The 52253-nt window shown below is 38.7% G+C and overlaps 2 protein-coding genes across 2 annotated transcripts; one reads left to right on the forward strand and one right to left on the reverse strand.

Annotated features, from left to right (window-relative positions):
* Positions 1-6480: 6480 nt before the first annotated feature.
* tmem98 (transmembrane protein 98) lies at positions 6481-17836 on the forward strand. Its single transcript, XM_059347988.1, has 7 exons — positions 6481-6515; positions 9317-9558; positions 12671-12802; positions 13895-13928; positions 14014-14129; positions 14209-14268; positions 14592-17836. The coding sequence occupies exons 2-7, from the start codon at positions 9428-9430 to the stop codon at positions 14791-14793; spliced, it is 675 nt and encodes a 224-aa protein (XP_059203971.1). The 5' UTR covers positions 6481-6515; positions 9317-9427; the 3' UTR covers positions 14794-17836.
* On the reverse strand, positions 16825-49850 carry svilc (supervillin c). The gene is made up of 31 exons (XM_059347987.1): positions 49582-49850; positions 46524-46679; positions 46229-46405; positions 45756-45790; positions 43436-43497; positions 41140-41285; positions 38796-39024; positions 37406-37920; positions 36681-36807; positions 34016-34063; positions 31757-31831; positions 30835-31069; positions 30719-30751; positions 30432-30633; positions 29720-29886; positions 29549-29641; positions 29327-29463; positions 28248-28395; positions 27015-27160; positions 25396-25571; positions 24032-24176; positions 23342-23660; positions 23100-23251; positions 22088-22190; positions 21807-22014; positions 21589-21722; positions 21345-21500; positions 20309-20452; positions 20112-20224; positions 18263-18418; positions 16825-18052 (listed from the first exon to the last, which is right to left on the reverse strand). The coding sequence occupies exons 1-31, from the start codon at positions 49845-49847 to the stop codon at positions 17963-17965; spliced, it is 4893 nt and encodes a 1630-aa protein (XP_059203970.1). The 5' UTR covers positions 49848-49850; the 3' UTR covers positions 16825-17962.
* Between the last annotated feature and the right edge of the window lie 2403 nt (positions 49851-52253).

Genomic DNA, 52253 nt, shown 5'->3' on the forward strand with positions numbered 1-52253 from the left:
TGCCATTTAATTACCATGTGTTCAGGTACTTTTGTGACACAAAACAGGAAGGTATACTTGTCTAACGGCAAGGACCATTTTACCCTCAAAAAATCCTGCATATATGCATTCTGTTTAATTTCTGTTTATAGTTTGAGAGCAAAGCTACATGTACTAACTCAGCCAGTCAGGACTCCATCCACGCTGTGAGGAGCACGTCTGGCTTAATGGGAAACAAAATAAAAAGTTGTAGTATAAAAAAAGCATGCATCATTTACTAGACTGCAGGTCTCAGCAGCTGGAACATCAGTTTGTTTATCACAGGTGCTGCAGGAGACACCAGGTGGAGATTTCAGTTACGATACAATCCATTGGCTCCAATTATTGCTGTTGGGCAAACGTGCCGACATACTAATGTCTGCTTCTGTGAACATGCAGCACACAGCCGTATGGTGGGGAAACATCTCATTTAAGAGGCAACTGTAAGGAGCAGTGTGCAGGATTTAGGGAGATATACTGGCAGAAATTGAAAACTTACACGTTGCTGTGTTTTTGTTTGTTCTTAGCATAAGTTCTAGCAGACTGGTCTCTGCTCAAAAACGACCCCAAAGGTTGCAATGATATTTTTTCATTAGTTTTAGTTTTGATTTCGTTGTGCTTTTTTGTGTTAGTTTTAATGAGTTTTTAGAGCAAGTTTGCTAGTTTTAATTTCTTCGTGTGTGTGTGTGTGTGTGTGTGGAAAATGCTTAGTTTTAGTTTAGTTTTTTATTAGTTTTAGTGATAGTTTTAGTTTTTTTGTAATGGGGTATTTGTTGGATGCGAGATTCAATAAGGTCACAATAAATGTTGCCTTTATTTCCTTTGCCTTATCCACCTCAGCCCCAATAAGTTTATAAATTCATAAAACCAGATAGATGAAATAGATTTCATATCAACCAAAAAGGTTTACGTATGAAAAAAGTTGACAAAGACGAAAACTAAGGACATTTTCACTATAATTTTAGTTAGTTTTGTAACCACAAAATACAGTTTCAGTTAGTTATTATTATTATTTTTTTAAAAACTCTCGTTTTCATTTTTATTTCAGTTAAGGTAAATGTTTTTTCAATTGTAGTTTTCGTTATTTCGTTAGTTTTTTTTTTTTTACTCACTTTTTCGAATATACTGGAGATACTGGTATCACACGAAACTAGAAGATCTAAGGAATCTTCTTGTCTTAAGAAATCTCCAATTTTTTTCCAGCTAGAGCACAACTGTCTTATTCCTCATTTGCAAATAAATATTTCCTCAAAAACAGTAATTTACATATTACCGCCACTCAGTTGAAAGCAGGGCTGTCAAAGATAACACCATAATAATAATGTTTCAACGCCACAATTGTTCTGACGCATTAATGCCTGTTGTGTTGCGATTACTTTTTTTCCCAAATTGAATGGAAAACAGCAAGCAAATGATAACAGAAAGTGCAACAAGCATTTCTATTTTTTTGATACTTTGTCTACTATGTTTTACTGAGAGCTTTGGTACTTAACTTGTACTCTTTTAATGTTTCTCTTTTGTATTTCCCAGCAGCTTTACTTGTTCATTCATTATATTCACAGAATATACTGCTGTGGACGCCACCTTATTATCCGAAATTCACACAAAAACACAAACAAACTAAGGAAACAAGGTGGCGGTAACATGAGACCAGACACATCATGTTCAGGAAGGTTTAAATTGCTGTTTTCATCAATGGAGTCTGGTGGAAAATGGCTTCAGTTACCACTGTTAACATTTTCACATACCTTGATGCACCTTTCATTTAATAACCATGTTTTCAGGTACGTTTGTGACACAAAACAGAAAGGTTTAGTGGGAGCAACGAGCATATCACCATCACAAAATCCTGCATATATAAGCTAATCCGCAGGTTTAAGCCCCCCCTTCAGCCAGTGAATACCTGTGGGGTGGACATGGAGGTGGTGCCAAGTTGTAAGTATCTAGGTGTATACCTGGATTGGACTGGTCCCTAAACACTGATGCTCTCTGCAAAAAGGGGCAGAGCCGCCTTTTTTTCTTAAGGAAGCTCAGATCTCTGGACATCTGTAGTAAGATGCTGCAGATGTTTTATCAGTCTGTGATGGTAGTGTGTTGTTTTATGCTGCAGCTCTGTGGTTGGAGCCAGGTTGGACACACTGGAGGAGGTGGTGGAGAGATGCACTGTAAAGATGTTTGAGGCCATCTTGAAACACCCGGATCATCCGCTACACAAAACCTTTATGGACCAAAAAAAACAGCAATCGACGGCTCCTCTCTCTCCGTTGCAGGACGGAGAGATTCAAAAGATCCTTTGCTCGTACAGCCATCAGGCTGTCTCATTCTTCAAGAGCTAGCAGACTAACTGAATTCCCCTCAGGGATAAATAAAGTAATTTTGATTTTGATTTTGATTGATTGATTTAATTTCTGTGTAAAAACGGTAAAATGAAACAACAACCCTGTTTCTGTTTAATTTCTGTTTATAGTTTGAGAGCAAAGCTACTAACTCAGGAGCTCGTCTGGCATAATGGGAAACAAAATAAAAAAGTTGTAGTATTAAAATAGAGCATGCATCATTTACTAGACTGCAGCTCTCAGCAGCTGGAACACCAGTTTGTGTTTGTTTTTACTTGTTCATTCATGCTAATTATCAAATTCTTACAATTGCTGGTGTAAACAGTCGCTGCTGCCAAGAGTGTCAAACGCATCGCTTCCTTTGTGTCAGAGGACTGCTCTGTGAAACAACAACTTTGTGAACCGAGCAGTTTTCTGTGGCCTGTGCATCGGCTGATTTAAGTCACTGTTTTCTCCGAGCTCGGTAATAAAAGGAAAACAAACCAATGCACCGTGGGTAAAGTTGTTTGTTTTCTTTACACCCAGTGTGCTAAATAAAAGTAAAGACATTCCTCTGCAGCTCCCGGACTCCGGACGGCCACCTCAGCAGCATCAAGGATAGTTAATAGTTCAATTACAGCTTGGCAGGTTCGCTCTCAGGAGGAATCGACTGTTACCAGCTGATTAGCTCTGCTGCTGCTGGATATAACCCTCACCTGCTCGTTAACTGGCGCCACAGCAAAACTCGCTGGCCGTTGATGAACAATAAGAGCTACATGGAGGAGACTCAGTGAAGTTTCCCTTTAAGATATATAGATGCTGGAGCACACTGCAGTTACATGAGGAGAGAGATAACTAAGTGCCCGCAGGCGATGAAAGCATGAAAGGGTGAATGTTTGTGCGGGCAGAAAAACACAGAATGATTTCTAATGGTGGTCACGATGTTGAGATGAAAGTGAAATTATGAGAACCTATACTTGTGTGCTCAATCCAAGCTGACGTTGTTAAATAAATAAATGTATTTTCGTAGTCTGGAATCCGTTCTGGTGCCGAGAAAAACTTCAAAGACATGCTCCCGTACCCGCATGCTGCACAGACACACTTAATGATGCATCGGCGTGATTGACAAGGCGGCTCAGACACTAACCAGCTTTTCGCAGGCTTGGCACTGAGGTACCCTGCTTTTATTCTGGATTCAGCTGAAGAGGGGATAATTATCTCTGCTGGTGGCGTGGATCTGCTCTGGCAAAGTGGAACACACAGGGAAAAGTGGATGTAGGGCATTAATGTATGAGGGAGGAAAAAGGCACCAAACTGTAGTGCAACAGAGGCGGATAAATATGACAACAAAGCAGGGTGTTGCGGTTCTGTGCTCTGACACTGTTTAATGTTGAATGAGTGGTATGTGTGAGGTTCATACCTTTTTAAAGGTGTGTTTTTCTTGCATGTTAGTGATGAAAAGAAGCACTCAGCACCTCGTCCATCTGTGGACAGATGGCTTAAAGCCTTGCAAATTTCAAGGAATGACATATTAACACCAGAATAAGTTTTACCAGCTAAATCACATTCACTTCTCCCATATTTATCCTTTTCTAGTTTGAGTTTCTTCTTGGAATTACTGGCAAAACACTCAACTCAGGTCCCTTTAGTTGTTGTTGGATCAATAGATTTAATTTGCCCGGTCGTCATGAAAAATTATAGTGGTATAGTAACATTTAGTAACATCAACATTATAGTAACATTTCAATTTTACCAATTTATAGAAATTATAGTGTTGATTAAACTTTCCAACAATGTATAAAGTAGTTACATTTCCACTTGCAGCATTAAAAAGTTGCTTATGTGTAAAAAATCAGTAAAATTGTTCCAATAATCAGCGGTGGAAAGTAACTAAGTACATTTACTAGAGCACATTACTTCTTAACTAACACTATTACTCGTGTTAATGTAGGACCTTTACTTGTAATAGTATGCTTCTGCAACTTTTACTGCTCAAAAATGTCCCTTCCAGTTTCTCAAAATCAAAAGTGATGTCTTTAAATGTTTTGTTTTCAGTCCAAAACTCAGTTTAATATGATATAAAACACAGAAAAGCAGGGAATCTTCATATTTGAGGGGCTGAAAACAGAATTTTCTTGCATGTCTGCATGAAAAAATATGTTAAACTGTGTAAAAACATCAAAATGTACTAAATATCAGTGGTGGAAGTTAACCAATTATGCATTTACTCAAGAGCTGTATTTAAGTATTATTCTGAAGTACTTTTATTGTATTTTAGCATTTCTTTTTCATACTTTATGCTTCTACTCCACTTCTGATCTACATTTCTACTCACTGACCTGAATGCTTTTCGATAAATTACTGTAGATTCAGATTAATGATAAAAAATATTATTTAACCAGTATATTATGACATATTATTACACACAAGTAACTGCGATAAGCTCCACAATTACCTGCTGCACCATTACAGTGATTAATGCAACAATAATTCAAATGAATACTTTTGGGGTTTTTTTATACTGTTTGGTATTTTTGTTACCAATATTTATCTACTTTTACTTAGAAAACTTAGAATGCAATACTTTTATTTTAACAGTATTTTTACACTGTGGTTTTGCAGTATCTGAGTATTTCTTCCACCACTGACAATGTATTATATGCAGTGCTGGAATGTAACTTAGTTCATTTACTCAAGTACTGTACTTAAGTACAATTTGGAGGTACTTTTACTTTACTTGAGTATTTCCATATTTATGTAACTTAATACGTCTACTCCACTACATTTTGAGGTAAATATTGTACTTTTTACTCCACTACATTTAGCTGATAGCTTTAGTTACTTTTCAAGTCAAGATTTAACATAAAACACAAATATATCAGTTTAAAATGATTGCACGTTTACAAATTAAACCACATAAAAGTGTAAGTAGTTAAATGAGCCCGACCTGGACATCATTAATAAATCCATCAATATTAATAATGTAATAATATATTTGGAATATATAAAACAATCGGAGTTGGTCAATTCTGCATAACGAGCACTTTTACTTTTGATACTTTAAGTACATTTTGATCCTGATACTTTTGTACTCTTACTTAAGTAAAATATGAATGCAGGACTTTAACTTGTAGTGGAGTGATTTCAAACATTGTATTGGTACTTCTACTTAAGTAAGAGATCTGAATACTTCTTCCACCACTGATTATATGTATAATATAACCAATTAAAAAGGTGCATTCTGCCCAACAACTACTTTTTACTTTACAATTTCAAATATATTTTGCATTTAGTCTAATACTTTTGTACTTTTTATTAATGTAGGATGTCTTTAATTTTAATATTGCAACTTCTTCCACCACAGACAGAAGGAATATACAGTCATGTAAAAACTTATTAGACCAACCTTGTTTTCCTCAATTACTCGTCATTTAATGCTAAAGCTAAAGGAACATTTGTTTGGACAAATGTAATGATAACAAAAATAGCTCATACGAGATTAGTCTAAGAGCTGATATATAGTCATTTTCCATGGTTTTCTTGATAATGATTTGGGTCATTATCAAGAAAACCATGGAAAATAAAATGAACAAGAAACTGAAGAAAAAGGGGTGGTCTAATATTTTTCGACATGACTGTATCATGGTGACTTCCACAGAGCACATATAGCATTAGCATTAGTTTGCTAATTTGGCATCAAACTTTACACGTGTAACTTCAGATAACGGCAGAAACACTCAAAACAAAGACATATGGTTTTTTCCTTCTCTCACATGTGATGTAAACCGAGCAGTATGGCGGTGAGCGTACGCCCCCTAGCGTTAACTGTACCCACTTGTGTGTCATACACGCAACACTGTATCTCCTCCAGGTAGCATTAATCACAAACACGGCAGCGGGAGCACGCTTTATGCACACACACGCACACACAGCTCCTCGAGGCGCGCGTCTGGTCTACCCGCGCCCCCGCACATAAAGCCTACGGGTGCGCGCACGCTCGAAGGTGCAGGAAAAGAAAAGAAAAAGTTAGAAGCATCATCAGTCACTCACCGACAGCTTCAGCTCCGCCGTGCGCGCTCCCGACACAGATTTGGGGATGTCGGTGCCGTCTCCGCGTGCTGGCGGCGGAGAGAAAAGTTTTGTCTCCTAAAAGGAATTCAACTAAAAGGAGAAAATGTTTAGGTAAGTGATCGATAAGTTATTTACTTTTCAAGTGAAAAGCGTTTAAAGTCCAAACGTAAATGTAGAAATGTTGAGTAGACTTTCAGTAAAAGTGATGGCCTATATTTTATGATCGCGATGTTAGGATTTCGATACTGTTTGTATTTAAGAACTACAGCGAAAAAATTTAGTTTTTTTTTTCAGTGTAATGTTATGTGTGAGTTACTATGTGTTACATTTAATTGTAGCCTACGCGTTTTATTTATTCATTTTTTACTGTTAAATTTACCACATATAATCATGCAGAACAGCAATTTTCTTTTCTAAGCTTTATACATGGGAAACACGTTGTTATTATTATACAAGTGTGTTGTAAAGACAAAGAAAACTACCAACAAAAGGGATTATTTTAGTGCTACTTACTTCCCCCCCAATTTATTTGTTTTGTTTTGGTTTATCCTATTTCACTAAATGTTGTGTAAAGTTTCTTATTTGTAGTGTTGAAAAAAGTATTCAGATACTTTATTTAAGTAAAAGTATTAATAAGTATTAAAACATTATAGTTATACTCCATTATACAGTAAGACGCTTAAAGTACTGCAGAATTATCAGAATTATGGTCAGCAAAATCATCTATTTTAACTACTTTATAAAGCCTACTGTTGTTTAGTTTTATCTAAATAAAGTGTGGATAAAGTTTTTTATTGTAAAGTATGAGTCTACACTGTAACTATAGCTGTCAGTTAAGTGTAGTAAAGTAAAAAAAAGTAGGTCTGCAACTAAAGATGTCATCATACTTTAATCTCACTGCCTATTATTTTATATTTAAACTGATTAATTAATCGTTTGTTCTATAAAATGTCAGAAAATAATTTTAAAAAATGTCCAAATTGATGTCTTTAAATGTCTTGTTTTCAGTCCAACAACCAAAGAGTCTCACTTTAATATCATATAAAACACAGAAGGTAATCTTTGTATATGATGGGGCTGAGAACTGCATTTTCTGCCATTTTTGCATTAAAACTACTTTAAAATTACTGTAACTAATCATCAAACCAGTAGGGGATTATTTGTATATCTTCAAATAATCAATCAGTCGACTACTTTGAAAAATAGTGAAATAGAAGTATGAAGTTGCAAAAAAAGGAAAATAAATAAAAGTAAATGTGGTTTACAGTTGTACCTAAGTAAATGCATTTAGTTCATTTCAATCAGTGATGGAAAGTAACTAAGTACATTTACTCAAGTACTCTACTTAAGTACACTTTTGAGGTACTTGTACTTTACTTTATTTCCATTTTATGTAGCTTTAAACTTTTACGCCACTAAAATTAGCTGACAGCTTTAGTTACTTTTCAGCTTTAGATTTAAAATGAAAAACATGATCAATTAAAAGTTAATATACATTTTAAACTCAACAGTATATTAAATAGTAAAAATTAGCATTATCTTTACTAAAATAAAACGCTGCTTACATAAATGAATCAATACAAATAATCTAATAATATATGGAACAGTCTGAGTTGGTTCATTATGCATAACGAGTGCTTTTACTTTTGATACTTTAAGTACTTTTTGATGATGATACTTTTGTACTTTTACTTCAGTAAGTTTTGAATGCAGGACTTTTACTTGTAGTGAAGTAATTTCACAGTGTGGTATTAGTACTTTTACTTAAGTAAAGGATCTGAATACTTCTTCGACCACTGCTTTCAACAACTGGGTACTCGTGAGTTAAAGATAACTAGTTTGCACTAAATACGAGTTAAATCATGTTGGTTAAAGGCTTTAGGGGAAGTTTTTCTCTATCCTTTAATGCCTCCAATCACTCCATTTACCTTTGTAAGTGTTTTATTTTAGAACAGGGATTTGAAGCTTTTCAGATACAGCTGGCGGGCTGTGAAAAGAAAAAGGGAGTCGGAGAAGCTTTGGGGCTGCAGGGAGACAGGAGAAAGCTCTGTATGATACGGCAAGTGTAACACAAATTAATCTGATTAAAGAATTACAGCATTCCATGGCAGAATCTCACATAATCATCCAGAGGGAAAAAAGTCGGTCTACAATGTTGTAATGCTGAGAGTTCAGCTGCCCCGTGGTCATGTAACTGAGCAGAAAAACAGCATCTCTGCTTTATAAATGTCACGCCTCATTACAAGTCAATTACATTCAACTGCACCTGGAAAGCTGTGAGGTTAAGCCAATGACAGCTGCCCTCCGGAGAGTTTACACACGTCCATAAAAGGTGGAGCAGCATGGGTTAATGAGTGACTACACAGAGCAGAGGGCAGGTAATCTGCACACTAAAAACCAGAGGCTAAATGTGGGAACATGTCGGCTAAATTAAACTGCAGATAATCCAGAAGACTGAAAACATCAGATGGTAAGAGGTCAAAGTTTACCAGAGTTTTGTTGAAGTAGGTTTTTGTTTGAGCTGCTAATCAAAGTGAGAGGGAACAAGGAAATCACACAGTCTGTTGACTCGGTGTCTGCTTGTTAAAGATCAGTAGAATTAATATAATGTTTGTTGTTGTTTGCCCTGATTTCGGCACAAAAAAACATATCAAACAATGTTCTTGTTACGCTGTAGGAAGTGCAAACAGAGAGCTTTTTATGTGTTCAGATAAAGATCAGTTTTATGTGTGCGTTGTAGGTGCGGCGCACACGTAACACTGCTGATTGTGTTCTCCTCTCCATCGGCTGAGAGGTGCAGTGTTTCAACAAAAGTGGACAGAAATATCCTCAAGTGCAATGATAATGTCGCTCCTCTGCAGTTTGATGTCGCCCAATCAGAGCAAAAGCACCAATTATTCTCTCCTCGACAGATGAGCGGCCGGCCATAATCCAGCTCGGACAATCAGCTGATTGGGACTCTCTTCCTTCTCGAAAACAAGCTGCCGCTGCCACCCGCAGCCGCCGTGGGAGCCGGAGTGGCCATGGAGACGGTGGTGATTGTGGCCATCGGGGTGTTGGCCACCATTTTCCTGGCCTCCTTCGTGGCCCTGGTGGTGGTGTGCAGACACCGCTACTGCCACCCTCACGACCTGCTGCACCACTTCGACTCCAAGTCAGTGAATCGATGCAAAACCTATAAATCTGAAGCAGACAGTTTGAACTGGAGCCCGACAGATATATCGGTTGACAGCTATCATTGATATTAAAGACCGATCAGTATCGGTGTATATTCTGTCTGATGTGCTGTGGTGGAAAGTAACTAAGTACATTTACTCAAGTACTGTATTTAACCCTTTATCAGGCAAAGAACTATATTTGGTAACTTCAGGTAATATTACGAGAAAAAAGTTGTAAATTTACTAGATTAAAGTGGCAAATCTACAAGAAAAAAAGTTGCAGATTTAAGAGATTTGAAGGGTCAAATCTGTGCGAAAAAAGTCAAAAAGTGGGAAAAAGCAACTTTTTTCTCCCAGATTCACCACTTTAAATCTCATAAATCTACACATTTTTTTCTCGTAGATTTGCCACTTTAATCTCATAAACTTTTTTCTCAAAATATTATTTTCGTATGTTTTTTTTTTACACATTCTGGCTGTATGTAATATCCTTCAATATTCTCTAGCGTTGAAATGTGGAATTTGCAAGTATTTCAATGAGTGCTGTTAAGGGTTAAAGTGGTGAATCTGGGAGAAAAAAGTTGCTTTTTTCCCACTTTTTTCTCGTAAATCTGCGACTTTTTTCGCGCAGATTTGCCACTTTAAATGTCTTGAATCTGCGACTTTTTTCGCACAGATTTGCCACTTTGGCCTAGTAAATTTGCAACTTTTTTCTCGAAATATTACCTGAAGTTACCAAATATAGCTCTTTGCCTGACAAAGGGTTAAGTATAATTTTGAGGTACCTGTACTTTACTTGAGTATTTCCATTTTATGTAACTTTATACTTCTACTTCAATATATTTTAAGGTAAATATTGTACTTTTTACTCCACTTCGTTTAGCTGACAGCTTTAGTTACTTTTCAGGTTGAGATTAAACATAAAAAAACATGATAAATTTAAAGTGATTTGACATTTTTAAATAAAACCTCATAATAGTATGTTAAGTAATTAAATGAGCCATATCTTTACAAAATGCTTACATAAATGAATCAATCCAAATAATCTAATAATATCTTTAGAATGTATTAAACAATCTGGTAGGTCCATTCTGAATAACGAATACTTTTACCTTTGGTACTTTAAGTACCAATTTTGATGCTGACACTTTTGTACTTTTACTGAAGAAAGGTTTTACTTGTATTGGAGTAATTTCACAGTGTGGTATTAGTACTTTTACTTAAGTAAGGGATCTGAATACGTTTTCCACCACTGCCGACATGTGCCATTATGAAAACTTTTTTTACACTATATATAATGCAGAAAATGTTGCTTGGCAGGATTTAGAAAAGGTTTTACATATATATATTATTATTATGTTATTGATGAATTTCCCCCTCTAAAACCAGTTGACGTCGCCTCCAAAAATCCCATATCGGTCAGGCTCTAGTTTAAACTTCTCTCAGGACTTAAGCTCTTTAAAACTTACTATAAAGTGTGAAATATTGGTTTTATTGGTCTTAGTTCGCCTGTCATGTTTTCTGCACGACCCATGTAGTGTTTTATACGTTTGATCAGCAATAGTTGAGAAATGCCTGAAAACAAGGAAGAGAAATGCAACAAAGAGCGTTTAGATGCCATGGTTGGCTTGGTTACATCCTGCCATGTCACCTGCACTCTACTCACTTTACTCCTTAGACCAGGGGTAGGCAACCTGCGGCTCTGGAGCCACATGCGGCTCTTCAGGCTATCTGCAGTGGCTCCCTCTGGCTGTGACAAACAAATTATACCAATTGAAATGTCTTTTCTATTTCTTCACATTTTAATTTTTATTGATTGTTGGTGTAGTCCCAAAGCAATTTGTATTCTTCAATTATAAAAACGTGTTGCTTATTTACGGCATTACATTTTAAGTTGTTTTTACATTTTAGTCCACTAAAATGTGCACCATAGCTTAAGAAAGTCTACAGGTCTGCATCTTTACCTCTAAATTTTGCCAACATGAAGTCTAGTTTTGAGTTTCCCTTCGATTCCAAATCTCCTGAGATATTTCTGGTGTCCAGCCTCTCATTTTTGCCAACAATAGCTCTTTAGTTAGTAAAGGTTGCTGACCCCTGTCTAGACACTTTATTTTTTTGATATTGTTACATTTATATTTATATTTATATTATATATTGTTATTGTTAACTATGTTGTTCATTGTTTTTCTTATATTATCCTATATTGTGATTGTTTTGGAGGCTTTGAAGCAATCTGGAACCAGAATTTCCTTCAGGATTAATAAAGTTCTATCTTATCTTATCTTATCTTATCTTATCTCATTCTCATTCACAAACAACGAACGACATTACGTTTCAAGGGGAACGTGTTAGGTCACAATTATTTAAACATGGTTAATGCTGTGAGTTGAAAACAGAACTACTTGGTTAGTTTTAGGCAACAAAACTACCGGGCTAAGTTTAGGAAAAAACAATGGTTCAAGTTAAAATAAGTACCGTTTGTTGGATAACGGATGTTACGTAATTACAGTAAATTACGTAAACTGGTAGGTACGTGAGTAAAATTTAGTAATTGCTGAATTTTGGTTTCACACTTAACAGGAAAAGTTGTCTTCTGAGTCAAAGTCACGTGTTTGTCTGACTCATCCATCCACGGCAAATACATATAACTTCCCATGAAACGTAATGAAAATGCAGATTTGTCGTATTTGAATTTAATTTATTAGACAACAGGTTGGCGCCCCATTTACGTACTTTTCAATCTCAGTTGGACTTAATTTACCCAAACAATTAATATCCTCTACCATCTTTCCACTGCCTTTCCATCCCATTTATTACATGTTAAGTATTTTAAAAATCAGGTTGTTTTTTTAATTATTAATTCTTCACAATAAAGGGTCATAAATTGTCTTGAAAATTATTTTCACAACCTGCCAGAGAAGAATATTTGCCATTGATGCTCTTAACTCCCTGCAACAAGTGAACCTGTCACCACTAAAATGTGCCAATCACCCCACAAAGACTTGATATTAATCCATTCACCACAGCCAATTTAAATGTACTGCCTCTGTGACTTTCTGGTTGGTAATCCAGCCGTGCTTCCTCTGCTTTCCCTGCTCTGTTTTACAGACCCACAGTGGATCTGATCGGCGCCATGGAGACGCAGAGCGAGCCGTCGGAGCTGGAGCTGGACGATGTGGTCATCACCAACCCACACATCGAGGCCATCCTGGAGAACGAGGACTGGATCGAGGACGCCTCGTACGTTATATATATTATATAAAGTTTAGAGTTTTAGACGTTTGAATTACTCTCTCTTTATGCTACTACTGGCAAGGTACATTTACTCAACTACTAGACTTTATACTTTTCTTGAGTATTTCCATTTTCTGCTACTTTTAACTTCTACTCCACTACAATTCAGAGGAAAATATTTTTATATTAATTAATAAATAAACATTTTGAAAAATATATTGTTTATTTCCACTACATTTATTTAACAACTTAAGTTACTTTGAACATTTATAATAATATATAATATAATTGTATTATAAGTTAATATAAGTTAAGACTTTCTTGATACCTGGGGGAAATTCAGAAGCCAGCTATTTATAAAGTAATTTTTTTTTAAAAGTTGAAGAACATTAAAGTGATGTAAACATTTATGCAATAATCAATCAAAATAAAATCAAAACAATCAAATAATCAATAATCATAATATAATAATATGACATATAGAATGTGTTCAATTTGATTTGAAATGGGCTATTGTGCATAGAAAGTATTTTTACTTTTGGTACTTTAAGTATATTTTGATGCTGATACTTTTCAGTAGGATTTTGAATGCAGTATTTTTATTTTTATTTTTTAAATTGTATTTATTATGTTTTTTTACATTATGGTATTACTATTTAAGTAAAATATCTGGATACTTATTTCTACAATGTCTGTGAAAATAGTTACATTTTTAATTCCAATACATTAATTTCAGAATTTAAGTTACTTTAAGCATTGAGATTAATAATACAAAATATAATGAAAAAATAAAATATTATGGGTTATTTTAAGTTAAGACTTTCTTGATTCCTGGGGGTCATTAAAAACAACAAAGTTGAAGAAGTGATATAAACATTTATGCATCAATGATCATAATATAATTATATAATTATATAATTTGTAAATGCGCCATTGTGCACAACAAGTATTTTTACTTTTGGTACTTTCAGTATATTTTGATGCTAATACTTGTGTACTTTTAAGGACTTTTATTTTTTAACTTTTATTAAATCTTTCAACATTAAGCTATTGTTATTTAAGCTAATTTATACTAAATTCTATGTTTTTTCCCCACAGTGGATTGGTCTCTCACTGCATCTCAATCCTGAAGGTAACACAACTTATTACTCCTATTGCATTGTTATTAGTCTATGTTTTTGTTCTCTGATTCTAACACACAATACATCCACACACAGATCTGCCACACTCTGACTGAAAAGCTGGTTGCCTTGACGATGGGTTCAGGGGCAAAGGTCAAAGCCCCAGCCAGCCTGAGTGATATCATCACCGTGGCCAAACGCATCAGCCCGAGGTAACGCGCCGTATACGACACTCTACAGCTTATCACAGGATTGACTCTGGTTAACCTGCGTCCTCACTTCTCCTTGCAGGGTGGACGACGTGGTCCGGTCCATGTACCCTCCTCTGGATCCAATCCTCCTGGACGCCAGGTAATCAGTCTTAATGCTAAAACCTGATTGATCTGCAAGAGCCGGAGAGAAGCGACCACACGGATTGATTTATCCATAATGTAATAAGCTTTGATGCATGCAGAGATAAGGACAGTTGTACAAATGTGAAGTGTCACGGTAAAAGGAAACATTTTCATCATTAGATCAGATTTAAAGTTTATGCAATGCTTTGTGCCCATTCTAAGCTTGTTTTACCCTCATTTTAAAAAGCTTTTTCAGAATAAGTGCTTTTTCATCCAGCAGAAGCAGAAGAAGCCAGTTGAATCGACCCATTTGTCCTTTTTTCTTTTCCTCCTCCTCAGGGCCACCGCTCTGCTCCTCTCAGTCAGCCACCTGGTGTTGGTCACCCGCAACGCCTGTCACATGTCCGGCAGCATGGACTGGATCGACCAGTCACTCAATGCGGCCGAGGATCACATGGTGGTTCTGCGTGAAGCGGCGCTGGCCTCCGAACCGGATCGAATCATGTTTGGAGCTGACGCACAGAGAGAACAGGCCATCTAGACGCCACATACTGACACATGAAGGGCGTGAAAATATGTACATTTTTATCCTTGGCCTTTTGTAGTCAAATGATACTTAACAGGTACAGTGTTGAAAATCTCACCATCCAGTCTAAATTAATGAGGACACTTCTGATACTGATGGATGCAGGGACTTCACTTTGCCCTTCATTTTCACAACTCACTTTAACAAAAAAAACCTTTTGAAATAGTTTCTTTATCATATTTGCAGCAGAAAGTTATAAAGTCACATTAGATGTCACACATTCAGCCACAGGTGGGTTTTTTGTATGTAACCCTGCAGCAGATCTCCGTTACAGTCAGTCTGTTTAAGCTGCCTGGGAGGGAAAGGGCCTTTGGAAATGTCTTTTTCTCGAGTGCGCCATCACCCAGCGGTGGGCCTAAATCCAATCTCACCAGCACTGCACAGTCACATGGAGGCTTAGTCAGCTAATCCATTCTGAGGAAAATAACATCCAGTTAGCCAGTGAACCCAAAGGGGTTCCGACTCAGTGGACCAATGGAAGACCGACCTGACTTATTTAGCGTCAGCGTGACTTGTGGATGTTCTGAAACATCCCTCGGACACTCTCAGGCTGTTAGAGATCACCGGTCTGTGAGCTGTAATCACACAACAGCAGTCGTTTTAGCCACATCAGCAGCAGAGAAAGAGTGTTTTTTTCCAGCTGGGTAATTCCCCTTTGTCCCATTGCTGTGCTGTATTATGATTAACTGTTATTGATGGAGAACACTGAAATATCTCAATATCTGCTTAATGGATTAGAACAAAAAAATTGATGGAAATTCATGGTTCCCAATGGATGGAGCCTAATGATTTGGTGATCCCCTGAATTTTATTCTAGTGCAAGCATATCCAAACTCCCCATAAAGGGCAGGTTGGCTGTAGGTACTTGGTTCAACTAATCAAGAGTACTAGCCGGGGAGTCGGATAAATCTGCTTCGCTCGTGTTTTATTTGCTTTGGCAGATGCTTTTGGTCCTCTGACAGGCCAACCAGTACCGTTTATCTCACAGGCTGCAGGTTTATTACAATGACTTGTGTCCAGCTCAGCCCAACTCAAGTCAAGCTGTCAAACTAGGCAGTGCAGATTATTTAAGAATCAATATTCAGTTACTGCATTGCCTATTTTTTCAGCAACACATTTTCACGTTCAGTATTAGCTGTAGTTTGAGAACGTTTGTAACCAGACCTCTGATAGGTCGTAGATCTACTAAGAGACATTTTGGTTTGCAGCCACTGAAGACGAAAATGAACTGAAAGCTTTGGGACGGCTAAAGAGCACACCTCGTTTCAGCTAATAAGCAATTTGAAGGCTGAGATCAGTTGATTAAAGAAAACCTGCAGCCCTCAACAACTTGGACAACCATGAAATTTGGCACAGATATTCATGAACCCTGCAGGATGAATCATAATTACTTTGCTGATCAATTTTCATACAGTGGCAGTCATTTTCATACAGCTCAGAACAGATCGGGAGCCTAAAGGATGCTAGGTGAATTCAAAATGAACAGCCATTTTTTTTAGAGGGTTAGGGTGCATTTAAGTACAACTAAACACATTTTTAAGCAAGTAAAATGTTGCAGTGAATTTGATGAACTAAAAACACTGTGAAAGACAAAAATACACAGTGTGCCATGGTCGCAACCTGTCAGTCTAAATGTAGCCCCGCCCCCTGCTTTATCGTCTATTTTACTCTAAATGGGACCATAATTTACAAAATGAACATCATGCTGGATTGAAGAACACTTGAAACTAGCGATTGAGACCATAAACTCATTAGGAAAATGCTTACTGAGATAATGAATCAAGTGAGAAGCAGGGGCGTTTTCTCATAGGCTTCTATGCAGTCTGACTTCTTTGTGCAATTAGAGGAGTTGCCTCCTGCTGGTTGTTAGAAAGAATGCAGCTTTAAGGCACTTACACTTTCAGACCCAGAGGCTAATTATTAGCATATTATCATCTTGATTGCAAGCATGTTAGCATGCTGATGTTAGCATTTAGCCTGTGCAAGTGTTGTTTTTTCTCCTGGATGATTCTGGAAAGTCAATGCTGGACAGTGAGTCAAGAAACACTTGTTCTTTAATATTGACAATAATTTAAAAAACAAAAAAATCTAAAATTTGCAAGAAAATTCAACTGTAGCTACTGTTTCTATCTACATTCGTCCAGGAAAAAAGGATATTACACAAATATCAAAGAAGACATTTTAAGTACATCACCATTAGCTGTTGAAAGGGTTATTTTATCAAAAAATATTGCGCTGTCACACACTATAGAGAGAAACAGTATGTGTTTATGTGTTGTGATGAGGATTTGAACATTGTGTTGATTGATGTGAAGCAGAATTAGCGTGTTGTTTTGGGCCAGAGGGATGTTATTGGAGCATGTCTACCTGCTCTCCCATGCATAGCTAATAGTGAATCCCAAAGGAGTCCTAATAAGGCATTACCCTCAGCCACAATGAACACATGGGCTTAAGCTACAGTACACATGGCACAAACCTTTGTACACACAAGGCCGGCAGACAAATCAGTACATCGTATGACACACGACTGTAAAACACACATCACAGAGTCAGGTTGAGTTCAGATTTTTGGGGACAATCAGGAGGGAAAAGCAGCCGTTTTTTTTAAATATTAAAAGTAAGCAAAAGCTCTGAGCATGCAGAGATGTTTTGATAAAAAGATATCGATCGAGGTGGAAACCTTTAGAAAGTGGTTAGCCTTTTTTTTTCTTGTTTACATTGTTTATTAGCATTGATTTTTTTTTATGCACTCTGTTTTTTTTCCTTGTCCTTGTACCACAGTTTGTTACTGATGTCCTTCCCTCACTCTCACACATCTTTTTCCTTTATATCTTTCATTGATTTGTACAGATAAAATTATGTTTCATAGGAAAATGTGTTTTTTGTTGGGGTTTTTTTTACTCTGAACAATAGCTACAGAGAAATCCATGTCTGATAAAAAGTCCACACACTCATACTAATTTGACATAAATAAAAGTGAATTTCTTTCCTCTTTTTATTACGTTGTAAGCAGTCCTTTTGAGCAGCCACATGGTGCTAATACCCCCCTGCCATCTTCCCTTCTCGCTGGAGGAGGAACTCCCTGCTGAAGGAGCGTCAGTCAGCCTCCATTTGTTTTCGCTGTCTAGCAAAGCAGCCCTTTGCTTTTCTTCAGATCAATTTGCTTCCAGTCTGGCAGGGAAGCGTATTCATCTCTCTTCATTTCCAAAATAGTCTGAAACGTAATTGTAGTGATTTATTTGCAGAGGAAACAATGTATAAAAATCAATTCTTATTATAAAATATAAATGTTGAGGCTTAGATTAAACTTCCTCTCAGGATTTATTAGTAGATTATCAACACGAAAGCATTTACTTGAAATACACGGCGAACACTGCAGCCTGCTGGTAGAAAGACGTCACTGCCCACTGCTCCATCAGTTTACCTGAAAGTCTTGATCAGACAGATAGACTTCCAGGCGCTGGGGGTCCACGCCTTCAGGTAAGGGGCTCCGCAGCAGCTCCTCCAGAGGGTACTGGGTCTTCATGAGCTGGGCCAGGGCGTCCTGCACCAAGGTCAGCTTCACCCGCCCCGCATCGCCCTGACACACACATCAGACCCAGGAAGAGAGACAGATTTTTAAAGGTGGTGTTGTATGGAGTACTCATCTATTGTCAGTGAGTGTATTACGGACAGTAGATGGCTGTCTGCATGCCCTCAGTTTGGAGAAGTAGTGTACCAGAATGGAAGCCGAGCAATGTACTGTTGCAGATTTCACATTTCACTGCTCTACCTTGCCGACTGACAGCCCTTTCGAACAGGGAACAGAGGCCCTGTTTAGATGGAGAAAACGCAAAAAGTGGCGTTGCATTTTCACTTCTTATTTCGTCGTTTAGACGAGCGTCTTTAGGGGGAAATTTGCGTACCGTGATGCAAAAGTCTGTGAAATTCGATGTAGTATGCACGCTAGGTGGTACTGAAGCACTGCCACACAACACCATCAAGAGATCGCACATGCATAGACATTTTTCTTCTCTCCTACTTCTCTACCCAGTAGCGCAAAATAGAATAGAAATAGAAATTGCCCTAGGTAATTAATGAGCCTTCTCTTTTCTGTTAGATTATCTGTGATACTTCTGCTTAACCGCTGAAATGACTCCTGGATAGTTATCAGAGTTGCTAGGGCAACTTGAATGTCTGACTGATGGAAGCAGTCCGACATGTTTGTTGTCGTTTGCCTGGACTATACATGGATGTTACGTAAACGCAAGAGCCAGAATGATGTTTATAATGCCCCCCAAAAAATGTCACCGTCTAAACGAAAGGCACATCTGATAAAATAATTTGTCGTTTCCGCCCAAGATTATTGTCGTGTTAACAGGCCCTGTAGCTGTTATCAATGCTTTCTTCAAAGCCTCCAAGCAATCCATGTGTTCTGTGATGTAAAAATACTGTTTCTGTTAATGGAGTCTTGTGGCTTTGAAGAGAGAGCATATGGATGGATATAACAGCCAGCTTCAGTTCTCCATCATAAGGGCTGTCCTGCAGAAAGATAAAGCAGTGAAAAAATTCTAAATATTGCATACACCTAAACTGATTTTTTTAGGTACTATATCTTCTACCCCATCCACAGCAGTACATTTCTTAGCTTCTGTGTCAGTACTCCTGGATACTGGACATATTTTAAGGCAAGTAAAATATTGCAGTGAACTTTGATGAACACTGTCAAAGGGTCTAAGATGAAAATACAGTGTGCCATGGTCGCAACCTGTCAATCTAAAGGTAGTCCGCCCCCTGCTTATTGTCTATTTTACTGTAAATGGGACCATAATTTACAAAATGAACATCATGCTGGATTGAAGAACACTTGAAAATAACGATTGAGACCATAAACTCATTAAGAAAAAGCCTACTGAGATAATAAATCAAGTGAGAAGGAGGGTCTTTTTCTCATAGGCTTCTATGCAGTCTGACTTCTTTGTGCAACCAGTGGAGTCACCCCCTGCTGGCCATTAAAAAGAATTCAGGTTTAAGGCACTTCCACTTGGCTAAATATTAGCATATTAGCATTGTGATTGTGAGCATGTTAGCATGCTGATGTTAGCATTTAGCCTGTGCCAGTGTTGTTTTTTCTCCTGGATGATTCTGGAAAGTCAGTGCTAGACAGTGAGTCAAGCCTGCTGATCCAAACTGAGGGCATTCTGACCACACATCACTTAAAAAATCTGAACTATCCCTGTAACAGTCAGACTATAAAAAAAGAAGCATAGGCGTACAGATACAACTGTTTGTACCTGTGGGTGGGGTCCCAGGCTCCTCTCCCAGCGGGGGAACACGTTAGTGAAGGTGAGAGGTTCTAACCCCTCCAATATGAGGTAGGCCTGCGGTGGGCGTCTTGGGTTCATCTCTGGCAATCAGAGAAAACACACATACGTTTAAAAAAACATGCCTTTTATTACGAAGCCATGCCTGTCAAGCAGCTTTCTCCTACCTTTGCAGTACTGCAGCGCCGTCTGCATGGCACACCTCCTCTCGTTGTGCCAGCGGCTCCAGGCCGAAACCGAGCTCTCCGTCTGCTCAGGCTGACCCCGCTGCCACAGGTAGACCTCCAAACGGTTGTCGAGCAGGAACAAGGCTGGCGGACAGACGAGAGAGATAAGGGCAGTGTTGGAAGTATTCAGATCTCTTAGTTAAGTAGAAGTACTAACACCACACTTTGCAGTTACTCCACTACAAGTAAAAGTCCTGCATTCAAAACTTACTTCAGTAAAAGTACAAAAGTATCAGCATCAAAATGTACTTAAAGTATCAAAAATAAAAGTACTTGTCATGCAGAATGGAGCCACTCAGATTGTTTTATATGTTCTAAATATATTATTAGATTCTTATTGTTGATGCATTTATTCAAGCAGCATTGCTATGTTGTCTGGTATGGCTATTTTTGACAACTTGATATACTGTTTTCTGGTTTGATTTATAAAAGTTTGTAATCACTTTAATGTTAGGTTTTGAGCATCTGAAAAAGAGCATAATGTTCTTTAACATCACTTGGTGGTAAAATAAAGTAAATAAATGTTCATGGGAGCAGTGTGCAGACTCTGAACCTTCTCAATGGCCACTTGGTAAACAACATCTGCTGCTAAAGGCCAGCACAATGTGGTTCTGCTTTTCTGTTTTTAGTTAAACTGCTATTTCTAGGGCTAATAACAAACCTTCAAGCTCAACATTACTTCACTGTGTACAGCTAAACTAAAAACTTACAACTAATGACCCAATGTATTTTGAAAAACTAAATAACCCTGTACACAGTGAGATGGAACTGCCTTCACTATTTCCTAAAAGCCAGTTTTTTAAACATTTGCTTCCTAGAAATGTGTCAAAATGTTGTTATTGATTATATTTTTCAGTCAATCTCGTTTACAAAGGAGGAATTAAAAGAAAGAGAGTGCGAGTGCGTGTGTGTGCTGCGTGTGTGTGCTGCGTGTGTGTGTGTGCGTGTGTGTGTGTGTGTGTGTGTGTGTTCTCACCTGGCTGTGGTGCAGAGTACAGACTCTCCTGGATGAAGGGTGCTGCCATCACGAGCCCCGGCAGCCTCGTTGGACTCTGCAGCTCTTTGGCCTGGAAACTTCCGGAGGAGGCACTCAGGTAGAAGAGGCGAGGCGTGAAGTTATACTTCCCTGGATCTGACAGGAGATGTTTTATTTATTTATTCATTTTACTGTGATTTTTCGGGTGCCATGGCTGAGAGACATGACCTGAAGTGTTTCCTACCTTGCAGCATGCAGTCGTAGGCCTTCTTGTCCATTTGTCCCAGCGCTGTCCAGAAGTCTGCCGGCTCTGAGCCCTCCTCCACCACCTGCACCTTCACAGGGCTGCTATGACTGAGACCCAGCTCTGGTGGACACCTAATAATAAAACATGATCTCAACCTTCAACGGTAAAAGCATCCGTGGATTCTTTGAAAGCCCTCCCATGTTGATGTGACTCACATCTGAGTGAGATGCTCCACTGCCCTCTTGCTGACCTCTCTGGAGCCACTTTGAGCTTTACAGCCGGTCCAGAGGTACAGCACCCCCTGCTGGCTGTTGAGCAGGACAACAGAGCCCCTGGACCTCAGACCTGCACAGCAGCAGTCCACTTCCAGCAGAGAGCCCTCCTCCGGGAGCTCTCCTCGCACACAGAACAAACGCCACTCTGCTACAACAGACAGATCATTTTTACTGTCTGATAAAACAAGAAAAAAAGACAAATATGCCTTTACAGCACATACCTGCATTAGTGGAGGCCTCCTCTCGCTTGCCCTTATGAATAACCAGGCCTCCCTGGAAAAGCTGCAGGAAACAGGGAGGCTCCTTTCCCTGAGGAACCACCACCTTCACAAACAACAACATAAATAAATATGTATATATATTAATTGTCTGTTTTCATTATTTCCTTTGTTTTTAGTCTGATCTATATCTATCTATCTATCTATCTATCTAAGAGGCGGTAGCATCGATACAGCTACTGAGCCAATTTGCCACGCCCATTTACTACTACTACTACTACTACTACTACTAATAATAATAATAATAATAACAATAATAATAATTCCTTCAATTTCAATAGGTTCCTCATCAACGTTTAAGATGCTCGGACCCTAATTATATCGTAGCAATAAAAATATAATTTCGGTAAAAGAGCTTCTGTATACTAGTGTATTAACCATGACATGAAAAATTATTTGGGTAATTACTAATACTGTAAGTTCAGAACAATTGTGGTATGAACCGGTGGTCTAATAATAATGATATCTATATATAAAAAACATTCCTCCAAGGTATTATCAACTAGTGATTCCTGTTGTACTCGTTTTGCGCAGCAATATTAGCCTATATCAATCATGGCGGCCAAGTATCAATATTTAATGTCGGCGGGCCGTCAGTGTTTTCCGTGATTTTGTTTTTTTTCGGAGGCTGTAGCGTGTCGGGAAGTTTTTGAAATAATGCTGCAGAGTTAGCCTTTCTTTTACGTTTCATTCACAAAAAATTCAGATCAGTGAAACTTAAAGTTGAGGAAAGTTTGAGAAAATGCTGCGGTTGTTGTCGTCCATACATGTTTGATATCAGTTCAGTTCAGTTTGACTGAATAATTGGTCAGTCTGTGGGTTTGACTCTCATTATGGAGAAATAAAAAGACTGAAGACTGAGAATTTTCTCTGATCTAACAAAACAATTCTTGACTGAACTTATACTTATACTTGTTAGTAATACTGTATCTAAAGATAGATGATGAGGTCTTACCTGTGACTCTTCGTGGTTGTTCATACCGATGGAGAGGAAAGTAGCCGTGTCCCGTCCGCTGGCGCTGGAGTGCCGGCCCCGCCACAGGAAGAAGGCGGTGTTTTCTTTCTGTTCGGGACCTCTGCTGCACTCATCTGTGCTGTTTAGCTTATCTACAGCAGAAAAAAATCTATTTGCATTCATATTCCAGGCATTTTTGTGTTCAGTTTATGCTCATCATCATGTGGAGGAAGGTCACTGACCGACAGTGTTGACGCTGTACGTCCAGCGGATGACGTAAGAGTCTCCTTCGTGAAGCTGTCCAGTGCTCTCTACGGGGATTTCACTGTCATCGAACTCCTGGACGTGCCACGTGTCCACAGAAACTGTCGTCAGCTCCATCTGATGTCCTTCCTCCAGCGTGATGACTCCGTGTCCCCTCTGGACATCCACCCCAGCCAGCACGTTATGGACCACAGCGTCGCCGTCCAGCGACTGACCCGACACGAGAGCTTTGGCGTCACAGGCGCTCAGGACGTCTGATGATGGGAGCTCGGGCTGGCTAGACAGAACAGGGACCGGCTGGAGGGAGATGGAAGTTAAAGACATGGTGAAATCAACAAACCATAGTACTGTGTGTGCTGCAGCATGATTTAAAATGTTTTTTTTTCCCACAATATTTTTATTTTATTTTCAGTTTAAAACACTTTGACATACAGCTTTTACATTCATGTATCGTCATTCAACTTCCATAATTTAAGATAGCTGCATTTACATAGACAGAAAAATAAAAACAAACAAAACATAACACTTCGAACAGGTATGCTCCTCCTGTTAAAAAAAATGGTAATCTATATACAATTGAGTATCGTTTGTAATTGGTGTGAATTAAAACACATATATAGAAAAGCAATATGAATCTGACATTTAAAATGTTTTACTGTGAGATGAACCTGTGTCTCTTTGATCACAGCAGCAGCTTCTTCCACTCCACCACTCCCGCCCGTCCAGTCCAGAAACTTCTCCCTGAACAGAGTCGTCTCGTTGTTCTCTGAGACACAACCGAACAACGCCCAGCTGGGACGCCCCTCTCCTCTCCTGAGGACAGTTTTAAGATAAGTATAGTTTCCAAGAAGTATAATGAGAGTAATGCAGCTAATATCCACTTTAGAGGCTTAAATCTTATAGCGATAGTTGGGATTTCTTGAAGAAGGGTTGTCACAGTCAGTACAAGCATGGAGGCTCAGCAATGTACCGCCACCTAAAAAAATGTCTTCCTAAAATAATCAATCAGATAAAGTGTATGCTATATTTGGATTATTTTCAACACTTTATCTTGCCATCAGACAGCTCTGATTTTACGTGAGGGGCACTGAGGCAGTTATCGACGCTTTCTTCAAAGTCACCAGACTTCTTTGACAAAATTTTGCCTCACATATCAACAGGAGCTGCTGGTCTACCACTGCCTAGATTGGTTAGTTTGTTTGTATTTTTTTGTAACTTTGTCAAATCTGAACTAAACTTTTATACACCTAAATCACAAAATAACACAAATAAACGTATTGAAGAATCTCAGGATTAGACCAGGAACTCCTGTCAGTGGAATCTGGCAGCTTTAAAGAGAACGAAGCAGCTTCAGTTCCCTTCGTAAAGGGCTGGCTGACAGTGAGGTTAATGGTAATTATATTATAGATATACACGTGTGTGTGTGTGTTGAGTATGTGTTGCATGTGTGTGTATGTGTGTGTGTGTCTGTTGAGTGTGTATTGAGTGTGTTGGTGTGTGTGTGTGTATGTGTGTGTGTGTGTGTGTGTGTGTGTTGCATGTGTGTGTTGAGTGTGTGTGAATTCAAAAAATTCAAACTATCCCTTTAACATATTATGAAAATGGCTGCAGCAAGGGTTAGAAATCTGTACAGAAGAAATAGATGTTCAACAGGTTTTTGGGTATTTGTTTAAATTTCTAAATCTTCTGCTAGCAGCACGTCAGTGTGTCTTTAAAGCAGCAGGACATGTGGACACAGTGCTGTGTGCTGGGGTTTCTCCATGTGTGGCAGAGGAAAATAAAAAGCCATTTAGTTTTGTTTCAGAGACCAACTGCAGACATCTGTTGCTGCATGCACAGTGGAGTTAATGTTGTGTGGGTCTAGTGTGGGATTATATGACATCGCTGTTATTATGAGCGCTGCGATGTTCAATATGTGTGGTAAATACTTACAGCTGTACTCCATTGTTACGGTGCTAATATTGATATGGTGTTATATTTTCGTTTGTGAAGTAGGGACTAAAAGCTTTGGCCGCCTGCAGCGTGGACTTACAGCTGTGTGTTTGGGTTGCACTGCGTGGGATCCAGTGGATTGACTCGGCAGTTGCTGTAGTCATATGCTCCGACCCACACTTGGTGAGTCAGCTGGAGAGCAACGTTCCTCCTGCTGAGGGAAACATCCTGTCCGTGCCACAGGTACACCTCGCTGCCGAAATCAAACACCAGAGCCTGGACAGACAAGTTATATGTGCAAAGACATGAATGTGAGACACAATCAGCTATTAACCAGTTACCATTCAAGCTCCTTTTTTTTTGGAGAATTGGTGGTTGTGTTTAGGGGGAGATAGCAGGTCAACTGATGAATGCCACATAGAAGTGATGACATCATCTGAAAGCTGTAAACTTGAAGATCAATTTGAGATGCAGTTCAGCACTGTGTGTCACGTTGTCTGGATCAAAAATATCTAATGAATTGACTTAATTAATAATTAATTCAGGTGTATAAGGGGTTCATGACATTAATATAATCTCATCTGAAGTCCATTTCCACGTTCAGCTATGTCCCATAATTTGTTTCAGCAATTTCATATCAAGAAATGATAGAATGTTCTGAAAGACCCTCCAGATTATTACATCAATATGCCAAGACCTTTGGAACAATAAAGAAGAATCCATGCTGTGATTTGGGTTCAAAAACTTTGGTCATTTTGGAGATTTCTGTATTTTCAGCAATTGGATGATGAGTAATTCTGTTCTTCAAACTGCTGAGAACCCCTTATTGTCAATATACATAGGAAAACTGCACATCCTCTGAATGGTCTCTAGTTTGTGGTTATAAAGTTTCAGTGAGGCTGTGAATATCCTAGAGGTCACAGCAGCTCATTTTATACACTGAGGTCAAGACCCAAGAAATGCCCTCACTGCAATGAATTGGCTACTACTTATGACTAACAACATCCCACATGAAGAAACTGGGCTCATTGAATCCACAAGACCCTCAGCTTCCCGGTCATACCCAGTTTATGTCATTCAAAGCCTATTTAGGGACCCCAGTGTGCACAAATATTCAAATACAGGAGGCGGAAATAGCAAATTTGTGACATGAGAAAAACTATGTGGTTTTTGCCTTAATTATTATTATCAGCATGTAGGTATGTATGTAAAGAGGAGACCTGTGGGAACCCAGAGAGTCAATTTCCATTCAGATAGCATGACGTTAGAGGTTACATGACCACTTTGAAAACCGCCAAAATAGCCTAAGTTTTTAGCGTTTTTACAACTTCCGACATGATTTCCTGACATGCTTGGTGCCAATAGATTCTTTAGATCTCCTAGTTTCATATGATACTAGTATCTCCACTATATTCCTAAAATTAAAACACTGCTACAGCCTCTGGAAAATCAAAAACAGCTAAAATATTGACGATCGGAGCGTTAAATATTGATACTTGGCAGCCATGAATGGATAAAATATTGCCACGCAAGATATTTGATAAAAAAATAAATTTAAAAGTATTGATTTTCCCCCACCTCTATTGGATTTGTTTGAAAGGTGCTGTATAAATACAATAAACCAGTACTCTATCTAAAATTGAGCCCCCTCCGTTTGAATTTTAACAGGTTAAAACAACACATAATTAACAACAAGCTAACAGGAGAATCGGGTCAGACCTCAGTGGAGCCCAGCAGAGAGACGGTGGGGATGGAGGCCCAGGCCTGTTCATGAGGGACCAGCCTGTTGTCCACCAGCCGGTACACACAGTTGGACTCCACCACTCCACTCTCAAACAGCTCGTCCTCCTCCTCTGCACTGGCTCCTGCGGGGAGACGCAAACACAAGACATGCTGCACAGTCCACATGTATACAGATGCAACAGATCTTGTTTGTCCAGTCTACTTTGTTGACTTTTTCATATCACAGGTGGATTATGAGACAAAAGTCCACCTGGTCACAGACCTGCAGAAGACCCCCAAACCTCCTCCTACACAGGAGAGACACAGACTTGGTTTTGCCTCTTTTTTTGTTGTTCTTTTGCCCTTTTCATGTTGTTTTGTGTCCTTTTTGCAGTCCTTTTGTTCTTCTTTTTGTTCGATTTGTGTCTCTTTGCAGTCATTTTGTGTCTTTTTGTGGTTGTCTTATGTCTTTTTGCTCATTTTGTGTATCTCCATACTTCTTCTCTTGTATTGTTTCTTTTTGTATTCGTTTTGTTTCTATTTCTAATCATTTTTGGTCATTGAATTTCTCCTTCTAGTATTGTATTGTATTGTATCTCTTTGTGGTTGTTCTGTGTCTTTTTTTGGTTGTTTAATGTATTTTTGCTCATTTTGGGTATCTCCGTCTTTTGTTTGGTTTCTTCTTGCTTTCATTTTGTGTGTCTTTGTAGCCATTTTGTCCATTTATAGTTGTTTTCTGTCTTTTTGTGATCATTTATTTGGTCATTTAATTTCTCCATGTAGGCATTTTTGTGTCTTCTATGTTCATATTGTATCTCTTTGTGGTCGTTTTGTGTCTCTTTGTGTTTGTTTTATTTCTTTTTGCATTCGTTTTGTGTGTCTTTGCAGCAGCTTTGTCCATCTGTAGTCTTTTTGTGTCTCTTTGTATTCATTTTTTGGTCAGCAGCATTTTGCGTGTATTTGTAGCCGTTTTGTGTCACTTTGTGGTCTTTTTGCTTATTTTGTTTCTCTTTGTTGTTGTTTTTCTGTCCCTTTGAGGAAATTTTGCATTTCTTAATTTCTCTTTGAATGATATTGAGCTCCTCAGCTAAATTTAAATGTATAAATAACAACCTGGTCTTCATAATCTGTCCTTTACAACAAAATGATAAACACAGCAAAATGATAAACACAGCAGTCTTAAGACAATCTGCTGGGAGAATCAACAAAGCAGACATTTTGACCTCTGACCTCTGTATTGTGTCTGTCCTCCCAGAAGGCTCCAGAAGTCTGCAGCCAGGCTGCTGTCACAATTCAGACCCTCCTCCAGGTGGACCACCTGGGATGCCTCGCAGCCCAGATCCCTCTGAGTCTGGATGGATGAAGCCAGCTCAGAGGCCTGGAAAACAAAAACGATCCGTTTAAATAATCAGTTTCTAATGCCTGTGATGGTGAGCTGAACCTAAATGAAGCTTTAAATCTGTTTGTTGAGCACACAGAGCCACCTGCTGGTCAAAGAGAGTAAAACAGGCAGCTATAATACAGATGATCCTAGTAAGACCAGTACTAATACCACACTGTGAAATGACTCCACTACCAGTAAAAGTCCTGCATTCAGAACTTACTGAAGTAAAAGTACAAGTATCAGCATCAAAATGTACTTAAATAATTTCTTTAAAAAAGTACAAGTACTTGTTATGCAGAATGGATCAACTGAGATTGTTTTATATATTCCAAATGTATTATTGGATTAATATTTTTGATGCATTTATGTAAGCAGTGTTTTATTTTTCTCAAGGTAGGATTAATTTTATCTTCTTAACATACTGTTATGAGGTTTAAAAATCACTTTAAATTGATCATTATTACATTAAATCTCGACCTGAAAAGTAACTGAAGCTGACAGCTAAATGTAGTGGAGTAAAAAGTACAATCTGCCCCAAAATGTAGTGATGAAGGATAAAGGTACATAAAATGGGAATACTCAAGTAAAGTACAACTTCATCAAAATTGTACTTAAGTACAGTACTTGAGTAAATGTACTCAGTTACTTTCCACCACTGATTTTGTACCAGTAAATACTTTGATTAAACAACTGTAATCAATGACAATAAAAATACCCAAAAATTCCATGTCTATTTGCTGGTAAGTAAAACATAACTATATAATAAACTGTAATTGTCCAATGAGTAATGTATCAATGTGTTTAAATCAATCTTTTCATTTTATGCATATTGTCGGTATGGAATTAATTAATTTGCACTGCGGGACAAATAAAGTCATATCTTATCTTATCTATAAATTAGTTGATGGGACACGACTAGTGGTACCTTGGCTTTCTCTTGCTCGTTGGCGAACTCTCCGCTCCACAGGACGCAATGCTCCGGCGTGACCAGCAGGAAGCAGTCTCCGCTGTTCAGCGAGCGGGCCGAGGGCTCCACCAGACGCACCTGGACATGCCGCCTGCCTGTCACCACAGACTCAAGTTAATACACCAAACACAAAGTTGTCCTTGTGAGGACGCTGGTGCACACAGATAAATCTTTTCTGACCTTTGATGTGAATGAGCATCAGGCTGCTGAAGGGAGGAGAAGACACGGTCGTATCGGAGAGATGTGAATCTGCCACAGACGAGTTTTTGGACTCTGTGGGGAGCCGGAAACACACAATAAGGAACCTGAAGAAAAAGTGATAAGAGAGGAAATGAAAAAGAAACCACTCACTCTTCTCTGCCTGGCTGCTCTCCTCAGCTGCTGTGTTCACCCTCTCCCCCATGTAGTCCTGCCGGATGTCCTCCCGGGCGGCCAGAGCCCTCAGAGGGTTCCTGGAGCCCTGAGTCCGACGGGACGGACGCACAGACCGCCTGTGCTCTGCTACTGCTGAGGTCAGTCTGCAACACACACAGACACACACACTGCTTCACACAGACGGTATAGAAAGCTGCTCTGAGGAAACTCTTTAGTGCACAGAAAGGTAGTCTTTTTCTCCTATTTTAAGAATTATAATTTAGTGCCATAACCAATGTTTGAGCCAGTTGCAAAACTATTAAGAGTGCTCCAGAAGTTTCTTAACTCACCAGCAGATGGCTGTGTTACTGCAAAATTACTGCACAGAGGCTAAATATTGATGTGGTGCAGTTTACCCTCAGAAGATTAAGTTAATTTCACGACCCAACAGAGACCAAAGCGTACTATAAACTATTGGTTAAATAAAAATGAATTTAGTTCAAGTTCAAGAAGAAGAAATAAGAAGAAAATACCTAAAACAGATGGGTCCGTCTATCACATGCCTAAATGTTTAATATGTAAAGGATTAATAAAAGAAAATATCTATCTATCTATCTATCTATCTATCTATCTATCTATCTATCTATCTATCTATCTATCTATCTATCTATCCAACAATCTTAAGAGTCTGGGGTAAAACCAGGCTCACATGGGTGTGTTGGTCTGGCAGAGGACCCCCAGGTCCTGCTCACTCTCTGCTGCCGTGACGTCTCCGCAGGGTGGGGGGCCGCAGGCAGAGGGCGGCGCCTGGTCTCCGTAGAAACCTCCGTCAAATGCGTTTGTTTCCTCCAACTGTGTGTCCTCCTCCTTCACCTCATGTGGAGCAGCAGAGAGCGAGCAGCTCTGCGCAGCTGCAGGAGGACGGGACAGGACATATAAATTCCATATACTGAACACTTGAACAATTTATATCAGTGAGGTTTGATATGATTTTACCTTCAAACTCCATCACAGACTGCTCTGAGATTTCTGTTAAGCAAATACAACGAAGAGTTTAGACAGAAACAGACAAGAAGGTCAAAGTTTTAATTTGTATCTAATGCAGCTCCAACCTTCATATGTGCCTGCTGGAGCTTCAGTGGAGCGGGCCTTGTTCAAAGGGGCGTCATTTCTGTCTGTTTCTGGAGATTCTGGAGAAGTCCGAGACACAAGGTAAAGATACAGAGATGATGAGAGTAAAGAGTAAAGCAGAGCAGTAAACTGACCTCTGTTGGCCTCTTTCTCTTCCTTTTCCTGCTCCGTATTTATTTCCTCGACTCTGTCCATCTCATCCTCAGCATCCTTACCCTGAAAAAGTTGGAAAAACAAATGTGTTGATGTAAGATTCAGGTAAGCTCACCTTCAATTGTAGACATCAAAAATATAAAGAGATTTAACCCTTGTGTTGTCTTCGGGGTCAAAAATGACCTGCCACAGTGTTTTACCCCAAGCTTAATTATCTTTTCTCAACTTGAAATTCGATGAGTTTTTGCAGTCATTTTTGACCTGGCAACTATAAAATCATTTTCATACCACAAAAACCATAAACCACAAAAAACATTTTATTAAAACCCATAAAAAACTTTTTTTTTTAAAACATGAAAACCATAGACACCACATAAACCATAAAAACCATCTAAAAAACACAAAAAAACATTAAAAAAAAAACAAACCCAAAAAGACATAAATAAAAATAAATAAATAAAAACCACAAAAAAATAAAAAATATTTAAAAAACACAAAAAACATAAAAACAAAAAAAACAGTACAGTACCTTTGACAATAAAAATAATAGAAATAATCCCCTACTTTAGTAAACCAATTAGGTTTACTAAAGTAGGGGATTAAAGGTGTGTTGTAATTAAATCCAGTTTTTCTGCATGAGTGATCGGTTGTTTCTTCATGCAAAATAGATTCAAGCTGCTTTATTAAAGAGGTTTAGTGAAAGTGGGAAAATTTAAGACAACACAAGATTTAAATAAAGGTCTGCGTCACCTTCTGTCTCCACTGAGGCTGGTTCAGGTTCTTGGTGGGAGAGGAGACTTCTTGGGCCTCAAAGGACTGATTCGTCTGCAGGATAAAATAGTAAATACAGAAAACACGGACAGTAAAGTAAAGTACCAGGCGTGTTCGTCAGTGTGTGAGTTGGACTGTGCATGACCACAGGGAAATGTGACCTTGAATAAATGATTAATACGGGAACAATAATCCAACAAATAGCCAGATTATCAATATCAGAAAATCTGAAAGTATTCAGGCAGCAAAACACATGATAAACACACACTTTATGTTGGATAATAGCATTATATTATTGCATTTTACTACTTTCTGGTGCTATATATGATTTGTGCATCTTGAAAATGATCAATTAGACATTTTTTTTGTTATAGGAGTTTGTGATATGGATAAACAGTTTATAAACCCACTGAATTATCTGAAAAATGCATCGTCTCAAAGCTAAAAACTGTTTTGTTTTGTTGATTTTTCATGGACATTTATACATAATTTTAGGTCCAAATATCGTCTACCATGACAACTTAAATATTTTTGCTCAGTTTCTTGTTGAAAGAAAAGAAAAAATAATGAGAGGGGTGCAGGTCTGAGATAGAAATTTTGAAAACCTTTTTAATCTTTTCAATCTGGCTTTCATGTAGTGTCTTATTATAAGCATCTGATTATCATAATTATCACAATTTTATGGGTTATACTTGTTTTATCGGTTTTACCTATATTTTATTGTTTATATTATATGTTAATTTTATTTATATGAAATGTTTATTTTAATTCTAACATGTATTCATATATAAATGTATTATCTTTTATAATTTAATTGACTCATAATTTACTCATAACCCTTATTGACTCAGCGTGCATTTGTACAGCACTTTGAATTACACTGGATTTTAGAGGTGTGAATCAGCAGAGGCCCCAAGATACGATTTTATTCCGATACTTGAGTCACGATAAGATATTATTGCGATTTTAAGCATTTTGCTATATGGTGAGTATTACGATACAATATATGGTTTGACTGCATTTTGTGTCCATAAAATTAAATTCAATCAAGAATTGTTTTGTCAAATAAGAGAAAATTCTCAGTCTATTCATTTCACTTCAGTCTTTTTATTTCTCCACAATGAGAGTCAACTTGTGGGAACCCAGAGAGCCTATTTTCATTGAGCTAGCATGACGTCAGAGGTCATATACTGCTTTGAAAATCACTATGAAACATAAAAAATAGCCTTACTTTGCAGCGTTATTTCAACAACTTTCTGACACAATATCCTGAAGCAGATCTCCCAGTTTTTCCAGTATATTCCTAAAATTAACCCCACTATGGCCCCCAGAAAAATCAAAAACAGCGAAAAACTGATGGTTGGGATGCTAAATATTGATATTTGGCGACCATGAATCGATATTTACATTTCCCCCCCCCCCCCAACTTTACTGGATTTATATGAAAGGTGCTGTATAAATAACATTTGATTGATTGATTGATTGATTGATTGATTGATTGATTGATTGATTGATTGATTGATTGATTGATTGATTGATTGATTGATTGATTGATTGATTGATTGAGGTGAAGCTCAACAAGTAAAATCTAATATGTGCTTTAGAGTTTACTGTCAATACAAGAAGGGAAACATATCGAGTCTAAAAACTCCATTTGAGCAAACTAAGCTGATGAGAAACATACATTTCATGTTATAAATTATGTAAAAACAACTCGGAAGTGGCTCTTTTTTGTGACAAGTTTCTTCCAAGGTTTTTAAAAATCTAATTGAGGAGTTTGGGTGTGCACATATGACACAGAATATAAAGGTTAGAAGAGAGGACGAGCAGAGATTATCTGAAACAAAAAGAGAAACTGTGAAGTGAGAGCTGCGATGTCTCACTTCAGATCATTGTCACTCAGCAGGTGAAGGAGTCGACTCGTTAGCGTTATAAAAACACATCATCCGACACGTGAAAAGGTGCCATGATGACGAAACTTTTCACTGCATACAAAACACTGCAAACGACAAAAAAAAGAAAAGAATCTGCCATGCAGTGGATCGAACAGTTACCTGGTTGAAACACATGATATATTGGGGCGTAGAGCTAGAAAAGACAGAGGCAAAGACGGGTCCCTGGGAGAGAAGAGGAATTAGAGACGAGTCGAGCAGTGCTGACGCTTTGTAGTAATTAGTAATGCATGAAATCTTATAATGGAGATTTAGAGGCATTTCAAAGCATTAGTGGGAGACTTACCCAGCACTGAGGGTTAACTCGCTCAACAGGGAGGGCTTCTGTCTCCTCCTGCAGACCGAAGAATAGATTAAATACCAGAAATCACATTAAAATGCTGCAGGAAGAGATGTTTTCAGACACAGGAAGTAAAAAACTGTTATCCCATTTAATGAATGGATGGGAGAAATTACCAAAATAGCCAGCTATGAACAATTGATGTCAGGCTGAACAATAGGGAGGAGTTATTTATGAAAACATGGGGTCCAATTTTAAAAAATTATCTTGACATAAAATGGAAATACTCAAGTAAAGCACACATTTTATGCATTTTATGTGCCCATTTATCTTTTTCTTTTTATACATTTCCTGTGCATTGATTGGTTGGACCCACAGTTTCATTTTACTCCGTGCAAAGACAATAAAGGCTATTCTGTTTCTATTCTATTCTGAGCAGGAAATAAATATTAAGATTAATACACATTCATGGAGTAAATGTGCACACATATGTCAGCAGGGTGCAGCTGAGATTATGAGGTCATAAAAGGGTCAAAACATTTAACTGGCAGAATAATCAGCCTGTTTACATTCCTCATAACCCCCTCAGACAGTCAAACCTCTCTCACTACATAAACACTGACTCGTCTCGGGATATTCCCCCGTAACTTCACTCTGATCTCAAGACATTTAGCACCTGCCAGAAGAGATGCTGGATCTAGTTTCATTGGAACGACAAACACACCGATCAGACCGCCTGACTCGAGGAGGAGTGGACCCAAAGACCTCAACATGCTTCTTCCCCCACAGGCCCACAGGCTGCTTTCACAGCAGCTTTCTTCTTTGTACTTCAGTAGCAGCTGCCATTAGAATGTATGTACTGTATGCCTACACCTGGGACATACTAAATCCTAACATTGTGCCATGAACTCTGACCCTCTTGCACAAATGCTGTGCAGAGGATTGTCGGTCAGAATAACCAGAAAAGCATGCTGTGTTGAAACTTAAAAATAAGATAAGATGCAGCAGGACATCTGGTACTTTTACCATACTGCATGCATACTATGTATTGGACAGTGGTGGAGAGTAACTAAGTACATTTACTCAAGTACTGTACTTCATTTACTACGTTTTGAGGCAAATATTGTACTCTTTTCTTCCACTACATTTAGCTGACAGCTTTAGTTACTTTTCCTGTCGAGATTTAACATAAAAACATGATCAATTTAAGGTGATTAGACTTTTTTTTAAAAAGTGAAACCTCATGACAGTATATTAAGTAGTTAAAATGATCCCTATCTTCCCAAATTAAAGTGCTGCTTACATTATTGCACCAATACAAATAATGTAATAATATATTTATATAAAAGAATCTGAGTGGATCCATTCTGCAGAAAGAGTACTTTTACCTTTGATACTTTAAGTACATTTTGATGCTGATACTTTTGTACTTTTACTTAAGTAAGTTTTGAATGCAGGACTTTTACTTGCTGTGGAGTCATTTCAGAGTGTGGTATTAGTACTTTTACTGAAGTCAGGGATTTGAATACTTTTTCCACCACTGGTACATATTAAATGTTTTTGGAACATATTAAATGTTTTTCTGGCATACTAAATTGTTTGACAGAATAAATACTGGAATATAGAGAAAGTTGGGATTACAATTCTGTAAAGATCTTTGCATATTTTGTATTGTTCTGTGTAATGTTTCTAATATGATTCAATCTGTTGTAAAGTGGTGTTTAGTCAGAAGACAAAAATTGTGCCACCCTGCATCTCACTCTTTCATACATTCATTCAGGCATTTTTTAAATGACTTGAACTGTAACAGGTTTCTCTTTTTGTTCGAACATGACATTATAGCAGCCTGTGTTTTATACAACCAGGAAAGCGACAGGATGTTTGCTTACAGCTGAAAGTTGCATATATTATCTGAAATAATCCCAAAAAGTCCTGTAGGCAGATGTAGTAGTGACAATTGTTTCCCATTCGACAGACGTTAAGCCAAAACTCAAAGCAGAAAAGTGGAAAATTTCAGACCAGAGTAAAATATTCAGTGTTATTGTTTACAGTCTGATTAGAAACGTCATCAATACTTTTTATACATGTTTTAGGTCCTGATAATATTTTGGCTAATCTCTAAAAATTCTGCACATGGATGCAGATAGAGTAATTTAAAAAAAAGACATTATCAAGTGGTTTCAGTGGTTTTATTTCAGCCTGTGTATTGCACATATTTTGCTCTTTACTTGAACTGTTTACCTTCATTCAAACAAAACCTGCTCAGTCATGATTGGTCAATATTACTTGGACTAGGAACAGAAATCATAAAAAAGTAAATTTAAAACACTAGCGTTAAAGGTTTTTGTTAATTATACTAAATATGACACACAAAGTGCTGTCCTTTACTGTCATATCTTTCATTAATGTTCAGATGTGTTTTTTTCAGGAGATTAATGACTAAGAATTACTATGTAACTTGAAAAACGTGCAGACAAGATGTATTTTTGCTCCCTGAGTTGTGCCTGCAGAACCTAAACTGTCTCCCTCTCTGCTGACAGTCTGAAACCGACTGGCTCCAAATTGGACTTTCAAAGGATTAGAGTTTGCGGAGGGGGAACAAAATACAATACCCCCCTTCACAGACGAGACTAAGCAGCTGCTGATTGTGCAGCTGTGATTTTTTTCTTACCTCACTTCTGCTGCTGCCGGTTGACTCCTGCAGTTTAACAGCTCCATCTACCAGAGTGACCTGAACGTGTCCCACAGCTGAGGTTTCTTCATCCATCCTCCTCAAACTCTCTTCCTCATTCTGCTGCCTTATGGACACATCAGATATACAGAGTATAACCCACAGAACATGTAAAAATATATAAATGAAGTTATTATTAGCATTTTTATTATTATAATTATAAGTAAAAGTAGTAATATCAGACTGTGAAATTACTCCATTACAAGTAAAATTGCTGCATTTAAAACTTACTCCAGCATCAAAATCTCCTTAAAGTATCAAAAGTATGTTGTTTTATTTATTCAAAATATATTATTAGATTATCTGTATTGATTCATTTGTGTAAGCAGCATTTTAATTTAGTAAAGATAGGGCTCATTAAAAAAACATGTATATAACTTTAAATTTATTTGCATTTGAAAATGCAGTGGAAAAAAGTAAAAAGTCATTATTATTAAAATTATTATTATTATTATAAAGCTCATTAATCAGAATCAGAAACTACACATACAAGGGATTTGTCTTGGTATTTTGCAAAAGGGCAGAAACATAATATAAAATAGAAACATTTACATTAAAAATGATGTAAGAAATATATGATATAAGTGAAAATATATTATTTTTTTATCATCAAAATTCAACATGTTTCTTTTATTGAGGCGTTTAACTTCATTTCAGTCACTTACTGAACCCTCCCAGCAGTATCTGAACTGTGCCTCTCCTCCTGAGCAGCGTCCAGCTCTGACGCTCTTATCGGTGTACATGCGATGGTTTCCCTCCTGGTTCGAGCCCTCTGCCTCCAGGGAGCAGCCGGCAGTGACCCCCCCTCCACACCTGAAGCCTCTCTCCTCGCTCTCCGCGGTGGGGCAGTGATTTCCTCCATTCTCGCCTGTAGCCCCGCTTCTTCACAACCTCCACCATTCTGTTCATGGCTACATGGAGCGTCCGTCTGACCGCCGTCCGTCCGGCTCCACTCCGAGCCTCCGGAGCAGCTCTTCTTCAGGATTCCTCTCAGGACCGGCTCAGAGTCATGGCTCTGCTGAGAGGAGCCGCAGGACTCTCCGGGCACGGGAACGGTGTCAGGACTGGGCTGGGAGAGGCGAATCTCACTGGGTTTCAGGTTGACAGACGAGGCCTGCTGTCTGTCGGACAGATGAGGGGACAAACGGAAGGCAGGAAGCTGTACGGGGCCTTTCTGGAGCTGAGCAGACAAAAGGAAACACAGAATGACAAGGAACTTGAAGCACTTCTTTTTTGTTTAGTTTCTAGAGATGTGGACTCGTATCACATGACTTGGACTCGAGTCATGAATTTGATGACTTTTGACTCGACTTGACAAAATGTAAAGAGACTTGCAACTTGACTTGGACTTAATAACTTGTGACTTCACTTTGACTTGAGCCTTTTGACTTGAAAAGGACTTGCTTCTTTCCCCAAAACCCAAATATTAAAAAGTCTGTTACTAAGGAGCGCTCTATCTCTTTGTGTAAATGTGTGTGTCTGTCTGTGTGTCTGCGTCATCCAATCAAATTTGATCCACGTTATTTTGATCCGACAGCATCCAGCCAATCAAATTGCAGGAAAACCAATGAAGAAGAATTGTCAAAAAAACGGCACCAGTTGGCAAAAATGATACCAAAGATAGAGAGAAGAAAGTTTCGTCGGGTATAAAAATAAAAAGTGGTCAACAAAAAACGAATTGTAGTATGCAAAACACGTGGGTCAGAGATTACAGATGGAGACACAACAACCTCCAACTTTGTCCAAAAAAAAAAAGTTTTTAATAAATGAATACAGATTTTAAAAGCATACATGATCAGTGTAAAAATGATTACTCTGTTGTTAGAAGGACTCGAAAGGACTCAAAACTCAAACTGTAGGACTTGGGACTTGACTTGAGACTTGTCGGTCTTGACTTGGGACTTGACTCGAGACTTGAGGGCAAAGACTTGAGACTTACATGAGACTTACAAAACAATGATTGGGTCCCCCCTCTGGTTTCTAGTATTGATTGTCTGTCTTTTGTGATGTTTCTGTATGAAACACACAGAGGTATTTCTCGGCTCGTCTACTCACCAGGCTGACCTCCTCCACAGTGATGGGCTGCGTTCGGTACCGAGCCCCCTTCTGCCTTCGTCTCTCCGGGGGCCCCTCGGCGGGCTCGGCCCCCTGCCTCCCCGGCAGAGACAGTTTGTTGAAGAGGGCGAGCTTCTCACTCATGCTCAGCTTACAGCTCTCATCACTGTCCTCCACTGACTCAGCCTGGGCAGCCTGGGGCTCCACTGGAGGAGCTGGTTTGGGGGCGCTGCAGGGGAACAGAAGGTGGTGAAATTTTTCTTATGATCACCAAATCTCATGAATCCGAATCAGAAATTGTTTGCACATACAAGGGATTTGTCTGGATGTGTTGGTGCATAAAAAAATTAAAAATAAAAACGAAATCCATGATAATATCTTGCTTTTTAACATGTTAGAGCTATACAGATTGAGTTTAAAGTAGAAAGAAAATGTGCATGTGGCGAGATAGTAAAAACTAAAACCAACAATGAATTGATCTTATTTTGAGTTAGTCCCACCCTGCTGTGTATTATTCCACCACTAATAGTAATGCACTATTTACGCCTGTTTCAGTAATGTTTGCTAAAAATCATTAGGTTATTTACATAACCCAGGTTCTCTGAGTAATATGAGTTAGATGTCTCACTATGGGATGCACGCCTGCTGCAGACCTCAGAAGCATTAATCTCATTACGCCAATCCTGATTGGCTGGTGAACGGCACCACATCATTCAAGATAAGCACCTCTTCTCACTTGCCAAGCAAGAAGGGTTGTCTGGTGGGACATCTCACTCATATTACTCATAGAACCGGGTTATATAAATAACCTAAAGTTCTCTTTCATAATATTTCGTTCAATGTCTCACTATGGGATATGGTTGCTCCAGTATTGCCAGACAAGCTTATCCAGCATCCACCAACCCACAGGGAAAAATACTCTGTTCCAATCAGGACAGCAAAACCGCTTGTGCCACGCACGGGGCGGAGACATCCAGCATATAGAAACGGACAAAAGTGAGAGATTCGTATAAGCCAAAGCAATCGCCTCCACCACCCAGTGGGATAGACGCTGCTTTGTGACAGGTTTCCCCATATGAGGGTTAGTCCAGGAGACGAACAGCTGATCGCTCCTTCTGACACCCTTCGTCATATCCATGTAACTGCGCACCTCACGGACTGGACATAACGCATGTGACCCCTGCCCAACTGGTGAAGCAGCAAAAGCCACAAGTTTAATAGGAGAACATGAGCCCACCACGTTAGGCACAAAAGCCGGGTTGGGCTTCAAAATCATCCTCACATCCCGCGGGAAGAGCTGAGTGCACGAGGGATGCGCCGAAAGCGCATGGATATCACTAACCTGTTTAGCCGAAGCCAGAGCCAGCAATAACACTGTCTTGAGAGACAAGTGTTTCAAGTCTGCCACCTCCAGTGGCTCAGAAGGAGAGCCCTTAAACCCCTCCAGAACCACAGCCAGATCCCACAGTGGTACCAGCGGTCTGGACGCAGGGAGAAGCCTGAGTGCTCCCTTCATAAAATGGCGACGGCGATAGCTGCCAAGTACACTTTAACCGTGGAGAAGGCTTTTCGTTTGTCAATCAAGTCCTGCAAGAATGACAATATCACTCCTACCGGACACTGAAAAGGAATGTGGCCATTTCTATGACACCATCCCGCAAACACTCTCCACTTACAGTCATACAGAGACCTAGTGGAGGAGGCTCTAGCACTAGAATATATATTAAAAGTCTGAGAATATATATTGAAACCTGAGAATATATATTAAAAGAGAATATATATTCTCAGGTTTCTATATATATTCTCAGACTTTTAATATATATTCTGAGGTTTTGAATACATATACATATACATATATATATATATATATATATATATATATATATATATTATGGTAAATCATTATCAAGAAAACCATGGAAAATGGCTAGATATCAGCTCTTAAATTAAACTGTCAGGAGCTATTTTTGTTGTTATCATTATATTTGTCCAAACAAATGTAACTTTACTTGTACCAGGCATTAAAATCAACAAGAAATTTAAGAAAACAAGGGTGGTCTAATATTTTTTTCCATGACTGTAAACAAGACCTGTTTTTAACAATTCATATCATTGTTGGATTTGGTCTTTTTATGGGGTAACTTGTCACCAAGAAAAATATAGAATAATGCCAGATTTACCCTTTAAACATGTGAAAGTCAGACTAAATTTGCTGAGCTAACAGGAAAAAATGGAAGAGATATCTAAAATAATGTCATACCAATATATGGTTATATGTACATATTTACATGTATGTATGCTTCTGTACACTGTAAGTATTCCATTTAGCCGCCACGTTTCCCACCTGATGGCCACGATTTCCTCACAGGTGATTGGCTGAGTCAGGAATCGATGGTCATTGCCACGGCGCACCCTGCGCTCATGGCAGACGCTGCCTGAGCGAGGCTTCAGCAGGGCGGAGGCCTCGGGGGCAGCAGACTTCTCCAGCTCCTGCAGGAGGAGGAGACAACACAGTAATATCATCAGATCTGGTGCTTCTCCTTCAGGTGGAGCACAACGTTCAGGTCACACAGCAGTTTCAATCAACAACCTGCTGAATAAGTGATGAGTGAGAGCACAAAAATGGCAGTGAAAACTCCTCGTCTCCTGATGTCTCCTGTTCTATTTGTACGGACAGATGGAGGGAGGCGACGGGGCTCGGGTGGCTGGTGAATAAAGCAGCGAGCTGGAAGGTGGAGCGCGTTGGCTACATGGACAGAATGCCAACAGGTCACAGTGAAACCAGAGCCGTGCCGGCTTCAGTTACCTCCCCGCTGCCTCCACAGAGCAGCAGGCTAATTATACACGCCGCTGCTGCTCTGTGGTTGTTAATGGGAATACGGTGTCTGGCACATTTTCACCTGAAGCTTCAGGAATAAAAGTGTGACGGAGGTGAAATGTAGGAACGGAGAGGAAGAGCCACAGTGTGTTTTATCTCCTGGATACATAAAAACACACTATAATCTTTTAATAAGTACAAACAGACAGTGCAGCATCTCACTGCACCTGTTGGACCATTCATATCGCTCAACAGCAGCAGGTTGTGTTCTGCGTGCTCAGCGCTGCCTCATACTGTAAGGTGAGCAGCTGAGGTGACTCTCTCTGTAGCTGTTATATATATTTCTACACATTTCTCAACTTATCAGGAGTCCATTATAGCAGCTTTTAATCGAGAGAGGGACAATGCATCGGCATGTTTTATTATGAGATGAATTTCAGTTTGCAGCAGTTGTGAAAAGTACATTTACTCAAGTACTGTACTTAAGTACAATTTGTGGTACTTGTACTTTACTTGAGCATTTCCATTTTATGTAACTTAGTACTTCTACTTCACTACATTTAGTGGCAAATATTTTACTTTTTAATCCACTTCATTTAGCTGATAGCTTTGGTTAGTTTTTTTTAGGTCAAGAATTATATATATATATATATATAAAAAAAATTAAACCTCATAACATGATATTAAGTAGTTTAAATGAACAAAATTAAAACGCTGCTCACGTAAATGCATCAATAATAATAATAATCTAATAATATATTTAGAATATAAAACAATCTGAGTGGATCCATTCTACATAATGAGTAGTTTTACTTTTGATACTTTAAGTACATTTTTTTTTACATTTTTCAGTAAGTTTTGAATGCAGGACTTGTAGTGGACTAATTTCAAAGTGTGGTATTAGTACTTTTACTTACGTAAGAGATCTGAATACATTTTTCATCACTGGTTTGGAGATTCATACTGGCAGCAATTCTGGTTCGATGAGTTCATTAAGTTTACACTACAAGTGAATAGGGTAAATATCTACGAGATATCACCAGTGGTGGAAAAATACTAATACCACTCAACAGAATTACTCCACTACAAGTAAAAGTCCTGCATTCAAAAGTTACTGAAGTAAAAGTACAAAAGTATCAGCATCAAAATGTACTTAAAGTATCAAAAATAAAAGTGCTCGTTATGCAGAAATGCCCAACTCATTGTTATGTATATTCTAGTATATTTTTAGCTTATTTGTATTGATGCTTTTATGTAAGCAGTGTTTTAATTTTGTAAAGATATGGCTTTTTAACTACTAAATATTATATTAATAGTATTATTAATATACTGTTGTGAGGTTTAACTTAAAAAATGTCTCATGACTTTAAATGAATCGTGTTTTTTTATGTTAAATCTCGACCTGAAAAGTAACTAAAGCTGTCAGCTAAGTGTAGTGGAGTAAAAAGTACAATATTTGCCTCTAACATGTAGTGAAGTAGAAGTATAAAATTACAGATGTGGAAATACTCAAGTAAAGTACAAGAACCTCAAAATTGTACTTAAGGACAGTACTTGAGTGAATGTAGTTACAGTTACATTCCACCACTTCAGTGAAGGAATAAAAAATGTTTATGCCTGTCATGTCCGGCATTAACTGTCATGAGTAAATTAACAAAACATAAAATTATTCAGGTGTGACTGTTCCTGAATGCACGCCTCCATCCCATCAGACAGAGAAGCAGGGATTAGATGGATCATTTTCAGCAGCAGGCATTAGACGGCACATAAAATAAGCAGAAACAAGGATCCTGTGTCAGTGTGGAAACAAACATAGACTCACTTTAAACAAAGACATCTTTGCCGCCACGCTCATTTTGGCTCTGTCGTCTGTTTTCACATCAGCTGCAGTAAGAAAAGACACGAATCATTACGTCAGTTTGTGAACACACATCACACAATATCTGACAGCTAGCAGCAGGTTGGGAATGTGCTGGTGATAGAATATGTGCTGTTATATCAACTCTAACAGATAAAATAAGATGTGATGTGTGCTGGTGACACTTAGAAAGGCTTGAAAATAACTAAGCCAGTGGTGAAAGAAGTATTCAGATCCCTTACTTAAGTAAATCACTAATACCACACCCTTAAATATTGTGGTTATTGCTCATTTCATGACACTGATTAAAATCAGGTTGTAGATTGCAGTCTACATGACTTACAGGAACAACGAGTATGTGAATATCTTTAGTTGACTTTATTCTCCTAATTTCAACTTTTTTGTCAAACTGCATAACGGAAAAAAAAAGATCCTCCTCTCATTATTTGCACTTGTGGAATGTAACTAAATACTTGAGGTTCTTGTACTTTACTTGAGTATTTCCATTTTATATAACCTTATACTTATACTTTATTACATTTTGTGGCAAATATTCTACTTTCTATCTCCAATTTTAGCTACCAGCTTTAGTTACTTTTCAGATCAAAATTTAACATAAAAAACATAATCAAATTAAAGTGATTAGACATTTTTTTATTGAACCTCATAACAGTATATCAAGTCGTTAAAATGAGCCCTACCTTGACAAAATCCAAACGCTGCTTTACATAAATGCATCAAAAATAATAATGCAATAATATATTTGGAATATATAAAAACGATCTCAGTGGGTCCAGTGGGTGCTTTTACTTGAAGTGGAGTAATTTCACAGTGTGGTATTAGTACTTTTACTGAATTAAGGGATCTGCATACTTTTTCCACCACTGATTATTTGTTTCCCCTACCTGGCCCTTATCGTCTTCTGTAGAAATGAGCCTTCAATCAATTTAGAAGTTAGAAAACTGTTACATTCTTTTGTTAAGTGTAATTAAAAGTGGCACAGGTAACTGATTAGAACACATTTTTAAATCCCCTTTCTTTAAATATTGACACACTTCAGCCTGGTCATATATGTACACTCCTTCCTACATAGCAATAAAATAAAAGCTTTAAAATTCTATTTATATGGAAAAGATCTCATATGTGCCTATAATGCTTCTTTATCATTTTCATTCTATGTCTACAAAGATGATGGTGGATATGTGTTTTTTCTTGTATTTGGTTACTTTAAACTCTGTTTTCTAGTTCTGGTAAATTGAAATATTTCCTTTTTCAGAAATTACACATTTCACTTTGATTAAATGCCTAAAATATGTGATTTAAAAAGATAGTTTAACCACACTGCTACTCTGCTAGCTGTGGCTAGTTGGCTCTTAGGAAGACAGCTTTTCTGGCTGTATGATTTAAGTACCACCTTGTTTATGGGGTATAAAAACAACTGAATTACTAAGACATTGGAGTTCAAAATATGTAATTTACAGCAGTATAACCACATGAAATCATGGGAATTAAACAAGCCAAGATGGCAGTTACTGCTACTTTGCTAGCTGTGGCTAGTTAGCTTCAAGCAAAGTTATTTTCTGACCTTTCTCTCAATTATGATTATATTTAGCTACTGTCTTATTAATGTGGTATAAAAACAACTAAATTACTAAGATATTGGAGCATGACTAACTGGCATAAAGAGTAATTCCATGAGAAATATTTAACTCGCAGTTTGATGTATTTATGGAGTGAATAAACTGTAAAGTGGCCAGCAAAAGACATATAACCCGAAATGAGTCCAAACAGCAATAAAAGCTAGATTTACATTTTCTTCTTGTTTCTGTAGTTGTGGTGTAAATTCTCAGTGAGTGAATCTTTGTGAAGACGAGCTTGTAATCTTTTTATGGAGAGGTCGACTGAGCTCGATGCTCTGCTGCTCACATGGTTTTGTGAGACATAAATCTGTCGTCAAAGAAACATTGTGAGCCTAAAAATAAAACCCATGCACGTTTTATTTCATGAGCTGTTAAATGTGGAGGCAACTGTGCACAGTGGAGCCAAATATTTGTTTTGTAAGAAGCTTATGGAAAGAATATGGTATTCTTCTGGTGTTTAAGTAGCTTCTGCTGTGAGATATGCAGCTTTTTTCCCTCCAGCTGTCATTGTGTTTGCAGCATTGTGCCACTGTGACCTTCTCCCTCACTATGTCACCATCCACAGCGTCACGGACAAAAGTTGTTTGTCTCTAAACACAATAACAAACTGTGTGATTTCAGCCGGGGTGGGAACAGAGCTTCACCTTTACAGTTCTCCTCTTCCTCGGCGTCCAGCAGCCTGCAAGAGTGAGAACATGAAGTCAGCAGGTGAGACATACCAACAGGGAGGTGATGTGGATCTAAATCTCCAGCTCCTGTATGTCCTCTTTCAGATCCAGCTGCAAGCTCACAATACTTGTCTTTGTGCTTCAGTATCGGCTCCAAACAATCAAGATACTGTGTTGTATTTGCATGCTCGGTAGAGAAACACTGTGGAGGTCAAGACGGAGGACAAACACATGCAAAACACGCCGCCTGGGAGCGTTTATGTCAAGGTGACGGCATTTTTATGACACATATCAAACACAAACCATCAGCAATTCGTCAGAAAAACACAAATTAGAGATGTTAAATATTTCACTGGTAGATTAAACTCATCAGCACACTGCACACAGCATCTCCTGCAGGGAAACTCGAACCAGGCGCCTCATCCTGCACCACAGCACACAGCGCCTACCCGCTGCTCTCCTCCATCTCATTGGCTGTTATCGGCTGCGTCCTGAAGCGATCACTTGTCTTGCGGCCGCCGCTCGGCCCGCCGGGGAGGTAACGCCGGGTGCGTCTGCGCCCCCCCTCAGCGCCCGGCTTCACAGCCAGATCCAGAGAGGACGTGGCTCGCCCGGCATCAGGGCCACTAGTATCCAAACAAACACAGCAGGGAAGAAGATGTATGTTGAGGCGAAGACAAACAGCCACAGAGGTACACAGGCTGACAGTGGCAGTCTGCAGCACACACATGCAGGTGACCCTACGCTTTCTCGGGCTGCGCTCCGCTCCCCGTCTGCTGCAGAAGAGCACTTCTCAACTGGCCCACCGACACTCGAGTGTGGAGCTGTGGGGAATCGAGTCCAAGGAGAACGAGGTGCCCCTCCCCACTCAGCATGCTGGCAGAGTCCGGGGAACCCTGCCTGGAGGGGGCGGGAGTGGGGGGAAGGAGGTGAGGATGCAGGTTTTGGGGGAATGTGGGTTGATAGTCAGGCGGCTTAGCAAAATAATAAAGGGGACACGCTGGACAAAAGGCCCACATTTTTTCCACATGCTCTCCATCTCCATAAGTTTCAGTTTTTGATGGGAGCCACTTCATCAGGACTGTGGATCAGAGATGGCAGCCATATTAAATCTATGAGAACCAATTTATCTTCCAAGCCACTTAAAAGGTCAATCTTGGTGTCAATGTTCTATAATTGAATGTATATGTGCAATACTCTCTGTGCAATGATTCATATCCAACTGCTGACTCTGTCTACATGTATGTGATGTTCCTAAAGTTTTAGCTTTGTTTTAATTGTTAATACGTTTACTAATACTTTTGCTAATGTTTTTTTTATATTCCTACTTGTGTAAACTGTAAGTTGTTAATACTTAAATACTTATACTTAAATATTTTTCACTTGTTTATTTGCTTATATTTCTAGTTAATACTGCTGTTTACTATTTATTGTTTTTTGCTATCCACTTTGCTGCTGTAACACTTGAAATTTCCCTGTTGTGGGACTAATAAAGGAAATCTTAATCTTAAAATATGCATTTTCTGGGTCAAGAACTCCATTAAAACTTTTGAGAATATCACTAGATGATTATTTGATCAAATAGATATGTTCATTTTGTTATTTAATATTAATGTATGTCCGAGCGCTTAGGAACTGAGTTGGAAATTACGTAAATACACGGCAAAAATGAACATATTCTATTTGATCAAATAATCATCTTGTGATATTCTCAATAGCTTTAAATGATTCCTTGGCCCAGAAAATGTATATTTTTACACAAAGATTGACCTTCTAAGTGGCTTGGAAGATATATTGGTTCTCATAGACGATGAAGTGGCTTCCATCAAAAATTTAAACCCATGGTGATGGAGAGTATGTGGAAAAAAATTGGTGCTTTCGTCTGGCGTGTCCCCATTCTTCTTAAATCTGGTCCCAAGCCGCATGACTATGAGGAACGCTCTCAGAAACAAAAGTACAGTCTTGAACCTTTCCAGCCAAACAAATATGCAGCTTCAATCATAAAGGAAACATGCATGTTTTCTGACACTAAAGAGGTTGCATCATGTCTCTGTTCCATAACGCCAGCTCCAGATGGATGATGGGGAAAGTTTCAGGCTGAAAGAGGACCAAACGAATGCAAACGAAGAATCAGACCGGCTCTAAAACTCCCTGCTGGGACCCACTGATTTAGACCGCTCGGTTTTAATTAGTAACAAAGGCCACATAGCAACTGGTGTCAAGGACCTGGAGCTGCTGAAAGATCGCTGGTGAGAAATAGACTAAGATTAGGAACTATAACCTACTGGGAATCACATTATGAAATTCAGAAATGTTTCAAATATATATATATAATTACATTCTAGCATATGATCCCTAACTGACTTCTTGTACTTCTGAAGAAGAAAGCCACTTGTATTCATACTCTGCATAACTGACAAAGAATAGATCATGTAGTTATGTCCCACATACATCTAGAATGTACAACATGAATTACTTTTTCCTCCCTGGTTTCCTTCTCTTCAGTGATGATATTAATATGATGCTACTCACCGTTACCAAAATACTCTGTTGTACTATTTTAGGACAACAAATACAGAATTTATTGACGTCAAGGTGGAAAACTTTAAAGCATGTGTCAGGTCATATCGGGGGTTAGGAAGTGGACATGTTGCTTTATTGGTGTTTGGACAAATTAAGCCAAAAACAGCTGTTCAGCCTCCACATACAGACACCTACAGTGTTCACATGGATGGATTACTGAACTCATTGAACGGGCAAAGTGTCTGTAAGTGACAGTAACTCTGGGGGAATTCAAGTAAATTTTAAAAGACATTGAAATAAGCTAAATTGTATCTTGTGATTGCAATATGTAATCATGTAATCCAACTCTTGATTACAAAAAGAACGTTTTTCTTGTAGTGTGTGACTGTATTTTATTTGTGACGTGTCTGTTTGGCGTAACCATTTTGCTTTTGTGCTGCTGTCTTGGCCAGATCACTCTGAAAAGAGGTTTAGCCAAGTCATGGTCACCCAAGAAAATTAAAAAAAAACCCTCTTCTTTAGCGTATAGCACTCTTGTAGCAGTTACAGTTGGCTCTTAAAAGTTATGTACTTACTTGGTTCCTGTGGTCTAAGGCTAGTACCATCAGGTTGAATACACTTATTGCAAGTTGCTTTGGACAAAAGCGTCAGCCAAATGATATGTAATGTAATGTTTTAAATCTCAATGATTTTTTTTACCTGGTTAAATAAAGGATAATGATTGATTGATTGTGTCAAGCCTTCCCTCCTGCAAACTGTCATTCAAAAAGACACGTACCAAAAAAGAAACAACTCAAAATGACCTCGAAGAAACATAAAAAGAAACAAAGAAGACTACAAAAGGACCAAAACAGCTACAAAGAGATGCTTAACAGCTGCAAAGACACAGACTCAAAACGACAAAAAAGGGTCAAAACAAGAAAAAACTACAAATTGCTGCACAATTACCTCAAAGAGAAACAAAACTACATTTATTAATAACAACTACAAAGAGATACAAAATAGCAACGAAAAAGGAAAAAAAAAAAATATATATATATATATATATATATATATTAAAGTCTTCTTTAGAAAGTCTTCTTCAGTTATTTACAGATTTAACAGCTGTCCCCTAAACTTGTCAGAGACTTTATGACACCTGAAATGTGTGATCACTGTTAGTAAACAGAGATGAATTCACATAAAAAGCATTGAATTTTAAATATTATCTTGGTGAAGACTCTGGTTTCAGCAGCAACTGGTTCAAGTTCACGCACCCTGAAATTCAGACATGACTCACCTTCTCAAGTGGTTGGACTGTGCAGGATCCTCTAATCCATTTGTGAACCCTCGAGTCCTGCCGTTCACTCTCTCACTGAGGCCATCTGAGTCCACAGTCCCTCTGTGGGCTCGGGTCGCCGGGTCGTGCCCTTCTTTCCCATCCCTCCTTACCCATTTGGAAGGCAGCTCCTCCACGTTGCCAAAGCGCTCGGCCAATTCTCGCCTCCTCTCGGCTTTGTAGCGAGCAATGCGCTCTGATCTGGGCTCCAGGACCGGGTTCTCCATGTCCCTCAGAAGGATTCAGTCGACTCTGTGCTCCTTGAATAATCGCAAAGCATTTAGAAACAGGAAGCAGGTGATGAGTTGTTCTTTCTCCACTCTTCAGCTAAGGCAAAACACGGGAGCCAGACTTTCCTGCGATTAAATCCAGATTCCATTTGACCGAAAGACTTTCTTTGCTGAGAGTCCTCCAATCAGAGGCTGCAGAACGAGCTGTTCCTGGGTGGGTGACACATTGCTCCTGTTAGAGGAAACAGAAAGCAGGTAAGAAGCTAAAACAGCACGTACACATCAGTTTGAAGTCTTTCTAGAAAGTTTAATGACGAGCCTTCATTATACATTAACTCATTTTTCTAAAAGTGCATCCTCTCCTCCTGCTGGAGTCCATGTAAGATGACCTGTAGCAGCCTGCAGTGCCATGCAGGAATCTCCCCTTGCACTGAAACTCAACACCTTAGCTCCACTCCGGGTCCCGGCCTCGGTGCCACTGACTCTGCAGGCCTCCTGGTCTTTTACACAACTCACTCTGGATGAAACTTAAGCTGAACAAGTCAGTTTTCTTGTTCAAATGTTATCCAACAATCTGCATAGCCAGTTTTACTGTTGGGTGTCCATACAGAGTGTGCTATCTTTATAAATGATTTGTTTAAATACATATCTGAATTGTGACATGTTCCCAGGCAACATGCACACACAGATGAGCCAAAAAAAGTCATCACGGTTGCCTGGAAGTGAATAAACAACAGTAACAAAGCCGAAGGTGGTAAGCCACATATAAATAGTACTGATATGATGACACCATTTGAATTTAAAGGCAGCAGCTGACCATCACATAGGCTCACAAATGAGTGACTATGCACGCTCACAGATATGTACAAACATAAATGTGTGTTTGCATTCGTGTCTGTGTGCTTTCCAAAACTGTGGATGTCAGCATTCCTGATGCAGAAAAGCACAATGGAGCCTGAACAAAGAGACGTGAGCCTCGGACTTAGTGCAGCAGATAGATCTGCAGCAGGGCTGAATGCTTCTGGTGGCTGTAGAGCTCACAAAGTAACAGATGCAACTTTTTAAGTTCATTTTGTCAGGTTTGCGACTGCCAGAAAGGAAATGTGGAATGATTTTAGAGCATGAACGTCAAACTTCTGGTCAAATCTGTAGATATAACGGCACAGCACTGAGAGCTGTAACGAGCTGAACTGTAATGTTCAGTGATCCCTACATGATGATAACAAGCTCAAAGATTTGTGTTCTGTGTCTGCACCTGAAAACACGTGTACATGTGCTTTCCAAACCAGAACAGGAGGAGAACTCAACGTCCTTTCCAGAACCAGAGGAAGCAAAACCCCAGTCTCACTGACGCCACACTCCTTTATCTTTTTGCTGGCAGAACAGGAGTAAGTGGCCACACTTGTTTAAAGAGCAGAAGTCATGTGACAAGCTGCAGGATTGTCGATTGGAGGGGAGAATGCCACTGAGGCTCAACAGGGATCATGGGCTTCTAATCCAGAGACACTAGTTGACACTGGCTCTGAAATAAAGCTGGTGGATGAGCACAGGGGACTCATTCTCGACCTACTCACACAGCGAAACTTCACAATGCTATAAACTACTAATTAAAATATGCAGAGGGTTCAACAGAAGCCACTTGATGACATGATAAGGATATAAATCCACATAGTTTCACATAATTCCACTTCAATATCACTTTAGACGGACCATTGTGTATATTTTTAAAGGCTGCCAGACTTTTTATTTCAAAGTCCTGACATGTTACATATTACATAAGAAGAGGACCTCAGTGTCCAGCAGCAGCAGCACAGTAAACCGGATTAAAAGGCTAGCCAAGAATAAGCCTCCGACCAATTACACCTGTCCTGGCTGGACTACCTGCACGGAAGCCCCCCTATGGAGCAAAATAATTCAAGGACAAATTCTTAAGAGGCCTTCCCCTCATGCTTCCACTCACTATGTCAGGACAAATGGCACGTGTAGCGGTGTAAATCATGACTCTGGAAGGGTTTACATAGCCATGCATTGTCCCCTTTGCTGTATCTCTATATTAAAAGGCATGTGGCTGCAGGGCAGAGAGTAACAACAGCTTTCTAGTCATGCAACCAACATAATCCACCTGTCATCTCCCGGCCGGATGTAGCATATTAACAGCTGATCTGATGGCTGTTTGTACATTAAACACATACAATTTATGAATTTGTCCAATAAAAAACACCCAGAATTTCAAACATATAATAGATTCTGTCACAATCAAAATTTAATGACATAACATACAGTAACGTACTGTACATATATAATAAAAAGGGTTTTACGCCCCAAAACTACTTTTAAATTGAAGTTATTTAAAGTAATCCACAGTTAAGAAAAACGGAGTATTTAACCAAAAGGCAAAATCCA

The sequence above is a fragment of the Centropristis striata genome, chromosome 13 (assembly GCF_030273125.1).
Source record: "Centropristis striata isolate RG_2023a ecotype Rhode Island chromosome 13, C.striata_1.0, whole genome shotgun sequence".
Taxonomy (NCBI): domain Eukaryota; kingdom Metazoa; phylum Chordata; class Actinopteri; order Perciformes; family Serranidae; genus Centropristis; species Centropristis striata.

Coding starts and splice junctions, on each gene's coding strand:
- tmem98 (XM_059347988.1), top strand. CDS start 9,428: ATGGAGACGGTGGTGATTGTGGCCATCGGGGTGTTGGCCACCATTTTC. Junction 9,559..12,670: donor CTGCACCACTTCGACTCCAA/GTCAGTGAATCG, acceptor TCTGTTTTACAG/ACCCACAGTGGATCTGATCG. Junction 13,929..14,013: donor ACTGCATCTCAATCCTGAAG/GTAACACAACTT, acceptor ATCCACACACAG/ATCTGCCACACTCTGACTGA.
- svilc (XM_059347987.1), bottom strand. CDS start 49,847: ATGGAGAACCCGGTCCTGGAGCCCAGATCAGAGCGCATTGCTCGCTAC. Junction 41,286..43,435: donor CAAAGATGTCTTTGTTTAAA/GTGAGTCTATGT, acceptor CTCCTCCTGCAG/GAGCTGGAGAAGTCTGCTGC. Junction 37,921..38,795: donor CTGTGGAGGAGGTCAGCCTG/GTGAGTAGACGA, acceptor TTGTCTGCTCAG/CTCCAGAAAGGCCCCGTACA.